The 72,089-nt window shown below is 36.4% G+C and overlaps 1 protein-coding gene across 1 annotated transcript; it reads right to left on the reverse strand.

Annotated features, from left to right (window-relative positions):
• Positions 1–7,180: 7,180 nt before the first annotated feature.
• On the reverse strand, positions 7,181–42,408 carry LOC131040302 (uncharacterized). Its single transcript, XM_057973191.2, has 3 exons — positions 41,319–42,408; positions 7,680–7,761; positions 7,181–7,528 (listed from the first exon to the last, which is right to left on the reverse strand). Exons 1-3 carry the CDS (start codon positions 42,122–42,124, stop codon positions 7,439–7,441), a joined length of 978 nt encoding a protein of 325 aa, XP_057829174.2. The 5' UTR covers positions 42,125–42,408; the 3' UTR covers positions 7,181–7,438.
• Between the last annotated feature and the right edge of the window lie 29,681 nt (positions 42,409–72,089).

Below are 72,089 nucleotides of genomic sequence, written 5' to 3' on the forward strand. Positions count from 1 at the left end.
ATACAAATGAAGCTCTGATCACCTATCTGGGAGTGAAGATTTTGTTTATGCGAGGATAAGAATGTTTGACTTTGTACAAATGAACACAAAAAAAATACCGATCATTCTTGGCAAAGAATACAAATGGAGAGCAAAATCCCGATCAGTCTTGGTGAAGAAAGGCAATCAACATTTGATCAGATGGAAGAGATTAATGCTCAGAATCAGAAGTAAGCATGGCAATCAGATCTTGAGGAGATACAAAATCAGACCTACAATGCTAAATTCAGACCTACAAACAGTCAAATCAGATCCAAGAAGACAAGTATAGAAAGTTGCAAAGATAGATGATTTAACCGATCCAAGTTATGGTTTGCAAAGGAGGCCAAAATGACTGATCACACCATGAGGTGCAAAGGTGGCTTAGAAAACCGATCACATCAAAAGTTACAAAGGTCTCTCTAAAATCAGATTCCAAACAAGATTGCAAAGCTATCTTCAAGAACCGAATTCAATCAAGGGTTGCAAAGGCTTCTTGAAAATCCAATTAAGTGGAAGACTCGCAATGCTCCTCCAAGAAGCCGCCAAGATCTTAACTTGCAAAGGTGAGCTAGAATTCCGACTAGGTGATTGACTTGCAAAGCTACCTCCAAATGTCGCCACCTCTCAATTTTGCAATGGTCATTCCAAAAGCCGCCTTGATAATAAGTTGCAAAGGTCACTTAAATTGCCGCCAAGTATATGATTTGCAATGATCATCAAAATTTCCGCCTTGGTTAAAGATTGCAATGCTACCTCAATTTACCGCCTAGGAGATGGAGTGCAAAGGTCCTCAAAATTGCCGACTTCATCTTAGCTTGCAATGGTCTCCCTAAAAGCCGATTCAAGTATTAAATTGCAAAGGTCTCCAAAATTCCGCCTTGGTGTTGAATGGCAAAGCCTCCTCCAAAAGCCGCTCCCTAGCTAAAGTGGCAAAGGTTTTGTGAAAATTCGATCAAGGGAAAGGTGGCAAAGGTCTCCCTAAAAGCCGATTAGGTGCTCAGATGGCAAAGCCCTCCCAAAATTTCCGCCTTGAGTCATACTGGCAAAGGTCTTGTAAAATTCCGCCTAGAGCAAGTGTGGCAAAGCTCCTCCAAAAGGCTACCAAAGATCATGACTGGCAAAGGTACTCTTAAAATCCGCCATGGTGTCAAGTGGCAAAGGTCCTTGAAAAATCCGACTTGGTGTTAAGATGGCAAAGCTATCTCAAATTTCCGCCGTGGAGGAAAGATGGCAAAGCCCTTCCAAATTTCCGCCTTGAGTAATGATGGCAAAGACCTTCTGAATTTCCGATTTGATGTTAAGTGGCAAAGGTCCTCCAAAATTCCGCCCAGGTCTACATGTTGGCAAAGCTCCTTCCAAAAGCCGATCACATCAAAATGGCAAAGGTCTTCTAAAATCCCGCCATGATCCCATGATGGAAAAGGTCTCCTGCAAAGGTGTGTTAAAAAACCGATCAAGTTGAGAGGTGCAAAGGACGTTATTTTGGCCCCTAACATCAAGAGATACAAACAAGAGCAATCTGGCCGATCACAGCATCAATTGCAAAGGAAGGCAATAAAGTTGGTCATATCATTAACTACAAAGCAACAACAAATAGCTGCCCAAGTCAGAGGATGCAAAGAATCTCCAAAACACCGCCTAGCATCTTTGAAGTGCAAACCAAGTTCAAAATCTGCAAGGATATCAATTGCAAAGGTCTTCAATCTGGCCGCCTAAGTCCTCAAAAGGTGATTAAGTAAGGAATCAAAGACAGTTCAACATCAAGATCAAGATTTGCAATACAAAGATCAAAGTCAAGGTCTTGGAGCATGATGATGAAGGAAAGTTTTATCAAAGTCAGTGCATTGAGGAGAGTTAACCCCAACCAGTTGTACCATTCATCAAATGTATCACAAACAAGGAGGATCAATAAGGTCATCTTATGAAGCTTATATCGAACATGATCAAGGAAGCAGCAAAAGAGTTAATCAAAGTTTGCTTCTCATCTTCATCACATTGAGCAAATTGGATAATGTTGAGTATCAAGAGATATTGCTCAACATTCCTTCATGATGATGAATCAAGTCTACGAGCAAGTTGAGATGGCATCCTAGTCACCACTTACCAAATCAAGGAGTTCCACATCAGCACGTCCGGATTCAATGAACCAAGCTCATCACATAGCTCATCACATAGAGGCACAAACTTCAAGACACCTACCACATTTTCTATTGGCCAGAATAAAGTTTGTTGTAACAAACTTTAATTAGGGTTTCATTGTAAAATTTTGGCCATTGATGGAGATTCAATCCTGACCAATCATTGTATTGAGCTTTCTATATAAAGCTCATGCTCTTCATTTGTAAAGGTTAATAGTAATAGAATAGTTAGTAGCTCAAGAATAGTTTAGTTAGAAGTTATAATAGATTTGGAGAAGAAGAAATTGTTGTTAAGGCTTGTAAATAGAAGTACTCTTTTCATTGAAGATATGGTGAAATGCATTATTTCAACAAGCTACATGGTTTCTACTTCTCATTTGCTTTCATATTGGTTAGATTGAATGGAGGAATTTGTTGAATGCATTTGTGTAGAATCCGTTTAGTCCACACCACTAGCCTCTTGTTGATTGTAAGTGTGCCTTGCGTGGTCAACTGGCATTAGATGAGCTTAACTTCAAATCGTTATACATCCATTGTTTATGCATTATCTTGAATGGTAATCAATGTTCGATGGTAATGATTGGAACATCTTTGAATTATCCCTTAGAAGATTGCACTAAGCTTGTGTCAAATCGTTCAATTTGATAGTGAGACCTTGCCGAGTAGGATTCCATCGAATCATTCACCCATCTTCTTACATTCTAGGTCTTAGAATAGACTTCCTCAACCCTTTACCTTTTGTCCTTTTTTCAACTCAAGCTAATTTAGGATAAAAGCATCACCAGATTGCAACATCAGATGATCAAGTTCCAGCAATTCAAGTATTCAATGTAAGTCCTCTTGTGATACCAGCAATCACATCAACCAATTGTGCTTATCTACACATTGTGACCCGACATTTATGAACCTTGGAGTTGTCTCAAGTGATCCTTAAGCTAATCTTCGGCATTTGAGTAACTTTGTTCAAGAGAGGATAAGATACTTTTGGGTATTTTATTCTATGTTCGCTTGTGCCTAAAAAACACATCAACAGTACCCATGTACAAACAAAAAGTCTCTGATAATTAAAGAAAAGGAGAAAAACGCATGAGAAAAATTCGTTTCCAAAAGAGAGAAAATAGAGATAAAAGCATACTAGTGAAAGAAGGAAAGACGAACACAATATGATACCCTAGAGAGTACTTCTATCACAAAACTACAATATAAATTCCCTCATTAGGACATAAAATTTGAGAATGTGAATCCGCCATAAAGAAGTAGCTTCTTTTCCAATGATGAGAACTTGAAGATGGAATATGATACTTTGCTTATAAACAATATTTATTCCCTTGGGAAGAAAAAATCTCTTGGTGATTGTAGAAGCCATTACAATAATATAGATGAACAAGGAATCAAATTCCAAATGTGTGTCTCTAAAAATTTCTCAAATATCCACATGTCATAATTAGGTGATGCAAATGCAAAATCTTGTGAAGACTAATGTAGAAAAATCTCCAAAGGAAATGATGATGGGGTTGGAATGGAATCAAAGTGGAGATGAATGTTCTCAAATGAATCCTCCACATATATAATATGGGACTATATAAACAAAGGTGATATGTCTAATAGATATGAATCCCAAGTGGTTGAGTCTAGAAGATGATGAATATCCTAGTACATTAAATCAATTAAGGCTATGAATGTAGAGATACTGATTTTATTAGGAGCAAAAGAAGATAATGATGTGATCTCAGGTAAGTGTAAGATCATGGGGGTCCAAAAAGTGGTGATAGGAAAACAAAGCTTTTTTCACTTGTACCCAAAAATGCAAAATTTAGTTTGAATTTTTACTTGGGTTGGGTAAAAGTACATTTTGCTATGGTAAAAACCAAACCAAAATAGATATCCGTCTTGTGCATTTTTTCACAAAAAATTATATAATATATGATCATTATAATACATATAAAAATATAATATATTATATTTTATACATGGTATATATATGTACACATGCACACACACACATAGTACACATGCACATATACATATACATATACATATACATATACATATACATATACATATACGTACACACACACATACATACATATATACATATACACACAGTTAAAGTGGATTTACAATACACCTACACCAACCCTTTGATCATGGTGGATCTATCACAACCATACCCCCTTGATTATGGTGCCTCTATCACAACCATACCCCCTTGACCACAATGGCTCTATTACACCCATAGATCACATCCTTTTTGTGTAGCTTCCTTTATAGCCATACCTCGTCCACCTCATAAAAATGCCCGTCATCACAAATTCTTTCTGATAGTAGATCTTGATCAAAATGATTCTCCGCATACACTTGAGTCTTTATCACTAGATTGAACAAACATGAAGTAAAAATAGTTATAAAATGTGTAGAACTTTTTCTTCAATTCTTAGGTTTCTTCTCTTGTATGCACTACAAATCCAAAGACAAAGTTCAAACAAGATAGAAAAAATGGTGTACAACATGATTCGTAAATACCGTTTCCTACATCCTTTGTCAAGCACTATTTTAAAATAAATGATTTAATGCACTTGTAAAAGTGAGGGGAAAATGTAGAAACAAAAGTGCATTTTGTAAGTTTCCATTATTGTTTTATGATGACTTTAGCAATCACATGTAATATAAATGTTTAGGACTACTTTGACCTTTTCATACCCCAAACTATTCTGAAAATATCTCCTCTAACTAAAACTAGAATTATTTAAGTTGCAAACAATTTATTCTTCCCATGTTCCCTAACTCCTAGTTCCTTAAGACACTAGAACCTACACTTGTGTCCCCTAGACACTAGTATTGACACTCATGTTCCTCTACACTAGTAATTGTGCTAATGTCCCGCACGCTAGCATGGAAAGCTTTTATGCATGCTTCAAAATAGATGCAAATCAACCAAGCTAAGAGATTGGAAGACAAAGAAGACATTATTTGGGTTGCTTGTAACACCCATGTTGTATGGTTGTGAATCATGGGGCAACAACAAATCATTATCAAGATAGAGACATATATAAAGATTAAAAAGATAAAGTCATGGTCCCATATGAGATTGTCCTAGCTGAGGCTAGAGCCTTCCTAGTTGAAGTGGCTCTAATGAATCAATTGTTAGGATATTTGAAGAGAATAGAGAATATGGAAAATCACTATTGGACCAAAATTGTAGTGGGGAAAAGCTAAATATAAGAAAAAACACTTGGATGACATAAAATATCAAGTGGATGAATAAATAAGAACTTAATATGCAAGAATGCCCAAATGTAAATGTAGAAACCAAAAGGTTTTTGATAGAGAAAGTCAAAGTGGTTATTTGAACAAAGCATCTCAAGTGAGAAAGGAAATATTATGTCAAAACATTTCAATCCCACATGCGATCATGAACAAAAACACTATATAGAGGCAAATATAAAATGGAAAGCTAAAATGCTAATAGCCCAGCTAAGAAATCGCTCGCACCATCTTAGGTGCAAAATAGGGAGGTGGAAAAAACCCAAAGAAGAATGGGTTAATGGGGTTTGTCGTCTTTGCACTTAAAGTTCAATGGAAACAAAAAGGCACATCATAGAGTGCTCAGCCTATGAGGGCATTTGAGCCAATTATGTTGATCATCTGATGCCCAAACATTTCTTAAAGAAAAACTTTCCCAAAATAGAAGGGATCCTCCCATGGCTCCTCCTTCCTCCACCCTTGCACTCTTAATATACTTAACTCTTTTAGAAAGTCACTATTATTTTTGCACACATCACCATTGTTGCAAATCCACATGCAACTATAGGATAGAAATCTGTATCTACTTTTACGTTTGAACATGTTTTTTAGGGGCTTGATTAAGGCAAGCTCCTAAACATGCCCTATCACATCCATTCCCCTCCTTACCACATTGGACAGATTCTGCAACTTCATAGGTCACTTTTGCATCGACAGGGATAAAGACTAATAGATGGACAGAATTTTCTAACAGAAAATGCAAAGGACACTAGGATTTGTGTATAAGCCACCAGCACTCCACAACGTACACTAGTGTCCTAGAGTGGACATCAGCACATTCTTCAGGACATGAGCAAATATAGCCACAAAAGAAAGTTTCCAAAACACTTTTTTGACAGTCCAAAACCTTCTGCCAACTTTCAGCTTTATTCAGCTTTCTACAATCACTTAATTGGACATACTCTCTCTAATCGTCTCACACTTCAACTAATTATTTGAATCTAAAATTGATAAATACTGTTATTTATTGTTACAATCGGATGTTAGGTGGATGAATGCAGGTTTAGTAAATAACAATAAACTATAAAACAATGCCAATATAAATAAAATCATGAGGAATTGTAGATTGTGACGGAATGTTGGCTTTTAAAACCATCTGAAGTCATTTTTATTAAAAATACATATGTAAGTGGTCTAGTGTGTCAAAACATTGAGAAAGTTTCTGATGCCAACAAATTATATGGTTGAATAGGCCAGCATTACAGCTGTGGAACCTTCACTAGTTTACTTCAAGGATACCCTATCAGGGTGTTTAAAGAAATGAATCTGGAATAGAAATCTTCTGGTCTAAGTGCTTTCAATATTTTTTATTTATTTTTTAATATTGTTTCTTCTTTTCTTCTTCAGGATTAGATCATGTAGATTTATTTTTGCCAACGTTTCGAATCAAACTCTATGATCCACCAACCATCATTTTCTTCTCTTGCTATCTGCCCTGATGATGGATCATAGAGTTTGTTCCAAAATATTGGCAACAAAAAATCTACATGGTCTAATCTAGAAGAAGAAAACATATTGAAATCATTATGAATTGTGGAATCTTCATGAATATAATTAAAGTTGATTGATTCCAATAATCAAGTTTAATATTTTTCTTATGTAGATAACAGTAATTGAATTAATAAATAGAAAATTAGAAAGCGACTAGCATATTATGTCTAATCCGAAAATATGGAATGAGTACATATCATCAATTTGAAAGCATAGGAAACGAAATAGAAACAGAAATTTGGTGCTCTTCAATACATAATGTTCAAACTTCACAATCTTAAAAAATTCTATAGTGTAAATTATAAAACAAATAAAGCAAATGGCAACTTCAAATTTAATTCCCAGTTAAAAGATAAAACTTTGAATTAAATGTTTGTGATGCTAAGGCTTCAATAATTATATCATATATGTTTCAACGAATAGCTCACTTCTATTGGAAGAGCTGATTTAGTTAATGTATAGCATTATTCTAATCACAGATCCATCTATCGATTATTTTGACATCGAACAGATATATGTTCCACATAGTGATTTCTTATGTCCTTCAGCGTTGCTTCTTTCTGACATGTAGGACACTGTATACATTTTCAGAAAAATGCGTTTAGCAATTCAATAGTAATAAGTACCATCCCAATTGAATTTAACTGTACATAATGATATTAAATCTTGCTACGAAAAAAACAAAACCATTTGATATAGATAGAAGGAAGATTGAAACTGCCTCACCTTGGAAGAATTGCTGAGACGATTTAGCTTAATCCATTTTGTTATACAAGACCTACCAAAAAAGTGCCCACAAGCGAGGGAGCTGCAGTTCCACAATTATAAAAGTTAAGCTTATTCTTGTAAACCCACTTTCAACCATTAGTTGACATAAAATGGATGCTCTACACAGTAAAGAGAGACAGGCAACCTCTTTCATCCTTTTTAGATGATTTTATTATTTTTGAACTACATGCCCAACATATTAGTCGTAGAGTCTACTGTTTATTTCATCACATTGGTTGTTTTTAAAGTTTTATTTCACTGGTACTAAAAATCTGTTAAATGAAACAGTATAAAAGAATGTTAGCTCTCAAAATCAGTTATAGCGAATTTTACATTTTCCCAAAGAGAATCTGTTCAAGATGCCTCTTGTATTTTATCAACACTGGAGAGATATGGGGTAGAACTTTAGAAGACAAGTGTTAAAGAGAAAATCAAGAGACATTGAATCCAGGTGGGAAGAATGTCAATATTAATTTCTTGATTAAAGAAAAGAAATGCAGCGATCTAGAAGCAATCTTTGGCAATAAAGAATAAATAATCTTTCAGAACCAATCCAAGTCATTGATTTTTAAAATAATATCTTATTAAATAAAATATTTTATCCATAAAGCATTACATTTCCTCTCACCTCTAGAATCATTCTCTCAAATGTATAGTTAATAAATAGAACCATTTTGGCAGAAGACTTGGAAGTAGAAGAAGCTTTATGTTCTAAAAGTATTTTGAACAGATATGAGCCTGCTCAAGAACTTTAAAATGCGAAAGTCTGAAGTATTCTTTCTTCACATTAACATTGGAAGGCAGATTTGATAAAAAAAATGTACTGGGCTTCCCAAGAAGAGATTGCCTCATTAATGTCCTATGGATTGCACTTGATTGAAGATTCAAAAAAGTGTTTGAAAGGTGGCAACAAAAATGACTAAGCACAACAGGTAAACTACAACTACTTCGGTTTCTCCTAAAGGTTACTATCAAAGTTAGGAAAATATAATCTCCTTGTAGCGTAACCCTTCGATATGAGACTGATGTAGGATTGAAGAGCACAGGAAAATAAAGAATTACACCATGAATGAGAAATATTTTCAATACATTAACTCCACAGCATTGGTTATTACATTTCAATATATCAGCTTACAAAACCATTTCTTTCCTCTTCCCTTACAACCTACTTACCCGGCAAAACTAACCACCCAAATAACATTCTAACATAAATCACCCTAGATAACAATTTACATTACTTACGAACCTAAGCACATCAAAATAACACTGAACTTTAAGTTATGATATAAAGTTTAAACTATGTCCGATACACTCACACATTATTACATTAAATATGTACATGCTTTTAGATCACTTTACAACACCTTTAAAATGAACTATTACACTTAGTTGTCTATTTTATTATTTCCAACATTAGATAACTTAAATGAAATATTAATTAAATAAATAATATCTCCAAGTTGCAGAAAGCACCCAAGTGATATAATTTTGCGATTTTGACCATAACCAAAGTGATATTGAAGACTAGGGATGATGATTGGAGGCAATCTGATGACTCTCTAAAAAAATAGCCTACTCTTTCAAGAAGTTTGGAGAGCACCCAAAAGGTTGGAAAGCAATTCTGAAAGCATCAAACTGCTCCATCTGACCAACTGAACTCAATCCCAAGAACAAGTGCTCTGCAAGACTATCCAAAAGCTTCTCCAAGAATGTTGGAGTTCTCCCTAACTAATCAGTTAACCTCCAAAAACTTGGAAACTAGGTAAATGTGCACGAGTTGGCTAAGCATCTAAAAGGGGACATTATACTCTTGATGTTAACCAACCTATGGCAAAACCTGTACACATCCTTCTAATGCTTAACTCCTTGTCACATACTCCATGGTGAGCTATCATGATCATGTTGAAGTTCATCATTCAACAAGCCTCTAACCATACCATAGTATGAGCAAGATATGTCATTGCTCAATGACAATGACCAACATCTCTAGTGGATTGCCTTTATCACAGCATTAATATAATACATAAAATTGTAAATTGATCATGAATTACTCCCAAACATAATGGCTTTACCACTTCCTACAATTTTGCTCCATATCAACACTCAAAAAACCAAGCCAAAACTGAACACAACACTACTAACACTAAAAAGCATACTGCACGGGAACACCAAACTGGAATAGAAACTGCAACTACCATCATAGAAAACTAAAATCATTCTAAAAACAAGAAAACAAATACTCCTACCAAAAAATCTGTTCAAGTAATTTACCCAATTGTTGAGAAAATAGCTAGCATGAGATGGGAATGATCCTCCATTCTCGTGGTGGATCCTCCAACCTCCTCTGTGACCCTTCTTAGAGTTTATCTCTTAAATGCATCATTAATAGCTCCAATAGCTTTAGGAGTACAACAAAGATGACAAATGTGTTCAATTTAAATTTTAAGGCATCAGTTTCAACCAAAAATGCACCTTTTACAATCAAGTCCTTCTATCTTCATTTACACAACATCGAAAATAAAACACTACTTATATCTCCTCACAAATCCCGACCCTTTTATTTCTTGGTAACCCCTTCAGATTGTAAGAACCTGGCACGCTCATTTGCCCGCCAAATTTAAATTAATGTATTTTTAAACAAAGAACAGAAAGCTTTTTAAGGGATTTGAACCAAGGACATTTTAGAAACATGGTCTATTAACAAAACAACTACACCTATCCTCGTACCCAAATATTTATTTTTCTCGAAATCACTTTATAAAGAAAAGTAGAAAGAAGGGAAAAAAAAGTGAACACCATTCTAATATTCAGCACTTATATACCTTTTGCACCTTCAGTTCATTTGCTGCCAGCATGAACAGAATGAAAAACTGTTCAGTGGATGAATTTGCTCAAGCTCATGATGATGTTCCTCTCAAATCATAAAGCCAATGATTGCATTTGGTTGTTGAAAACAGATTAAATAAATCTTAACCCACATGGAAACAAGGCAAATGCAAGCCTCCATTGTATCTGGTGCTAATCACAGTCTGCCCAAAAATAGTAAATGCCATGATATAGTGTATGGCTGTTCTAAAACAATAAAATTAACCCTTCATAAATTCATCACACTCATAATTCTTTCAGTTATCTAGAAAAATGTAGAAACAAACATTACTATTATACTCCCTAGTGCTAAAATTTCCCTAAAAATCAAGTCTCAGAAAAAATAATATTGAAAAGAAATTTAAACCCCGAGACAGACAAAGACATGGTTTCTTCTCTCTAGACTGTCATATGGTTTTTCTGGGACAAATAAAGAAATGGCCTATTTCATTCAGTCTACAAAAAACCAACAAAAGCTCCAATGTCCCAGTGTTTCACCCTTCTTCCATCATGGTTATCTTGTGTGCTGAAACCACTTGTAGGACTGAAGAGCACAGGAAAAACAAAAATCATACCATGCATGAAAAATATTATTCAATACATTAACTTCACGGGATTGATTATTATATTTCAATACATTGGCTTACAAAACAATCTCTTCCCTCCCATGCAACCAGCTTACCTACCTGACAAACAAACCACCCAAGTAACATTCTAACATATGCTTACCCTACATAACAATTAACTTGCTAACCTAAGCGCAGTAAAATATAACACAAGAAGACATGCTAACTTTAGGTTATAATATAACCTAGTTCCAATACACTCACTCATAATTACAACAAATATGTTTGCTTTTGGATCACACTGACCACAAAAACCAACAAAAGGAAGGAAGGCACCTTATCCATCCAGTAGCCTTGCGTCAAACACACCTATGCAAGGACTCGGATTATGAATATAACCTGTAGAGAAAAGCGAATATGGCATATGTACAAGGATAGACAGAAAAATGGTGTAGATGCTTTAAGGGAAAAACATTTTGTTTATACAAGATAGATAGAAAATATGGCACAGAAGCTTTAGGGAAAAACACTTTGTATTTACAGGACAGACAGAAAATATGGCATGGAATCTTTAGGGAAAGAATTTTTTTCTGCAGATCCTGCAAAAATATTTTCTGTAACAAATATCTTTTTTTGCCTAGCTTGTGAAAATTGTTTTCTTACAAAACAATTATGACAAAAAACATAGTATAACGGTATACAGTACAAAGTTTATTTCTAGGATGATCCAAGTCTATTTCCATGAGGTTCAAGAATTGCATCTACTTAATAATCACATAAGTTTGTGATTTTCATAAATAGGAAAAAGGTAGATGATGCTGGAGCATCCATGCAAACTAGCAATCCATGTTTAAAAAATGTCTTTGCTGGTTTTAAGCATTCAGCATATTGTGTAATGAGAAATTTGGTCCTATCAGTTGTTCCTAAATTCACTTGTTTGTAATCCCATTATTTACACCAAAACCAACACCAACCCAATGATCAAGAAATAGAAATGGTTGCAAACCAATGTGATAATTTATGTGTCATGGACCTCCTAAACAACACATTACTGATAGATAAGAATCTTGAGCTGTTGGCAAGTGGTTGTAATCTTGTAGAAAAACTTAACATAAGTTGATGTTGTGGAGTTGCAAATTCAGCATTGATCTTTTTATCAAAGTTGTGCAACAAATTAAGGCATAATTTTTTTTTATTGTGTTGGAATTGCATCTAACAAAGCTCTACTAGCACTGACTCTGCAATCTTTAAGTATGAAGCGGTATGAGAGCAAAGGAGGTTGGGGGTTCCTTTTATAAAAATAACTTTTCTGAATGCTTTGCGAGATTGATAGTAGAGTGAAGGATCCAGAGTTCAAGAAGGTTCTAAGGGAAATGAGGATAGATTTGACCTAGGTTTTGAATTTTGTTGAAGAAAACATATTTTAATTTAGAACAACAATTCATTCAAGCGGTAAGATTTTATTCATCTGAATTCAGGTTAGTTGTTTCACAAAATGTCTAAATGAAAGTTCTACATTGCCTATATTGTTTGAGGAGTTGGGTTGAGTTGATTTATGTATGCTTCAAGAATATCTGAGTATCATCTTTGATCTAGGTAATTGTTGTGACCTTTTCACACATAGCCCCATTGCTAACGGGGACCCCCTTTTTTCCCGCTTTTTGTGTTGTTACGTTAGGGTTTTTGGCTGCTTAGTGGGTAATTTTGTGTTTCTCGTGCCCGGGTCTCGAAGTTTTGATCATTCCTAGTGCCGTTTAGGTTTTTGAAGTTATAGGATCAAGCGCACAAGATTGAGATTTCTAAATGATACTAGTTTTGTCTAAGTGTAGACCCTTTTGGAGCATTAACATGTTTTTAAATGTCCTCGTCAGTGATTTTAAGTGCTAAGGTGTTTTCAGACCTTTTGGAATCATTTTCTCGCTCCTAGGGAATTATTCAAGATGATTTTGCACTTTATCCCGATAGTTTTCCTTGTGTTACGCTTCAATTTCTGATGAATTGCCTAATTCCAGTTGAGTTTTATTAAGTTTTGGAGTTTCTAAGTGATTTTGAGTGGAAAAATCATCATTTTCCGGAGTGAAATCCATATTCTACGGGTTAAAAGGTCCAAATTCCATGCTAAAGGTGCTTTTCCCTTCATATTCCTGACTACCCATGATTTTCCCCTCTCAGAATCCAGACTGGACATGGATTTCCCCTGAATACCATACTTGCTCCATTTTTCCACCACTGTTAATCCATACTAGGGTCGTTTTTCCCTTGGAAGCATTAAAATTTGACTCCTCTCAGAATCCAGACTGGACATGGATTTCCCCTGAATACCATACTTGCTCCATTTTTCCACCACTGTTAATCCATACTAGGGTCGTTTTCCCCCTGGAAGCATTAAAATTTGACTAAGTGTCAGGATTTATCCCGACTACCCACGTTTTTCCACCAAGGAGGTATGGATAGGTTGTTGGTGATGTTTGCATTCATTCCACACCTGGGTCGATTTTCCACCAAGAATTTGTGACAAGTTTTTGAGGATTTTTGTCCGGATTTTCATCCAAACTCGGAGCGATTTTCCACTGTGAATGCATTTCATAATTTTGAGTCCGGATTTTCATCCAGACTGAGGTTGTTTTTCCACCAGAGGGGTATTTTTGGGTGATGACTTAATTTTTGAGTGGAATTTTCATTCCACAATCATATCGATTTTCCCCTAGCCCATTTTTTATGCACATTTGATGAGTTTTGAGTTCGGATTTTCATCCAGACTGGGATCGATTTTCCCCTAAGGGGATACTTGACAATTTTAAAGTGATTTTGTGAGGATTTTTTTTTAATCCTTACTAGGATTGATTTTCCCCAATTGGCCCAGTTTTTATTTAAATTGAAATATTTTAATAAATGAGCCCTGTTTTAATTGTTTTTAATAAAAGGCAATGATTATTTAAAAGATGAAAGAAATTAATAAATGATTTGCAATGAGCATTTAATGTTTCAACCTTCTAGAAGCAAATTAGTTTCACCTAAGCAAGTATAAGAGCAAGTGTTTTATCTCACATTGCTTGTGTGGTGAAAACTAGTGATGAAAGTAAGTTTAAAGGGAGGAGTCCAGCATTATTTTATTATTAAGTTTGTCAGGTAGATTCCATGCAAGGGTGATTTTCTCCATAGTTGGCGATTTTGGAGAAAGTGTTGAAGTGAAGTGTTAGATTGAAGGCCTCCTTTTTTTCCAGCTTGGCAATCCTCTCCATTGCTGCCATTGAAGTTTAGTGACTCCATTATTTTCAGATTTTTTCGATTTTTGGGGAGATAGAGATTTTTTCATTTGGCAACTTTGATCATTTTAGAGGGCTCCTACCTCTAAGTTGGCGATTTTCCTTGGGGCTGCTATTTTTTGCTGCTGATTCAAACTGGTTTGTTGCCATTGAGACCCCCCCCCCATGCCACGATTTTGGTGAAAATCGCGATTTTTGGTGAAAGCAATTTTTTTGTGTTTGGGGTTTCATCCCCAAACAAAGGTGATTATCCTTGATATCATCTGGTTTATCTGTTGTTTTCAAACCATTGTTGGCAGATTGAGGTGCATTGAAGATCATTTTCAGATTTGTGAAGGATGGTGCCATAGCTGGAAAAGTTCGATTTTTATTTGCCCAGTGTTTGGACCACATTTTGGTGGATTCCATGCATGTTGGATGTTGCCATTGCTCCCCTACTTGCTGTCATTTGCCTCAGATCTGAGTTCTAACTCCATTGCTTCAGGTTTTGACCTCCATTGTTGGCTGTACATTCAATTTTCAGACTTAACTTTTATTGCCCAGCCAGCTGCAACTTTAGCGATTTGTATTTGGAGACATTTTGGAGTCATTTTGGAGGCATTTTGGGATCATTTTCAGACCATTGGAGGGCTGTCTCAGGTCTGCAACAGTGTTATTGGTTGCTTGTCCTTAGAAATTTATCTTTTACCAACCATACCTATGTTCCCAAAATTGATTAGTTTCATCATCAAGACTGATTTTTATCAAGTTTGTGCATATTTTTAGATAATTGCAACATGTTTTTGAGAGGTTAATTTATTAGTTGCTGGTTGTCTTTAGATTTGTGACCTCCATTGTTGACTGCGGAAGGTGTCTTCAGACATAATTTTGTGTGAAAACACAACCTTTCACCCCTAGTCCCTCTTAATCCAGTATACTCCTTTGCACTATGATTTGCACGAAATTTCTAAGTATAAGGAGGTGTTAATTTCATGAGGGTTTCATACCCTAGTCTTGTCATATTTTGTGTTTAAATTGTTAAGATCTACCTAGAGTGTGGACTATTTTCCTGACTTCATACTTTAATTAGCCTAAAATCATTAGGAAGTCAGGAATTCTATTAAGAATATTGTATTTTTTCCTAAGTTCTAACTTCAAGCTTTGTACAGGTGCGATGTCGAAGTCCGGATTTAAGGAAAGAAGAGAACAACAGAAGATATTGGAGACTGGATTCTATCCAGAGTTTAAGATGTCATCCAGATGGAAGGAGATTATGGATACAAACATGCATTTCCTGAGCCTGAACCTGATACGACAGTGGATGTTCGGAGTCGGAAATCACATTCCTTCCCCAGCATATGTAAACATTATGAAGAGTGGTATTTTTCAAGCCGCTGGATTCCCATAGTCCATACAATGCAGTGAGCTTATCCTGGAGTGTGCACGATGTTATGATCCTCGCTCGCGAAATGATCAAGACTCCTAAAGGCATTGTCATTGCCTACCTTCTGAGGATGCGATTGCTGAGGTTTTTGGAGTTCCATGCGGAGCAGATATGAAGGATGCAACTAAGGATGAGTATGAAGAACGGTACACAAAGAAGATGGATGTGTGTAAGAGTATGATAAACAAAGAGTGGATGATCGAGCCTAGGCTTCATCATTCCAAGGCTCCCAAGACACTCATGTGCACAAACTTCAAAGAGGAATATAGTGACTTAGTATTCCTGCTTAACAGAGTGATGGAGATGCCATAGGGTGCAATATTCGATGGATGGATGTTCTACTTCATCCAAGATTGTCTTAGAGGGACATTGATAAATTGGTCTAGGATCATAAGTGACTGATGCAGAGGATCTTGGAAAACCAATCACAACTTTAGGATCATTTTGATCCATCCATATTTTAATCATGATAACAATTCATTAGAGGCATATTTCATAATTCTTCAACAATCAATCAATCAATCAAGAAAACTTAATCTAGGTATCAAACTTGCCAACTTGCTGCCCCTTTGGATAGACCTATACACAGAGGTCTATAACCTTTTAACAAGAAATAAACATCTCAATCCCTTCGGTCAAATCCTGAATAACTGTATTATAAAAAAAATATCCAAAATTCATAAAGATCCAACGGTGCCATAAAAAGTTATCATCTCTACACCGAGACCAATTTTGACTGTCATAAATCCGGAAAATGTATGCTTGCTGCCTGCTAGGGCATCATATTTCACAACAAATACTTAACCAAACTAAAACAATACCATACTCAAATGAAATCCCTCTGAGTCTACTTTCATAATATTCAAGTCGTTAATTTTTCCAATGGTGAAATCACAAGATAAGTACAAACCCTTTCCAGCAACTCCATTTAAGACAATTTAAAACCAGTTTTCACCAAAATCTTCATAACTTCCACAAATAAAAACCAAAACACCTCAAACCAAAGGGAAAAGAAATATGATTCACATATCTTTCCAATAAGTCTATTTAGAGGTTTTAATAATATCATATGAGTTCATACCATACGCTGCAATGTGACTATTCTCAGGAAGTATCAAATCTACAATTAACAACTTTCACCAAAGCTTCCATATCTTCTTCATTTCTAAACATAACAACTCCAAACCAAAAGGAAAAGAAAGGTGATTAACATATCTAACTATCCATTATACATATACAAAGGTTTCCAGGCCATACATGGTCGTACAAGGCCTGGAACCAACACAAAAACTGGAAAGCCAACCAAAATAACAATAGTAGAATGCACCAAAATGTATCCAAAATGTTCTCCTTTCTTCTCTATTCTTCCAATAATGATTTGGTTCGACCAATAAAACATATTTATAGACTCTTTGGTAGTTATAAACCATCCAACTACCTTTATGACCCTTCATCTTCCATTTTACAACTTTATGTGCAATTTTTGCACTTTTACATTTTTGCAAATGTTGCACTTTTGCAATTTTCTTGTAACTTTGACACTTTTTCCTAATGACTCCCCAAATTGTAAAAACCCCCTAAACATGTCCAAATAATCTATTTAATACCTTTTACATACTTGATAGCCTTCTCATGGCCTTTTATACAATTTTGACCATCTTGACCTATAAGGGCCTATATGGACAACTAGGACATAATCAGGACTTGCTTACATTTTTAGGCTTCCAAATCTTACAAATCATTCCAAATGGATTCAAATACATTATAAATGACCTTCAAATATAAATTATATTTCAAATGATGAATTTGACCATATATTTTCCTTACGCCATGGGTGCTCCTGCACCATACTACCGGCCTTGAAAGATTCCCAAGTCTCTTGGAAATGAGTAACATGATGCCTCTGCTACATTCTGCTTCAATCAAGACTCCTATCAATGGAGTTTATACTGGCTGCTTCCAATGGTGCATCTCCCATCTGAAGTCCACTCCTCCAAGCTGCTACAAACACCCAACAACTTCTGTCCCTCACCTGGGAGTCCTCTCTTGCCTCTCTCCCCAAGACTCTTGGTGACACACTGGACCTCCTTCTCAGGCCCTTTGGACCATCTCCTAAGGCCCCCTCTGGTAGACCTTCCTGTCCACCCACTTGCAGCTGAGTGAACCTACACCAAACCTACAACCAAGAAACTTTAAACACAAGAATCAAATAAAAAATCTCATGGGCTAGGTCCTGGTGTGGATTGCCTCCTTCGACGCTCTACCCACACACTCAAGCTCTTCTAGCTTTGATACCAATTTGATGCAGAGCATCATGAAAATCTATAAAACCTTCATTCAAGGGTAAAATTTAAACTTGAATCAAGAGACAAATAAAAAGATAAATCACTCTTCTCAACTTCAAAACAATTTCAAAGGTTATATTACATCCTTAAAACCCTTCATTCAATATTTCAGATCATAACATTCACCATAACATGAGAGATCAAATTCTTTATTGCCATGGAATACCCTAGTTTAGGGTTTCATCGCTTAACAACTGTTTTCACCAAAATAATCACAAAATATTCAATTCTTAACCAAATAAAGTAAGACCAAAAGAACTGGAAAGAAGATTCAGAGACCTTTCCAGCACATATATCCTTTCTTCAATATTATCCCTCATGTGACCACACCAAATGCTACAACTGGGTTGTTGCTACCTTCACCAATCTGCTTTTCACCGTGAACTGTAACAAACAGTCATCCATAACATTTTACATATTTCTCATAAAGAAAATCGCTTTGGTCAGAATTTATATTACTGAGTTGCACAAGTTATCTCAAAATTTCAGCCAGATCCAATGGTTTAATCAAAAGTTATGATCATTTTTCCAAAACTGGGTAACCCTTGGCAGGGTTTTGACAATCATTGAAAAAACAAACATATCTTGCCAAATACTCCACAAAAATGCACAAGAAAGGATTCATCTGAAAGATATTTCATCAATCTATCATTAAATAACATCTACATATAAAAATTACATCAAATGTGATCCTCCATGGATCTATGACAGCCATAGATTCCTTAAAACTTCATGACAATTTGAGGGTTTGATGGATAATCTTTGTCAGATCCCCTCCAAACTGATCTCCCCTCTTGATTTCGAGAAAACATGGTTTTATAAACCATTTCCAACTCCTTTCTAACTACTCCAACCACCTCATAACCAATGGATTTCATTTTTACACTTTTGTTGCACTTTTTGGCAATATTGCAACTTTGCAATTTTTACTTTTTTTGACATAAATGACTCGAACTCTTACATGGACACTTTTAAAACTTCAATATGGACCAAATATGATATCTTTGGAAAAAATGGCTCATTTAGCCTTACATATTATGATTCAATTGACTCAAATAACCTTAATATATTATGAATGACTCAAATACAATAAATTGTTCATATTATGACTTTTGACCTCCTGCTATGCTTGTGTGCTTAGGTGCCTCTGCACCAGTGACAATTTGGACATTCAGCTGAGGAATGAAGAGCAGTCCAAGTCATTCACCATGACTTCCTACTTGGTATACCTACTTGCACGTTTTGTTTCATACAAAGGATTGATATGCAAAGGTGAAGTCGGGAATGGACAAGGACAATTCAGGAGTCATGAATGCTACCCCCAATTGAACATGTATAGAATTGAAGATTATAAGAGAGTGAATGATGTATTCACAACGTACATCACGCGGATGCTGCAAGGCGGAATCCACCAAAGATTGTCCAAGGAGGCAACAAAGCTAATAGAGAAATATGGATTGTGGTATATTCAGTTTCCCACTTTTGTGTACCTTAGGAATCATGGGTTTCAATCCGAACCCTACAGGCTTCCTAGGTATCCGTCCAACATAATGATCTTGTTGGAAGTGGTGAGACAACTTCTAGAGTTTGATTCCATTCAGAGAGAGAAGCAAAGGATAGGCATGACATTCCCTATTTCAGTTGGGAAGACGTTGGAGGTTTGCCAGTCTGCCTTAGCTGCCAACACTGCAAGTGAGGAGCTTGCATTTTATCAATTTGCAACCTTCAAGAAAAGAGAAATATTTGATCCCGATAAGAAAATTGGAAGGATCAGGGGAGAGAAGTTCACCCACAAGGTAGACATAGAAGATTATTGAGCCAACCTGATGGACGAGCAGGCAGTGAAGAGACGAATGTGGTCCAGAATGTTAGTGGATTTCATGAGGAAGTGTGGAATTTTTATCATTCCTAATCAAGTGTTAGACGACAGGGATCATACGCATCCACAGTATGAGAATGAAATGAATAAGGCAATCTTATTGCCTAATTGGTCAGAATCAGAAGAGATTGATTTGAATGTATTGATGAGAGAGGTCTTGAGTTTCTCCCGTACATGTGTAGATATTCAGATGAATAAGTTAGTTGATATGGGTGTTTCCTTCACTTCTGAAAAGATGAACCTGGAAGAGTCTACTTCCGAGGATGATCAGAGGAATATCAGTGATGTCAGGATTCATGCAGTCAAAGAGAGTCAAACTCCCAAGAGAAGGAAAAACACGCCAGGAGGAGTCAAGGCCAGAGGGAAGAAGATTGAGGAGGTGAAGAAGAAGAAACAAAAGACTATCATTCTTCCATATCATTCCTTCACCACTTCTCAGTGTCTCATTAATTAAGGTAATTGAAATAACATAGCAGAATAAGGAAACCCAACAATGTTCCAATACAGTGATACTACCAAAGAATATTCAAGAGTTAAATGCTACAACGACATCTGCTCCACCAAATGAGAATGATGATCAGACGGGATCCCCTACTATCCTTTTGGAGGTTCGTTTGGGAAATGAGGTATATGATTTGACCAGGAATAATCCTGATGATGATGATGATGTTATCTCGACATTGAGAGGGCTTGATTGAGAGATGTGTCTCGATGATGGTATGGAAAGCCTGATTGGCTGATGAGGAGTATGGAAAAGAGTAAGAAAATGATAGAGGTACAGCCTATTGATAACATTGATGATTACCTAGCTAGGAGCAATAAGGAGAAAGAACCCAAGAGAGCTAAGATTTTGTCGCACATAGCTAGAGATGAGATAGAAATGCGGATTGCACAAGTTGTTGTTCTTATTGGAGGTGTGACATCAGACATTGCTACTCCTATGGATTTCCAGATTACTTCAGTTGCCCTTGGCCGTAGATCAAGAGAGCAAGAATTTCAGGAGGTCGGTGATAACCTTAAGGCGATCAACGCAAGGTTAGATAGAGAAATTGAAGAGAAGGAGAAGTACAAAGAAGAGAATATCAGACTTAGAGAGTATATTGCGGGGGTAAGGCGTGAGAATCCCACCCTTATTTCCCCTATTGCAGTTGATCATGGACTAGATTCACACTATGAGGCAGCAAGAGATACACTCTCGGAGGTGGAAAAGTGGATTGAGAGTGCAAGAAAATAGGCAAATGATTTCCTTACTCAGTTTGTTCAGGCATATGATAGGACAACAGGGGTCGTGTTTAGAATCCAGTATTTGGAGGGAGTATGAGAAGAATTTTGGCCTATTCAGGAGAAGACTATTCCATGCCTCAAGGCTTTGAAGAGGATTCCTAATTCCACCTTGGTCAGAGAGAACATTGTGCACAGTGGAGACAGATACAATTTCCATGGCTGGTATTGTTCATTGACCATGAAGAGATCAACTTATGAGAACGCCCAGTTGAGTTGTACGGAGATGGAAGGATTGATTCGGGACATTTAGATGAAGATTCTTGCCTCAGTTGAGGAATTATTAAGTGTTGATGTTAGTGATGCTAGTGGTTTACACTTAGCCGAATTAAGAGACAAGATGAAACTTCTGTATTTTTGCCAGTTGGACTCTTTGAAGAAGAGTCAGATAGATGACTTGGTCTCTTTGTTAATTCAAGTTCATAGTTCGCAGAAGCTCATGCCAAATTGGGAGAACACTTTGGACGCTTACTCAGATTCACTGGATGTGATTGATTTGCAGCAGGATACCTTGCCTAGCATTTCCATGGAGGAGTTAGATTTTGTATTGGCTAGATTCTTGGAATATGCTAGGGGAGAGAGAGAGATGCAAGGAGGAATCTTCTAGAAGATTCCCTATTTGATGACTAGGTATCTTTTTATTGGGCCATATGTTGGTGGTGCCATTTTTATGTAAACCCTGATTAGGGCAATTCTAGGGTTTTGTTGGCATGATCTTGCCCATTGATCTTGTATCAATCTTGGCCATCCATTTTGTAAGAGACTCTATATATACCTCCTTGTCTCTCATTTGTAAGAGTTTTTGTAGAATTGTTGGTATATGCTGCAGCTATTTGAATCTAAATCATTGTTCAATTGTTGGTGATTTTTCTCTTCAAATGTTGTCTTTGCATTCATGGTTTTCAATTCCTCCAAGTTAGATTAGAATTTATTTTCATGTTCATTAGATTGAGTGAAAGATTTGTTGAATATATTTGTGTGGAATCCCTAATCCATACCACTAGCCTTTTGCTGCTGGTAAGTGCGCCTTGTGTGGTCAACTGGAAATTTGAGTAAGCTTAACTTCAATTATTATGCAACCTTTGACAAGCATCAACTTGGATGGTGTCAATGTGTGATGGTAATAGTCTGAAAATCCTTGAGTATAGCTTAGACGATTGCACTAAGCTTGTGTCAATACCTGTCTGTGAGACCTTGCCTAGTTTGATTCCACTAGATTTGTTCATCATTTCCTACATTCTTAGGCCTAGAATAGATTTCCTGAACCCTAATCTTTTTGCTTATTTTTTAGTAAGAATTAAGTCCAGAGCCATATTGTTAAATCCTAAGTTGTCAGCACACCTATTCCACATATTTCATGATCGAAGAAGATAATCCTAACATTTGCATAAGTCCCCAAGTGAACACAATAATTCACATCAACCATTGAGTTACCCACTCGTTAAGACCTGACATGTAGAAACCTTGGAATCATTTTAGTTGATCTTATCCTTAGCATCTGAGGTGATTTTGTTCAAGAGAGGGTAAATTACTTTGGTATTTTATTCTGAAATGTTATGTGCATAAAACACACATCAACAGTAATGTGAAACCATTGATAAAACTCAAAATTTACATGGTTAATAAAATATATGAACTGAAAAATAAATAAATCCCTACTCAAATATATATTCTCCCTCGCTTTCTTAATGCATTCAATATATTTACACATGAATTGGATGAGTTGTGACTTCATGCAGAAACTAGTAATTACTGAAGTAGGATTTAATAAACCACTTATACATTCATGCATGCTTTATTCATTTACATGCACCTACTTTCTAACTTCAATTGCATGTGTTTAATACAACTACTTTTCTGAGTCTAATTGCATGCTTATAAAATCTAACAAGAGATCTTTGGATAAATCTAATTTTAATGTTCCCACTTAAATAAATATCACTTAGTTGATTTGTTGAAGATTAAATCCTCTCCTACAGAACATGAATTGTTAGCACATTTTCCTATGTCACACAATATTCCATTTTTAATGTGTTCTTATCAACTTGTTCATGGAGAAAATGATGCTGCATTTCAATGTGTTTTGTTCTACGATGAAATATTGGACTCTTTGTTATTGCAATGCAACTCTTACCATCACATTTTAGAATTGTGGAATGGGTCTGAGTAAGACCAATATCCTTCAGCAGTTTCTTTGATCAAATTAATTCTTCCATGGCTTGACAGGTTAATATATACTCTGCTTCAGTAGTAGAAAGTGAAACTAATGGTTGTTTCTTACTCATCCAAGAAACTGCACCACCACTCAAAATAAAACAATAACTTGATGCTGATTTCCAATAATTTCAATTCCCCACCAAATGTGCATCACAAGGACCCATAAGCTACAGGGATCTGAAACTCCTACTGAACCTTATCTCAAGCGTAACTGTTCCTGGTGATTGTCTAAAAATTCCTTTTGTTGCTACTCAAAGCTTAGATTATGGTGGCTTGAAAATTGACTTACAATGCTTAGTACATGTGATATGTCAAGTTTATTGCAAACCATTGCATACATAAGACTTTCTTTGACACTAATATAAGGAAATGATTTATTCCTGCAACTTTGGACACATTTCCATTGACAACATTATACCAGCTTCTATTGGAGTACCAACTGGCTTGTAGTTATCCATCTTAAATTTCTTGAGGGTCTTCTCTATGTATCTTTCCTAATAAAGATGAATTTGTTTATTATGTGTGTCTCTAACAGTTTGAATGCCTAAGCAATAATGAATCTAACCATAGGTAGTCATCTCAAATTTAGGAGCTAATGTAGCTTTTAAACAAAATAAATCTAACAACTTTAGATCATTGCTCATATCAATAGCATAATCAACATGTATTGCTAAAACTATAATTTATGCACCAATACGATTAAAGTAGACATTTGAATCAACATAGCAATGAAAATACCCTTCATTCTGTAGAAAACCATTACAACTTAATTTATGGCATATTCTAGCATCAACTAGTAATCTTCTAGCAATTACCAAGAAAACTGATGTAGGAATAGAAAGACAATTTGATAGAAGCATCTATTTTCTAAAAGATGCAAAGGGAAAAGTCACTGTAGAATGTATCTGAGAGGGAAATTTCTACATGTTTTGTTTAAGCACTCCAGATGTTGTAATGATGGCAACTGGTGATGATAAGAGAGCCGATTCAATTGTTTATTATCGCACATTTGGACATGTAAATGGGCATGTGTGAAGATTGTAGCTTACATAAGAAACAAAAACTTGCATTCTCAAAGAAGGAAATAAGACCGAATGAGCTATTGGACTTGGTGCATTCAGAGAAGGTCAATGCAAACTGTATAACATAAGGGAGCAAGGTATTTTATTACCTATATTGATAATTTTTCAATAATGACATTTATTTATCTTCTTAAACCTAAGTCAAATGCATTGGAGATGTTCAAGAAATTCAAAGCTTTTATTGAAAGATACTTGGAGAGGCCATTGAAACAATCCTCAATAGCATGGTATTTCCTTATATGCACCATCAGACATTTTTAAAGAAATATTTCCTATTCCAACATTTCATACCTACTATGATCACCAAGAATAACATCCTTACCTTTGGGAATATCATTGTACCTTGTAAACCAACCTTTTTGAGTGTCATATGTTATGTTGCATCTGAATCCAAATACCAACACTCTATAGAGTAAGAGCTTGAAGATGTAGTAACTGCAAACAGTTTTTCTCTCTATCTACATGAAGCTACATTAGCTTCTACTTAATTTTTTCCTCTTCAAACCATGCTAACCATTTTTTGCATTTCTTTATACAATGTCCTTGAGCATCACAATGGAATCATTTTTAAGGTTTCTTTTTCAGCTCCTTTGTTGCCTTGACAATTATTAGAGACTTATTTTTTGTCTTCTTCATCTTGCCCCTATATCCTTCTAAGAATGGTGTTGGAGAACTTCCAACTAGAGTAGTGATGTTGTTACATTCTACAAACTTAGATTGTCTGAAATGCTAAGAGCTACTACAAATCTTGAATAGGATTCTGGCAAGCTCCCAAGAAGCATCATCAATACATCTTATGAGATCATTGATCCACATGCCATTGAAAATGGTGGAGCATATAAAACTGAAATGAGATTATACCATTGTTATTGATAGTAGAAACAAAATGCAATATGATATTGAATTATTCGGAATTCTCATGCACATTTCACATTATATTGTGTTCGCTTATAAAGCCTTTCTTTTTTTACAAAACTACTTAAACTATGTTATGAGAAAGTAACTTCCAAAACCAACATTTTGTTGTATTTACTTACTAACTATTATAACCTAACCTATACCATATTGAGATGTAATATTCCAACATTCCCTCTTTATTACATCAATCTAAACAAAAGACATGGCATTGCATGGACTAAACACAACAATACATCTAGAAATCTGATGAAGTAGCTTCACCAAATCTTCTCACTCACCCAGCACACACCAAAATCATCACATAAAAGAATGTTCTATTTGTCCAACAAAAGCAATGAATTGACACATACTCAACTATTCACAAGTACATCAATCTGCATGTGAATCAAGTCAAACTCAACTATCAATAGCAACAACACTCTTGTGGATCAAGACATACTCAACTATCCACAAGAATATAAGAACTATCGAGCCCCCTTGCTCCAAGAAGGGACACATGAAAAATCAGTGCTTCTTATGAAAAATACCATCTCTAAAACTGCAACATCTTTCTCATTTTATAACAAAATTTATAAATATTAGATGCTTTGTAAAACTAATGAAGAGGAGAAAAACAACCAAAAATATTTTAATGATAATATAGTATTTAATGATCAGTCTGATGCAAAAGATAGTGGCATGAACCTCATATACCAATGCATTGAAAACTAGCATTTGGAATTTGGCCTTTGTCCTTGCATCTCATTATTGTTGTTTGGCAATTCATAGTTGAGGAATGTAAATTGCACATAATTTGTTTCTTTTTTGTTTGAAGTGAAATGAAGAAAAAGCAGTTTAGTTCATCATGATGGAGAGACCATCATAATGAAGAGGGTATCATTGAAACCAAAAAAGACGGACTATGAACCATTGCAATGAATGATTCTCTTCAAATCCATATGTGAATTAAGTTGTAAGCTATGTTACCTGTTTATCCCTCTAGACTTTCTAGTTCAAGCATGATCCATCCTAGATTTGGATCCAAGTTCAATCTGTGAGGGATGTAAGTAAGGTTCAAATATGTGCATATGTGTTCATCCAATTTAGACACTTTTATTCTTCCTATTGATTCACCAAGGAAACCCATGAAAAATCTAGACACTTTTTTTAGCAGCCACAATGAAGTCGCTGGTTTTTATTTTTTTCAATTTTTTAATTCTATTATACCATGGTTTCCTATACCATTTGCTTAATTTTTTTATCAATTCTTGTCATGTCCCTTTTTCAAAAACCAAATAATAGACTTCTCACCCAAGGTGAGGTCAGAGTTTGGGAATCAAATTGTTGTTTGACCTGTATCTAGGAGTTGTCAGAGGTCAAGGATTGGGGCTGCTTCTTGATGCATGTTAGAGAATTTTCGGAGATCAACGATCAGTGCCCAATGTGTGCCAAAGTGTTGTTGGAGATTGGGGATCAAGGTTGTTGCTCGACGCATGCCAGAGAGTCATCAGAGATTGAGGTTCGAGGATATTGCCTAATCCATGCTAGATAAAAAGGGGAAATTGTACTCAACGACACATTGGGATCGAGAATCAGAGTTACTGCCTAACCATCACCAAGTTGAAAGGAGAAACTCAAAACCTCCACTGGAAAATTTTGTAAGGCCGACCTATGATGTAGCGTGTCTAATTCAAATTTGGGCCTTGAGCCCATTTTGGGTCTACACCAACTAATTTGATATTTTGGGTGGGTAGCACATAAAACTAGGAAAAGATTTCAATTGTAAGGATCCATATTATGTTATTGTATCTTCTAGGAACTTTGTATTCAAGAGTTCTTTTGTGGATGAAAACCCACAAGAGACTATGATTAGTGGACAGAAATCCATTGATTGCTAAAATCAAAGGACAAAAACCCTTTAGATCTTGAGGGCATTCTCACTCAGGGAGTGCATTGGAGCTTCAAGTTTACTTGTATCATGGGGGCTTCACTTAGTGAAATTGGGTTATATCACATCCGTTCATGGCATGCTAAAGAATCCCCCTATTTTCAAAAAATATTGCCCTAAACTCCTTTTTTCCACCCCCTCCTAATACATAGCCCGAATTAAAAGTCCCCTATTTTCACTAAATATTGCATTTTTTAATAGCTCAAATTAAAAATCCCCCTATTTTAACCGATAGGCAATATATTGCACTCTCCTTTTTGGGATATTAAACCCCCCAATATGAATGCACGTGATATAATATTGCCTAGCCAGTGAAGGCCCCGTGACTTGTATACAATTCAATGTTTGTAAGTCCATCATTTGTGGCAGATTTGTAAGTGTTAGTTTTTGCTATTGTAATGATTGTCATAGCAATCCTTTGGTTGTAGAGATATTATCATAATTAGTATCAATTGATGTTGGAGTTTGGGTTGATTAATCATTGTTGCTTGAAAGAATTAGATTAAGATCGTTGTTTATGATTCAAATTCAGTGAAGATTGTTGTTTGGTTGCAAATCTATTATTTTCATTATGTTTCTCGGATGGAACATTTCAATTCCTCATCCTCTTGTGCCTCTCACCTAGCCAAACGTCCTTACACAATATCAGTTTGTGAGAAAAAATGTGAAAAAAAAAGAAGAGTGCTAGAAGGGCCACTACACAATAGTCTACACTAGGCTCTGCTACCACTAGATAAGCAACAATGACAGGATATGATTTTCCTATTATACAACTCACCAAAAATTGTGTCAACCATGCTTTTATATTAACGTATTTTATATTTCTTATTTATATATCTATGTTTATTATTTATATAAATATACATAGATAAGAAATATGTCAATATATCTGGGATGGGGGGACAGGGAAAAAGGTTTCTGGGACATTTTTTTCCCCAAAATAGGGAACGGCTACATATATATATATATATATATATGGGGAAATCTGAAATTTATATAACAATAATAACACGTATAAATTGGAATCTAGATTCTAATTCTAAACTCATTGAATCAGACACTTCATAGTCTTCTTTTTCCTTCTTTTTCCTTGCTCAAACCAAAATCAAAAAACTCTTTCGCCTTTCACACTTCACGTCTTCACCAGTTATGTATTTCTTCCCTTGCACTGTCATGAAAGCTCCGCCAATGTTTTTTTTTTATTTTCTTTAAAACTGAGTATGACTTTTATTGATATCATATGATATCGATATCAATAACATGGTATCGATAGCTAAGTAAAAATAAAAAATTTAATCACTCAGCTTCTTTTGATATTAATAATTATTAAAAATAAAAAAATTTAATCACTTTCTCTCAGCCATTCTCATTTAACAAAATTAATTGCTTTCATTAATAATTTTAATAAAAAAAAATAATGAAAAATAATTTTTATAAAAAAAATTGTTTTTAATTGTGCCTATCACCGGAAATAGACACCCGTCCCCAAGACAGTCAGGGGATGGCTTGGGCATCCCTTGCCATCCCAGGGACGTTCAACGGTCCCCCCAAAAAAGGTTGACCGTTTTCGAGTTTCCGAGATCGTTTCTGAAAATTTTCGAGGATCGGGGACAGCTTGGAAACGTTTCGAACCGTCCCTAAGTCCCCGAAACGGTTTCCATATCTGAAACATGTGCCTTTAGGCTGGAAACATGTTTCTAGGTAACACTGCAATATATGTTTATGTGTGTATTTATAAGGAAAATCTTTGTGTGTGTGTAATTTTTATATGTTTTTATATGGACAAACCCAACCCCAAAACCTAAACCTAGACTTTGGGGAATACCTTTGAGGTACAAGGTTTCCATGAACTCACTGGCTTCTACCACAAGTTCATAAGAAATTTTAGTGGTATTTGTGCTCTAAACACAAACTATAAGGGCAAACAAGAAGAAATTTGTGTTGACAATAACAGCACATAATATTTTTGAACTTTTGAAGGAAAAGATTACCAAACAACTTTTGTTGGTTTTATCAAACTTTAATGGGGTGTTCCAAGTTGATTGTAATGCAAGTGGGATAGCCATAAGAGAAATCATAAATGAAAAGAAAAAACCTATTGCTAAATGATATTGAGAAAAAGTATTCATCGTATCATCAAGAGTTTTACACCATAGTACAAGAACTCAAGGACTTAATTCTCTACACTAACTATCAAGCTTTCCAATTCTTAAACAATCAAGGTAAAGTAAATCAGCATCATATGAAGTGGACTAAACTTTTGCATAGCTATTATTTTGTTCGTAAGCATAGAAGTGGCAAATTATGTAGGGTGGTCAATGCCTTGAGGAGAAAGTTTTTTGTTCACTCACATGCTAGTGGAAGTAGTACGCTTTGATGTCATGAAGGAGTTAAGGAAGATAGGGATATTTGGTGAGGCATGGGCAGCATAACAAAGTTCTGCTATGATGGATAGAACACAATGGTTAGATTATTCCATGCAAGAACAATTTTTTTCCAGGGGCAGCGGTTGTGTGTACAAGGTTCCATGAGGGAGAATCTTATTAGAGAGCTGCATAGTGGAGTTTTGGCTGGTTATTTTGGTGGTGACAAGATTCTAGCCCAGCTATTTAGCAGATTTTATTGGCCAAGGGTGGGTAATAACGTCAACATGCAAAAGGAAAGAAACTTGGCATTTTGGATTGTTGATTCAAGAAGTCTTCTACAGCCTAGGTGATACTATGAAAGCCTTTTCTATTCTTTTAGCAACCAATCAATGTATTGGTTTTAAATCTACCCCATGGTTGGGAACTAAAGATCTATTCAGTCTTAGAAACATATGGATTTGACCATAACAAACAAATAGTATCTAGTCTTGTTTCAAGTTGAGCTAAAATACCATTTTGTACAAGCTATTGCCTCTACTAGAGACACCATGGAAATAAATTAGCATGTATTTCATGCTTGGCTTGCCAAGGACACAAAATTGGAATGACTCCATTTTCATTGATGTTATTTTTTTCTCCAAAATGGTAAATTCCATTGCTTATGAGAAGACTATTGATGCAACGAATGTTACTAATTTGTTTTTCAAAGAGGTGGTCAGCTGATTGCCCAAAAGTATTGTTTCAGATTTGGATATTAAGTTTGTAGGCCATTTCTGGAAGACTTTGTGGAAGAAGTTGGGTACTAGGCTCAGCTTTAGTTCAGAAATATTATCCTCAAATGGATGTTCAAACCAAAGTTATGAATTGGAGCCCTTGTAACATGCTGAGATGCTTGATGGGTGATAATCCAAAGCAGTGGGATTTAGTTCTTGCACAAGCTGAGTTTTCCTACAATAGCTCAGTAAACCAAAGTATTATTAAGATCCCCTTTCAAATAGTACATGGATGCAATCCAAGAGGGTCAGCAATTTGAGGAATACAACTGATATAGACAAGTGGAATGCTGAATTAGAACATTATAAAAAATACATTAAAGAAATTCATCATCATGTAAAGGAAAATTTAAAAAAATAGTACAAGAAGGTGCAAGCAACATACTCATTACAAAGAGAGGGAACAAGAGTCCCAAGTGGGTGATTTAATTTTAGCTCAATTGAAGAATCAAATATTTCCAAAAGGAACCTACAACGAGATGAAATGGAAGAAAATAGGAACTTGTAAAGTCCTACGTAAGTTTTTTGCTAACGCATATGAAATTGAGTTGTCTGATGGAGTTGACAACCCCCAATCTTCAACATTTGAAACCTGTATCCATTTCAATAGATGTTGCCTTATGAGAAGAGAGTTGATCCAATTTCATCCATACTAGATTGGAAACTACAGTTGTTGGAGAATGTATCAGCATCAGTGGAAATTGATGCTGTGATTGATTCAAGGTTGGCCAAGAGGACTTGCTACAATCAACATAGGTAGTACTCAGTAAAGTAGAAAGGTAAAATAGTGGAGGATTCAACTTGGATGAGTTAATCTGAGACTGGTAGATATGGCCAATATTTGGAAGACCTCAATCACATTCTGTCAGGACCACAAGTGATTGTGCCTTCCTCTTCTTTTTGTTTTAGTGTATTAGAGTTATACAATACTATTATGATATTTATGTATCGGTTTGTTATCACTTGTGGACACCAACTCACTGTTTTGGATCGTCAATATGTATTTTTTGATTCATATAGAGATTTATACATGTGTATTATTTTCAATTTATGTCCATATGAATGCTTCAACTTCACTATTTCATTGACTGATATGCTAGTTGAGTAGATTCAGTTCTTGCAGTATTATTTTATTAAATGATTAAATTGAATGTTGATCATATTGATTGGATATATTATTCAATTTAAATGTGATTATTAAAAATGAATCTTATGTCATTGGGTAATTTTATCATTCACTTTGGCTATTGTTATGTGTTGGGCAGATGCATGTAACATTTGATTAAGGGTATAGGAAATTTGTAGTTGTTTGACCAATGGCAGGCATGTGAAACAGAACGACATGGATTTTATTTAGCAATCTCATCTTACCTAGTCCCTGAGATTTAGTGGCCCTATGACCTGTTGTGGGAATATTTGTTTGGTTCTATAAACTCATTCTACTCAATGTAGAGAAATAGGACATGTTATGTTGAAACCCTTGAAACCAATATCCGAATCATTTACAAATTCTGTATACCTTAAGTGTTAGGCCCGTAAATGTATCTTTCTTGGGTTACTCTATTTATCATCATTTCTACATTTTCTTAGTATGTAAAAAAGAATTGGATGGTCTTGTCAAAATGTTATCATGCCAGTAGATTATTTGAAGAGAAAAGTAGTTGATTAGTTAAACTAATTATATTTGAGAAAATATTGCATTAGTGTGAAAATAAATTATTTGGCAATTGCTAGTGAATTGGGAAATAAATTTATTTTAAAAAATTAAAAATATTTCATATGAAATAGTATCTCATAGTGGAACGTTGCAATGTGTGAATGGGAAAATCCAGAAGGTTATTTTACTTTCTAAGTTTTGGCTCATATGGAAAAGCATGTTATTTCATTACCATCTTATGTTTTGGAAATAAATTGGATAAAAAAAAGAAAAGAACACAGATATCTTGAAACGATACCTAGTTTTGGTGGTTGTAAGAACTTAAATTATGTTGTGGTTTTCTTGTGGTGGATAATCTGAACTCTCTTGTTTGCCTTTAGATCGCATCAAAGGGATTCTTCATTAATTCTTTTGGTAAGTATGCAAATCTCTTAAAAGTTAAGCATTTTCCTTTTTTTTTAAATGAATTGTTTTGGCATGCTTTCCTATTATGGGATTAGGCATATGTCTTATTATGTAGCTGTTGAATTTAATTTTCAAATAGAATTTCATTGTTGTTAGGAATTATTTGGAGAGAAATGAATTTGCTACCCAAACCCTAGAAAAATTTCTTGAAAAATGTATATGACTGGAAAAGTATGATGTTGGGTAGATTCAGATCATAAGGGTATTTTTTGAATTTTAATTTTGAGTTTTTAATTTTTAAGTAAATTCTGGGAAGGTAGGTTGAAGATCTATTAATGGCTATAACTGGATATTTCTTGAAATTATTAAATTATTTTTTTAGCAAATTTGGAATTTCTGAAATGTTAGTATTTTGTGGAATTGTGACTTCTCCCATAAAAATTAAATGTGTTTACATTGGGAAGTATGTTTGCTTGGAAAACTTCACCTTAATCATCCTTAGGCTTTCTAAAGAAGATAGACCCCAAGATTATTTAGGAAATGGAAATGCCCATAAGATGCTTGTATTGACTGATTACCTAAGCTCTTGGAAAGAGTTGGGAGCAAGCACTGAATAAGTGCCATGCATAAAATTGAATAATATGAATTAATTACTGAATATGGAATCTAAAACCTAATTAAACATGCTATATGAATGAAAGATAATGAATGGTGTAGGAACTGAAGAAGTCCTTAATGCAAGTGTAAGAATTGAAAAATTCCTTGCACAATAAGGAGTACCCATGGAGTGGACATTTACTATGAGACCTTTGAAGTCTATTTCACTTCTGTAATGTCCCCAATTTTAGCCTTTAGGCTAATAGGCATTATAAGGTGAAATTAATTAAATTAATTTCTTATAAAGTCATTTATTAAAAAGTGACTTTATATTTAATTAATTTAATTATAAGTGACTAAAGTATAAAAATAAAATAATAATTAATAGTCACTTAATAAAAATAAATAAAGTGTACCTACCCCCTTCTAGAAGGTGTTTCATGACGGGTTATGGAAAAGGTTAAATAGAAGAGGGTAAGAGAAGGAAAGCAGATGGGGATTTTGAGATTGGAGAGTTAAAAGGGTTTTGTAGAACCTAAAGGGTGTCTGCAGACTTAGGATCCTTGGGAACGTCAACTCCCATTGATCACATAACTGAGAGAGTGAAAGATCTCTTAAAGGGTTGCATTGAGGAGATGATACTTCAGTCATCTCATTGAGCCTATTGGAGTTACACAACAGATTTCAGGTGGTGTTGCTTCAGACATCCCTAATTGGTGATCACCTTGTTGATGCATTTATGTTGGGCAAATCTTGAACTAGGAGATTAGCGATATCTTCTTAGGAGTTTGGAGAAAGATTGGGGAGCAGATTGGAGGATATTAGCTTGCTGTCATCAGAGGTTGCTGTCCTCTTGGTACCCATAATTTTACTCCTACCTCACCATTTATGCATCTATTTCATTCATTGTTGGTTGCAGAATAAAGGTAAAGCATAGGTGATTCCTACTGTGACTAATTGGAGGCAAATCGAAGTGCTAAGTGCTGCAATTTACCACAGTTGCAGAATTGAGACCCCACGATTTCATTCATACTATCTCCCATGTGCATTGATTTCCTTATTAGAGGTCAGCGATTTCAATAGTAGGGAAGGCGACCTCTTAGTGTTATTTTATATGAGCTTTGGTGATAGATTTGGCTTCGTATGAGGACCTGATCAGAACGAACCAGTGCCACTTGGAACCTTCGAATTGGGTGACTACTCCAGGTTTATGCTTTGAGACCCACTATTTGGTGAAGCGCCTTCTTCAAGGGGTGAGGCCGATCAAATAGGGAAGTATTGTAGTTATATCAAGTACCGCTGGTCACATTTTGAAATCTGAAGGAAGTTCGAAGTCAAGGGCCTTAATCCTGATTTGGTTCATATCACACTAATAAAGCATCAAAATGTTACCAGAAGGGCAGCGATTTATCAAGAGGACTGAGGCGATTCACTCTTGGGTGAATTGAGGGAGGATTGGGGTATATTCATCCCAATATATAGTATCAACAAAATCGAACCAGGTCTGCATTATGTCCTTCGATTTTACACATATCTATTCAATCTGGTCTCCAATTTTAATATTGAGGGTGGTGCTACATTTGGGCAACTTGGACAACTATTCTTGGTGAAAATCCGTGGTGATATCAGACGTCTAACACCGTGATCTCAGATCTGAGTATTGCAGCAGTAAGGGCGGACTGTGAGGAGCTTCGAATTGGACTTTGGAGTGTCTTTGGTCATCACGTCTTGCTTATTTCTATAAGGCGATTTGGTCAGGTTCTCTCTCAAACTTTCACTGTAAATTTTCAGTATGGATGTATAAGTCTAGCTGCAGATTTGGAGTCTTTAGAAGTCTGAGAATTGTCCATCTATGACAGTCTATGTTCATGTTCATGTATTACTTTGCCCATCACATAAATAAAGGAGTTAGAGGTTTGCATCAAAGACTATTACATTGTTGCATTGTTTTCTGAGAACACATGCCAAGTATTTGACATAATAACAGCAGATCAATGATCTGATTTTGAGTCCAAATCTGTGTGGGGTAATCATTAAAACTGTTAGTAGATGCATTTTGAAATATTATACCTTTAAGATAGGCATTATAGAATGTTCTTCATTGAATGAATGCTTGTGGAAGATCAATATCGTACTGAAATTAAACTGAGACAACAGTCAGCATAACATGCACCATAACCCACAGGTTCAGTAGCAAATATCTCCTTGTTTTCAGTCACTATTTGGACAGGGGATATTACAACTTCCTAGCTTCGTTATGGAGTGAAAAGCACACAAAAAATATTGAGAGGGGGAGTGGGGTGTGAATCAGTATTTGCAACTTTTAAAACATGAAACCACAAAGAATAAAATGCATTTGTAAACATAAACACAAGAACACAAAATTTCAAGTGGAAAACCCTTTTGGGTAAAAAACCTAAGATAGATAAATAGCTTTCATTAGCCAAATGGGCACCAACCCAGTTTACATAAGTGAGCACCAATTCGCTGAGAGCACCAAGACTCCTTGAAGCACCAACTTCAGTTTTCCACTTTCTAAAAAGCACCATAGATTGAATTCATTATTCACACAGTTCAACGCATACTCCACTCTGCTTCTAAATCATACCAAAATACGATAAAACATAATTGAATTTCTTGCAGCTATTGCTCAATACCACCATTCCTCAAACCGATACCATTGCTTCCCTTTTTCTTTTTAACGACTCCACCTATATAATGTATCAGCCAACTGTATAGCATTCAAAGATATAGTAAAAATGCTTGGCTTCAATTTCATGCGACTGTTTTCCTCTACGATTATTTAATGCTATGCACACACCCTTCAGTTATATGCTACACACTTTATATATATTGTATATTCTCCTCACACGGTTACTTCAAAGTTAATATGCGATCCTCCTATGAATAGCACATGACACGCATCCGACACACATCCTTTAAAAATGATTGACCAATTTAGATAGCACTCACTTCATCACATTTGGTGGCACAAATGCTAGATACCATAATGATAATTTCCGACTACATAGCACCCCCACTTTCCAAAGGCATTCAACCTTATTTAATAATATTGCTTGCATGCTCCTTACATGGCTTGATTCCATCATTTATTGCACTTGACCGCATAAAAAAAATCCTAGTTCTGAATAGAGTTTTTACTTACTAATATCCACTGTCCAAGGAGTTTGATTCCAATATTAATATCGAATTAACATTAGTATTACACCATTATATAATAACACACCAAAATCTAAAACTGCGAAAAGAATATTAAATTCAGACCACCGCATTATTGAAGATTCCACTGGTGATGTGTCAATTTGACTTGGCACAAACATAAACAAGCAAGCAGTTGACTTGGACAAGCAGCAAGCTCAAACTGACAATCAAGTAGCTCAAGCACACAGCCATGTAGCTCAACCAGACAACCAAGTAGATCAACCAAGCAACCAAGTAGCTCAACCAAGCAACCAAGAAGCTGAAACAAACAATTGCTAGACAACCTTGATCATCATCCTTTGACATCAATGACAAAATATCCAACATGGAGAACCAAGGGGAAGTCCACTCCATGCCTTAGGTACCCTCATCTTATCCTTGTTTGGTTGTGTTGGTTGTATCCAATCGTCTATTGAAAAAATCATGTGTGAATTGTGCAAATGTTGGTGTCTTGCTCGAGACTCATTGTATGTGTGTGAGTTTTGGCCTAGACAATGGTCTATCCATGATCTTCTGCTCCTTGCTCAAGGTTGCCTAGATTGGCATAAATATCTACTATGTTCAACCATGGTAATATGGTTGGGGGGTAGGTAACATCTCCATTTGCCCCTTCTTGAAGATCTCTTGGGAGCTAGAAGTGTTCCTAGTTTTGCAAATTGTGACTATTAAAGAACCTTGGGAGTGGCTCATTAATGTTGTATTATTATTTATTGTATCATTTTTGTATGGGAGTGAGATCCTTCTACGTTTGGGGAGCAGCTTCTACCTCGTGATCATGTTATATAACATCTGAATGGAAATTGACTTTTTTTGGGAGCCAAAATTCATGTTGTGAATTTATCTTATGTTGTCTTTTGTGAAGAAAATATATAATATGAGACATTGAAGTCCTCACTTGTAAAATTGTATTATTACATTGAATTCATTCAAGTTCTAATATTCTACCCACATAAGGGAAAAATCTCTATCTTTGCTTTTGGTCCGTCTTGATATTGGTGTCAAACAAGTATGGCATCCTGTATCATTTTCCTCATGTGTAGCTACGTGGTAGAAACATAATTTGAAAACATAGTTTTTAATTCGTGTGTAATGATCATGCAAGATAGTGTAAATGAAATGCATGCTTGTATAATTGATGTAATTGAATTGTTTAAATGAAGTCTTGTGAATTGTTTGCTTGTTTTACCCCTATTTTCAAATGGTATTTGAGATGTTTGTGAATTAGCAAACCTTGGGGTTTGGGGGGTTGTGCCTAACACCAAGATGACTAGCCTAGAGTGAGTTGGATGTGCCTTCTATCCCTCTAGCCCTTTTGCATATCAATTCACATCTTGGTAGATGGGTCAAATTGTCCAACTTTCTTTGGGTGAGTACTCTATCAAGGGTTTCGATGTTAAAAAACCCTTAGGAAAATTTTTCTGGCCGAGTACATTATTCCTATAGAATCTTTGTCCAAGACAAAAGTGTAGGACTACAATACAGCTAAAGAGCTATAGCACAAGAGCATTGGCATCCTAAATGTGAGTTCAACTCCTAAAAGTGCGCTAAAGACATTAAGCATGCCATAGTCCAATGCCTTCAGATAATGAGCTTTTATCAGGCATTTAGAAAATCCTAAAGGGGAATTGATCTTAGAGGTTTACTTGGTGTACCTACTGCCTACCATATTAGTTGGGTGATCCTTTGGGGATTTTGAGAGATACTGATCTTCTCATACCTGACCCTTGGCATGTGTATGCCTATGTTTTGTTTGTCACATCTACAACCTTGCGCACATATGTTCTTGGCATTGGAGGTTGTGGGATGTCTATCCATTTGTGAGAATGGTGGTCATTAGAGTAAGACAATCCCTAACTCGTAGAGTCATCATGGTGACATCATCACACAATCAATGAAGTCTTTCGCTTGTATTTTCTTTGTGGTGTGTATTGACCATGTGCAATCATTCTGTGTTTCTTTGTCATCATGGAATGCCAAGACATTTCTCATGCATGAGCGTGCAATGTGACGTGTAAATGTTGCACTTGCATCACAAAAAAATTGTTGGTGTGTTGTCCTCTAGTGTCCTGATGTAAAAGTTGGGACATTGCACATTCCATGACCTAAAGTCCATGAGCACTTTTCAATTACCTTGGGTATTTAATGCAGAAGCACCCAGGCAAACTAGCAATCCACATTAAAAAAAGTCTTGTTGGTTTCAATAATTCAGTATATTGTGTAATGAGCAATTTGGTTCTGTCAGTTGTTAATAATTCACGTGTTTGCAATCATTAATTTACACCAGAATCAACTCCAACTCAATGTTAAAGCATTAGAAATGGTTGCAAGCATTGCCATGATTTACATATTGTAGACATCTGGAACAGCACAAAACAGACAGATAAATCTCGAGGCATTGGCACAAGGTTGTAATCTTCTAGAAAAACCTAATTGGACATTCTGGAATCTAAGATTCAGTACTTATCTTTTATCAGATAAGTGCATCAAATTGAGCCATAAAAAATCTTTGTGGCTGCATTGTAGCTGCATCTACAGAGCTTTACTTGTGCTGACTCATAATTTTTGACACTTGCGATCTGTAAATCTGGGTTGGTGCAATAGAGTTAAGGAGGTTGGGGGCTCCAATGGTACTTATTTTATAACTATGCCTTTTTGAATGTTTTGTAAGAATGACAGCATAATGAAGGATCGGGTATTTGGGAAGCTTCTAAGAGAAACGGAGATAGATTTTATCTGGGTTTTTCATTTTCTTAAAGAATCCATCTCTGAATTGGAGTAGTCATGTATTCTTGCTAAGATTTTAATCAACCGAATTCAAGCTAACTATTTGACAAGAGACCTGAATGAAAGTTCTGCATTGCCCTGTTGTTTGGCAGGGTTCAAGTTGATCTATGGCTACTTTGATGAATGTATGCTTGGATAACATCAAAGTATCATCTTTGATCTTGGCAAATATATTTTCCGTCATCTTAAGTTCATTTATATCCCTTTCAAGAAGATAAAAACAATCTTTACTCGTGTGTTTTACATCATTTACATTGAATGTAGTTTCATGCTACAGGGATAAGGTTGTCATTAGCTTGATCCTTAATCCTTTATTGAATCAGCAGGTGCACTGCCCAAACAACAGCTAACCAGTTTTTCTAATGGTAAAAAATGGTTAGTGGTTGACTGGGCCCAGCTGATATTCTTCAGTTTTAAAAAATTATGAAGTTTTGTGATTGATAAGCCCCTCCATTACGAGAAACTTTAAGAAGGATGTCTCAACAAACAAGTAGTCTTCTCTAGACACACAATAGCCTTGTGGAAAAGAGTAGAGAACACTTTGTTTTGGAAGGGGCTAAAACCAGAAATTTCACAATTAAAGAAGGCTACTCTCATCTCTTGAATGATGAGCTTACTCAAGAAGAGGACCCTGTTGGTCTATGACATGGAGATCAGAAAGTTTGCCAATGACCAAGGTCTACACTTGGTTTGTGGTAAGAAATAAAATTCTGACATAAGAAAACCTTAAAATTAGAGATTTTCTCAGTCACTCACATTGTGTTTTGGAATATGCTTTTGAAGAGAAAAAGCATCTTGCTCAATGTTAGTTGCACAACAACTATTATCACTCATCTCAGAATTCTAAACTTTCTTTGGGCTATCCTGAAAATGTTAAAAGATTGCGTATGTTTAGTCCCTCGATACTCTCTAAAAGACAGATGGCTGTATAAGGATAGGAAGAAGCATGATTCTGTAAGCAATTATTCTGACTTTAAAGAAATGAAAGTCTTTCAGGATGGAGCCAAAAATACAGACAGAAGTTAGAATTGTCTACTAACATGGAAGCTCTAGGAAAGGTTAGAGATCTAAACACAAAGCCTAAAATTATCAGGAAATGAGCTTCCAAAGAAAGTACCTCACTTGAGAACTGTTGGTTGCTGCTAGAAAGATTTGGTTATAACAACTGATAACGGGGTTGAGAAGGAGGTCCTATATACTGTCCCGAATATAACACAAATTGACATAGTGGCAATTAGAACATAAGAATTGAAGTTGACTCGAGGATTATAATTAAGCTTTGAATCGCTTGAGAACAAAATCACCCGAAGTTGGGAATTAAATGGTATCCTCCTATTGAGAGGGTTTTTTGAGTCTCTTCTCTAGCTGTGTGTATAGGGAGAATAAAAAGGCATTGTATTGGATTGGCGATTAAAGTATAGAAGTGGAAGTTTTTATTTTCATCTAATAATGCTCAGGACTCCAATTCCTGCACCCCTGTTCAAGTACATTCCAGTTCAAACCTCAACAGCTAAATAGCATTTTTAAGCTGCTACAATAGAAGGCCCCTGCTTGACCCCAGCCACTGGTTATGCTGACTGAGAGAACTCTCCAACCACATACGAGAGAATGCTCCAACTAATACGAGAGAATGGGGTCCATCAGAAGGAGATCCAAGACTAGATAAAACCTTTCTCCTCTATGAAAGACAAAAGTCCTATTCCCTGATAAGAAGATTTACCCTATCTCAAAAGTGTTGGCTCAAAGAGCAGGTACAAATTTAATTGGGAGGTCTTGAGCAAACAGCCAAAGTGTTGTATGTGTGAGAATAACCTAACTTTTTTTTGAACATTCACTATAAACATGGAATTTAACATCAAAAATTGCATAGTTTCTACTCAATCCAACAGATTATGAGAGATAAATTGTGAATTCATTTTATATGCCATCTATATAAGAGCGTGTCAGTAAGCCATTTACAAAAAAAATTGAAGGAAACCTCAAGAAAACGGATGACACACTACAGTTTGGTGATCCCAGCATACCAGATATTATGCTCCCCAGACTGAGATTCTGTCCATGGCTCCATGCAAATAAGGCAATGGAAAGAGTCATCTATATCAGAAAATTTTGGATCCACTCTTGTATGCAACTCGTGGGTCTTTTTCAGTTCATCTGCTATCTTGTCCTTCTCCTTTGATAAACGCTCCCTCTCCTGAATAGCAAACTTCAATGCACCTTTCCATCTGTCAATTTTTGTCTGCATTTCGTTCCACTGGTCAGCCTTTAGTTTACAACATTCCACCATCTGCTCCAACCTTTGTAGCCTGCCTGCAATTTGATCTTTCTCCCTCACTATCTTAAACTTTTCCTGGACTAAGTAGTTCATCTCACTCTTCAACCTGTCCAATTCTTGCATTTTCTGTTCGGACTTGTCCTTGCATTTCTGAAGCTCCTTCTTGGTGATTTGCAGCTCATCAGCCATTTTCTCTTTCTCTTCTCTAACCTGTTGAGATATCTGCTTATAATGTTGGAGTTCTTGTTCAGACTTGTGCAAATCAATCACTACTTGCCTTTTATCCTCGAGAAGTAGTTTGGTTTCTCTGTTAGCTATCACCAAGTGGGCTTCGATAGCTTTAAACTGCTCATCTCTCTTCCTTTCGTAAGAAGCCTGGGCTACCACATAACGCTCTAAACAATCCAACTCCTTTTTTATAGTTTGTGGGTTTTGAGATTGAAAAAGAGAATGTTTCAACCTTTTGGCTCCAAATGGAGTATTCTGAATCGCAACAGAATTTTTCGTCCTATTGGGAAGTGATACAATTTGCTTCTCCCATTGTCCTTCAGCCATTTCTGATGTTCCTCAGAGCCGTTCTCCTTATTTGGGTATAAAATTTTTCTTTGGCTATTTAGTTCTTCTACCCTTTAAAGTCCACTTACTCACCTGAATTCCCCATGAAAATCTATATTGAGAATGAACCATACATATTGGTTTAAAAGACCTGCTCAAAGCAGAAATGACAGCTACAAGGTCACAGGCTACAATTTATACGTGTTTACATATGTTGGTTTGCAAGGCTTTGGGTATAGCAAATCAATGGATGTTGAATGCGTTTTATCATTTCCCAAAGAAAAATTTGGAGGTGGTAGCGCCATCTGTGCAGAGCCACAGATGGCAATACATTTTGAGTACCGAGGTTGACAACTTATGAAACCTCAATGCTCAAAATTATTAGTTTTTATTCTACCACAAATTCTTGGGTTTTGATAGACATTGTTTTGTGTCAAAGTTATTTCAATTATTAGTTTTTATTCTATCACAATTTTTTGAATTTTGATAGACATTGTTCTGTTAAAGTTTAGTTTGAAAAAAATTTATAAGATTACAACATCATTTTCAGTTATTTATATAAAATTTTAATTAAAAAAAAAAATTGATAAAAATTATTTATGTTTTTAGTAACGTTTACAACTATGCATATTAATTATTCATTTGGTATAAGAAAGGTGGATTTAATATTTAATTATGTGAAAATTATATGTGAAGTTATATTATATTATTTATTTCAAAAAAGTAAACGTATTTTATATCAAAGAATTTAAAGATAAATTGTTTTTTTTTAGATTAAGTGGAGGGTAAAGATCTTCTTCCATCCTATTAAATTTTATTATAATCATATAAAAAAATTATTGTAAAGTTTGGTGATGATATCGACCTCTTTCAAAATCATATTGTTGATGTATACTATAACTTGACAACATAGAAATAGTATGAGCATTGTTGTATACCTTTCGTCTAACCAACACTTTCAAAGAGGGCAAATATACAATCTCAACCACAATTCTAATGTGCATATATTAAAACATATTATATTAACTTCCTCTTATCATAAAAGCTTGTACAACAAATAAAAAAGACTCATATATTGGTAAACATAGATCTATAGCTATCATCTTGATGCTTCAATAGACTAATTTGTTGTTGTAGAATTTAAGCACCTTCTCTACCTTTACCAAATTAAATTTTCCCTAGAGAGGGGAAGACTTATCCATCTTGCAAAGTTAGAAAACCTTCACAATCATGATGTATGGGCTAGCACCATAATTGCCTTTAAGAAAAATTTAAACAATACACATCTCCTTAATAAGAGCCTCTAATCTTGATTTGATTCCTTTGATAGTACCCAATAATAATAATCCCTTGAATTTGAAGTTGGTGAAAGGAAGAGAGGAAAGCTTCATAAAAGAAGCCTTCTCCATGTAACATTAATCATTATAGTTCAAAATTTATCCCAAACATGATACTTTTTTATAGGTTGAGGTAATTCCTTGTCCCCTATAATGATAAAGACAATATTAACATATATGGAAGGACTATTAGAATTTACTTGATATTCATGGCTCCCTCTATAAAATCACTACCCAACACCTCTTTAACACCTTGAGAAAAGAACACTCTCCTTGTTTTGGCCTTTGTTGTCTTACCTATGAAAGGCATCTTGCATATGTTCCCTTCCAATTGGAGCAATAGCTCAATGAAAACTAAAAATGTAACAAATGCATTTGTTTTGGAAATGCAAAGAAAACTAGTGGATAATAAAGCCTCTTTGTTGTGTCAAATAATGGAGAGTACCACCTCAAAAGGGGGGTGATGAACAAATGATATCAAAACTATCATGGTGACCAACCTTAGATGTGCTTGGGTAGACCCATAATAGTGTGTCCCACTTGTGGGACATTGGAATTTTTCTTGGTAAGAAAAAAATAGCAAACAACTTTGTTCAAAGGTTTTTCTTTGAGCAAAAGTACCTTCAATTAAAGGTGAATCTTGTTAGTGTTAATGAGGTTATATCCTATCTACTTATTAGTGGGGATCTATTCACATGTTAAGTTAACTTAGAATCATGTTAGTTATCCTTATATCCTAGGTGGCATTCTAGAAGTTTTTCTTATAATGGGGCCATATCTAATTATTTACTTTTAGACACAAAAGTCATTTAAAATTTGCTTTATGTATTTAGTATTGTGCATTAAGCATTTAATGTTTGTATCGAGGGTAGTTGTGCATACCTCATCACACCTTGCCTATATATTCAAGGTGCTTATACATAATCATTTTCATATCAATTGATCATCATATTTAACCAACAACTATCCCAAATTACAAATTGAACCAAATTCGACCTTGCCATTACATCTAGAAGGCCCAAAATCCCTAGAAATGCCTATCAATCCATCAAAATCCAACTGTTCTTTTCCAAGTACCAAATCTTTTTTTTCTCATTTGGTGATCATGTAGATCTGTACAATTGTATGGATCCCATACAATTTGTATGATACGTATGAACAAACAAAAGAAATTTTTGGCCTCGGTTATATTGTGGCATTTTTGGGGGTTTTATTCAACCAAAATATAGACATTTTTAGACAATTTTTGTGGTAATTTTTTTTAAAAAAAACCATCTTTTTTTGCATACTCGATAGACCTATACTTGTTAGAAGTCGTATTTTCTATTTTGCGGAGCAATTTATTTTTGGTTAGGGTCGAACCTATTCAAAATTTAGTTGTTATATACTTTATTGTGGGTGGCCTTTATTTATCATTAGTGATTGTATTTTAAATTTTGTGTCATGTGTATTAATTGGGGTGTCATGTCACTATTTACTAGTTTTTCTTATTTTGAGGTTTGCATTTAATGGAAAATGGGCATACCGATCTCAATCCCTATGACCTCTACCACGATAGTCATTGAATTTATTTCCTACTAGACTTATTCCCTAACATTAACCACTGGTCTTTATCACCAACCTCACCATTTCTTTGTCAGGGGTTCATTATGGGTGACATGGTTTATAAACCCACCATTGCTAATATTAGAATTCATGAAATGCGAATCCCACAAGCCCAGTTATCTTCTACAAGAATACCTATCACACATAAAGAGAGAATTGAACAACAAAATAATTGAAGATAATAACAATGAAATTGATTGAATTGATTTGAAATTGCTTGAGTTACAATGAAGGATATGAAATCCTTACAAAGAAATCTAACTCTAAAGATAGAAACCGTAAATGGTGGAGTTTACAAGATAGACTGAGAGTTAAAACATAATGCATGAATCAGTCATGTATGGACAAATAGCATAATAGACTAATTAAATGCATGAAACTCTCAAAATGTAAACATAGTTTACTTTTCCTAGTTTGCATTATGCATGAGATAAATATTAATTAATTAATTAACTAAATAATAAATACCAATAATTAATTACTAATTAAGGCATATATTATTTAGTGAATTAAAGCAATTAAGTGAATAATTAATGTATGAATTATTTACTCCAACACCCCTCCCCTCCCTCGAATGCACAACTAGGGAGAGAGGCAAAAAAGATGTAGGAAAAAAGCATGCAAAGATGAATGCAAGATGGGTCCTGGCATAAAGCCTGATGAGGTACCCATAAACAAACATGCAAGTTTCTCTAAAATAGAGCAAAGGAGAAAAACCCAGTGGGAACAAAACTCCTCTCCAAAAGAGAAATAAAAAAGAAAGTACTAAACCAATGTCTCAAGAGACTCTCTCAAGAACATATGTAGGTCCAATCCCCCCATGAGATAGGATTGAGGCTCCAAAGCCCCCCAGAATGGTAGAACCCCTGTGCCAATGATCAAACCGATGTGGCTCCAATGTGGAGGAAACAAAGTCAACAGACAAAGAAGAGAAAAAACATGTATGTAAGGCAAAAATGGAAGGCTTGGATGCTGATCAAAGGAGAATGCATGATGATCCTGTAAAGGAAGCTCCAACGATGGTGGGATAACAAATGTGTTGAATCTGTCATTTGAGAGGGAATGAGCATCCTTTGATATGTCTTCAACAACAACAGTAGTGGGCTCAATGCATGGAGCTACAATCTCAGGTAGTGTTGAAGAGGAATCTTGTTGAATGAATGCTAACTCAATAGGAGGTGGAGCTGTAGAAGTCACAACACTAGTCTCAAGAACTACACATAAGTTCAAGTGACCTAACTTCACCTCAACATACTCTCTTGCAAAAAGAGAGTGATTCTCAAATAATGGACAAGGTGGACCAAAATGAGAAAAGGAGTACAAGTGAGAAGAATAATCATCTGTCCCTGTGGCAACAATGTCTCCAATCTCGTTGTCTTTGATGTACACTGAATCTCATGTGAACTCAACTGTCTTCCCTGTCCCATTGTGAGAAATCTGATAAATAGAGAGAAGATTAGTAGACATATATGATACACAAAGTACATCACTAAAAGTACAGTCATCATGTCAATAGAACCCTTCCCAAATATTGTCATAATAGTGTTGTTGCCCATCAAGATGAGGAGAAGCCTGAAAAGATGAGAAAATATCCCGAGAAGATGTTATATGGTGTGAAGCACCTAAATCTAGTAGTCATCAAGAAGAGAGTATACTAGTGGTTGCACATAATACATGACCCTTTCCATTGGGTTGTCCATCTATCTAGAATGGAGGAGAAGAAGAAGACTTGTCAGAAGCAGAAGAAGGAATATTGCTCTTTGTAAGAAGAGCTATCAAATTTGAAATCTGTTTCTCATATTCATTAAACTTCTTCTGATGGCAATGTGACTCATCATGCCATGGTTTTTTGCAATAAGCACAAATAGGTCTTTCTTTCTTTGATGATTCTCCCTTAGGAGAAGTTGAACTAGAGGTCTTCTGAGAATTGAAAACATTTCCTTGCCCTGTGGTCTTTGGATTATGTTTCTTTCCTTTATTGGATGAAGCCTTCGTGTTTGTCTGAGTTGGTGTAGTAAGAAGAGCTGAAGTTTTGAAGGCTTCAATATACCCCTTTGAATCAAATTGGACTATTCTCGCATGATTTGAATGGAAAACTCATCAAGAGAAGGCATTTTGTACTTGGAGCCCATATCATCCTTTGTAGCATAGAAGGCAGAAACAAAGACAGAATAATTCAGACCAAGCTTTGCAAGAATAGAAATGATCAACTAGTCATATTTTTTGTCGATACTAGACTGCTTTAGCTAAAGCCTCAAGGACTTAAGCTTTGTGAAGAGGTCCTAGATCATGTCAAAATCAAAAGGATTAATATATCAACTCATTCTCCAACTAATAACTCCTGAGTGTGTCCTGCTTACCAAATAGAGGCTTAAGTTGTGCCCAAAGTTCCTACGGTGTATTACAAGACTCAACATGAAACAAGAGATCAGAAGAGATACTCATGCAAAGAGCCATGGTGACTTTATATAACCCCAACTTCTTAAGAGTGATCTTAATGTGAGACTTCCACTCGAGAAAGTTAGAAGTGATAAAAAGAGGCATGTTGCTTTTCTCCATGATGCTGGAAAAGGTACAAATCTAAGATAAGAAAAATCTGAGCAAAATTCCTCTAAGAACAAGAATGGCAGAGCTCGGATCACTAAAAGGCAGAATAGGACTAGAACATGCACTATTGACTTTGGAAGGAAGAGACAAAAATATGTAAAAAATCTGTAAAAAAGGGCATGAGATCTGGATAGAGCTCTGAATCAGCTTTCCGACAATTTTGTTTGCGAAAAATAGAGTTCGAATGCACAAGATATGCCCCCGGGAGTGCAAAAAACAACTTTTGACTTCAACTGGCAAAAAATCCTTCAAAATGGAAAAATAAAAAAATACCTCCACCTTTGGCTCGGGCTCAGAAAGAGCTTTCTGGCAATATATGGTTTGCCCAATTTTGACTCAGTGTGCTCAAGATATCTTGAAAAAAACCCCAATTATCTCAAAAAGGGTTTCAAAGGGGAGCTGGGTGGCTGGTCGGCGAAGGTGGGCATCAGTTGAGCTGAGGCGGAGCAGTGGTGGCTCTGGGTGGTGGCTAGTGGATGGTCGTTGGCGGTTTTAAAAACTGTTGGTAGCTTTGAAAGGCCATTGTCGATGGGCAATTTGCCTAACCTTCGGTGAACTAGTGGTTAGTGTGGGGCTGCTGGCAACTAAGCTTGTCAATGGCCTCCACACTGCAAACAAAAAAATTCAATTTTTTTTTTGTTTGACAGGGTCATACATGCATTGTTGCCTATTTTGGGTGTTCGTGCACTGTTGACTATACGACCCAGAAACCCAAAAAAAATTGCCTCAAAGGGCACAAACAACCAAAATAGGCAAATTATATATCAAAATTCATGAAATCAACCTTTTGAATCCAACTATGAGGTTAGGTCCTTTTTGGCCCAGATTGCTCCAAAAAATCAGGTGCCCCTTGGATGAAAAAAAAGTTTGTTCTTCAAAACCCTCACATATCTGGCCTCGTAAATCAAAAATTGACAAACAAGAAGTCAATCTTGACTATTTTGCATCTGCCTGATTCAATGGTGATGTCCAAATTAACCCAAGATGAACAATTTGTTCTATAAATTCAAATGATCTCCAAAAAAACGAACAAGAATCTTCAGATTTGGATCTCTGATACCATGTTAGAATTCATGAAATACAAATCCCACAAGCCCAGTTATCTTCTACAAGAATACCTGTCACACATAAAGAGAGAATTGAACAACAAAATAATTGAAGACAATAACAATGAAATTGATTGAGTTGCTTGAGTGATGGGATGGGGTTTGGGATAGACTAGCCTAGTCTATGCTCTTGGATCCTTTCCTTGGATCACCAGGTGTTCTAACCACACCCTAGGGTCTCTAGGACTTCCTTTGCTTGTGGAATCCCCTAACCTTGCCCAATCCACCCACCAACAATTTGATTTCTCACTCCTAAGGTCTCACCTACTCATGAGACTCAAAGAACCCTTACTTAGACTAATAAGGGTTTGGCTTGTTCCACACCTTCCTAGGTCTTAGCAAGGATAGGTCAGGCCTAAAACATGGTTTTTCCACCCATTCATGTGCCCCCAAGAGGTTTCAAGCTTTCAACCCCTTACTGATTTCACTATTTTGTGTTTTGCCTACAAAATAGGGCTACAAGGATTATGACCAATTAGGCCTCCTACCCAGTCCTTTAGGGATTCCTCTTGCAAATGATGCACTTTCTTGTGAAACTCCCTAAAAGACCTACTATTCATTTGGCAAGGACTTAAGGATTTTTTAGGTTTTAGGCCTCCAAGTGTTTGTACACTGCCTTAGGTGGATTTTAAGGTTTTTTAAGGGTTTTTAGGCCTACCAGGGACACAGTGTAGGTTTGGTGCTCTTGCCACCTTGTCTGGATTGGTGGAAGCTCCTCCTTCACACCAATGGTGCTTCACTCACTCCTCTACAACTCCTCAAAATGGTGCTTCCTCCTGACCTTCCTTTCTCTCCAAGACCTCTGCAACTTAACCCTTCCTAGTCGGGCACTGTCCAGTCTCGCCTAGGAGTGGGTCTTCAAATGGCCTCCTTGCATTTTCAAGGGCCCTGCTTGCTGTGAAGTATATTACAGGGTCTGTACTCTCATTCCCCATGGTTTCATGGTGATTCCACAATGGGGAATGGAGTTATGAACCCATTTATTCAAACCAGTCCAAAATTGGATAGTGAGAAGCAATTTACAAAAGATTTACAAACACACCACACTTGCCAAACAAAAACCTAATCTATATGCTCAAAATCAAAGTATTTACACCATAGAAGACACTCCACATAGTTTTGTTTGCAAATCAATCCACTAATGATCTTTCTTTACTCCATTTGTGCCGACTAGCAACAAAATTGCAGTCACAGTCAGGTCACTTTGCTTGGGCCGTACAACATCTGACATCCAACCCCTTAACTTAGGGTTTGCAATTACTTATAGCACCTTTTCCTCGGTCTATGTTCCCATATTAGGGTTGTCCATGCTACATTAAATATTTTGACCTCATGGTGGAAAAGTTGCTTGACAACTTTTAAAAGTTGTCATGCAACTTTTGAGCAACTTTCTCATTGTTGCTTTTCTTGACTCCTGGACCCACATTGGGCTAACCTAAGGACACCATCATGCTATTAAGGAACCCTAAACACCTCAAAGACACACATACCCTCTATTTTCAATAAAATCTCAATCTTGACTTATGACCCTAAGACCAAACTAGGACCTAAACTAGGACCAATGAGCACATGGCTCTTATTGTATATACAAAGGCTTCTTAAAGAAGCAAGAACACAATCAAAACCAAATGGTGGGAGCCCTTTGAAGGGTGCTCCTGCACCATACTCCCCCTCTGCAACAAACGAAGGAATTAGGGGAGTGAGAAGAGCCGGATCAATGCCAAGCTTCTTGAACTTGCTCTCCTCCACCCAAGTAGCTTCAGATACATGTTGGCCTACCCATTTCACCAAGTGCTCCATGTAGACCTAGTGTCTAGTAGACTTCTTCACCCTTGACTCCAAAATCTCCTTTGCTATAGGCTACTTCACTTGAGGTAAGGCATTCACATCCAAGTCTTGTAGTACCTTGGCTTGGTTCTCAGTCTGCCCTTCTATCTCACCCTTGTACATGATCAGATCAACAACATTGAAGACTGGTGAAATGGCTAAGTCTGAAGGAAGTTCAACCTTATAAGTGTTCTCACCATATTTTTTCAGAATTCTACAAGGTCCTACCCTCTTCATTTGTAGTTTAGTAGGCTTACCACCTTGCATCCTAGCTTTGCTCAAATGGACCATCACATAGTCACCCACCTTGAACTGAACCTCTCTCCTTTTCTCATCCATTTTTGCCTTCATTTTTTGAGTGGATTCAAGGATGGCTTTCTTAACCTGCTCTTGGACTTCCTTGATGGTTTGAGTGAAGTCCTCTACTTGCCCACTCTTCATCTCCATGGAACCAAGTTCCCTGAGTTCACACACTCCTCTTGGATGTCTACCATAGACAACCTCAAAAGGACTTCTACCAGTGGTCCTATTTACACTATCATTATATGCATACTCTGCTTGAGGAATGGTTGAATCCCATGTCTGTCCATACAAGTTGCCTAACACTCTATTGATGACTTCAGTTTGACCATCAGTTTTGGATGGTAAGCTGAGCTAAATGATAAGTTAGTTCCTAGTCTCCTCCATAATGTTTGCCAAAAATGGCCCATCAACTTGTTGTCCCTATCTGAAACAATGCTTAAAGGGAGTCCATGAATCCTCACAATCTCCTTAAAGAAGAGATGTGCAACATAGCTAGCATCATGTGTAGTTTTACATGGAATGAAATGGCTCATCTTGGAAAATCTATCTACTACCACATAGATGTTGTCCATACCCGTCTTTGTCTTGGGAAGTCCTACTACAAAGTCTATGCTTACACATTCCCAAGGCCTATTTGGGACCGGCAATGGTTGATAGAGACCAGCATTACTTGATCCTGCTTTTGCTCTTTGGCATACACCACATTGCTCCACATACCTCTTCACATCTCTTGGCAAATTTGGCCAATAGTAGTACCTCTATACTAGATCCAAGGTTTTGTTGACTCCAAAGTGTCCACTTAAACTACCATTGTGTTTCTCTTGGATGAGGTTTTCCCTCATGGATCCTCTTGGCACACACAACTGATTACCTTTGAACAAGAGACCATTTTGGAGAGTGTAATCTGCATACTCACCATGGAAATGGTTCTCAAAATCCTTGCAAACCTTGTAAGCTGATGAGAAGTCTTCATCTCCTTCATAGAGGTCCTTGAAACCTTCTATTCCTATGCTCTGCAACTGTAGTTCTTGAACTATCAACAACTTCCTGCTTAAAGCATCTGCCACCTTGTTGAGTTGCCCCTTCTTATGTTTGATGGTGAAGGTGAAGGATTGGAGGTATTCCATCCATTTCAGATGTCTATTGCTAAGCTTCTCTTGAGTGTTAATATAACTCAAAGCCTGGTTGTCTATGAACACCACAAATTCCTTTGGGAGTAGGTAATGCCTCCATTTTTAAAGTGACTACACTAATGCATACATCTCTAGGTCATAGGTTGAGTACTTCTTCTTTGCTTCATTAAGCTTCTCACTGATAAATGCCACAGGTCTTTCCTCTTGACTCAATACACCCCCTACTGCAATTCCACTTGCATCACACTCCAATGTGAATAGCTTATCAAAAGTAGGTAGGAGAAGGATAGGTTTTGTGGCTACTTCTTGCTTCAATAATTGAAATGCTTTGTCAGCCTGCTCAGTCCATTTAAACTTAGTTTTAAGGCCTCCTTTTATGGTGTCAAGGACTGGTGCACATATGCCACTGAAGTTCCTCACAAACTTCCTATAGAATTGGGCTAAACCATGGAAACTCCTAACTTCAGTCCCTGTTCTAGGTGCAGGCCAATTCAAGATTGCCTACACTTTTCTTGGATTCATCTTCAAGGTTCCCTTAGACACCACAAATCCTAAGTAGACCAGCTCTTGCTTCAAGAAGTCACACTTCTCTAGGTTGATGGATAACTTCTCCTCATGCAACCTCTCTAAGACTAACCTCAAATGCTCAAGGTGCTCCTCTTTGGTTCTGCTATAGATGAGAATGCCATCTAGGTACACCACCACAAACCTACCTGTGAAATATTTTAACACCTCATTCATCAACCTCATGAAGGTGCTTGGGGCATTGGTGAGTCCAAATGGCATCACAAGCCATTCATACAATCCTTCTGTGGTCTTGAAAGCAGTCTTCCACTCATCTCCCTCCTTAATTCTAATCTGGTGATAACCACTTTTAAGGTCCAATTTAGTAAAATACATAGCACCTCCTAAACAGTCCATCAAATCCTCTATTTAAGGAATAGGAAACCTATACCTTATGGTGATCCTATTGATTGCCCTTGAGTCAGTGCAAAGTCTCCACTTGCCTCCCTTCTTTGATGCTAGCACTACTAGGACTGCACATGGGCTGATGCTCTTCTTGATCAGTCCTTGTTCCAATAACTCCTGCACTTGCCTTGCTACCTCCTTGTTTTGGTCAGGTGTGAGCTTATATGCAGCTTTGTTAGGTAGGGATGCACTGGGAACAAAGTCTATTTGATGGCTTATAGACCTTCTTGGTGGGAGTGTTGCAGGTGCTCCATCACTCACTATGTCCTTATACTCTTGCAACATTTGCTTCATCTCCTTGGATACTTCTGCCTGCAACTGGTCTTCTTCCTCCTTTGGCTTCACAAAGATGGCACACTTCACTATCTCCTCCTCATGTAGCAAGTGTAAGAACTCTTTATCAGTAGCCAATAAGACACTAGGTGTTCTTGAAGTTCCCTCTTCATTCTCTTTCAAAGACTGAATCTTAAAGGTCTTGCTATCCTTCTTGAAGGAAATGGAAATCTCCTCTCCATCATAGATTACCTTCCTATAAAATTGCCAGGGTCTACCTAGCAATAGGTGAAAGGCATCCATGGGTAACACATCACAAAGGATCTTCTCCTTGTATCCTCCAATAGAAAACTCTACCCAATTCTGTTCATTGACAAGCACACTCTGCTCATGATTCAACCATGTCACCTTATATGGGTTAGTGTGGGGTATCCTTGTGAGTTTCAACTTCTTGGTTGCCTCCTCTGATATTATGTTATCAGTTGACCTTGAATCAACTATCACCTTGCAAACTTTACCAAGGATCTTGCATCTCACCCTAAATAATGCTCTCCTATGCTTAGGTTTATTCTTAACTGGCTTTCTTAGCAAGACCCTATTGAACATCAGATTTTCTCCAATCTCTGATTCAATATGGTCCACCTCAGGTGTCTTGTTGCTAGAAGAGTCTTCATGTGCATAAGCAACCCTCTTTCCACTATTTGATGATGTAGGCTTGTCAGGGCATCTATATGTCGGGTGTCCCAATTGACCACAATTGTAACATTTCATAGTTGCAAAGTAAGAGTTACCTCTGTCGGTACCTCTACCCCTACTTGGACCACCTTGTGCACCTCTTCCTCTAGAATGGCCCCCTCTGAGATTGGCTTCACTGCCATGTTCAGTCAACTTGGCTTCTCCTTGGTTCCTCTGCTCATTTGACTTGCTTTGGTAACCACCTCGGTGATTCATTTGTTCTCTACCTCTGCCTCTACCCCTTTTATTGGAGTCTCCTTTCCATTTGTTCCTCTCTTCCATTTTGGTAGCAAGCTGATGACATTTTTGAACAGTAGTAGGAGTCCATAGGCTTATCTCCTCTTGAATGTTCCACTTTAGGCCGCTTAAATACCTAGCCACCTTAATAGATTCATCTTCTTGTACTTTGGATATAAGACAAAGCTTTTGAAATTCTTCAGTGTAGGAGGTCACATCAAGGTCTTTTTGCTTCAATCCTTGTCTCTTCTTATGAAGTTGGACTTCATAATCCTCTGGTAAGTAGTTCTCTTTGATCTTACTCACCATGGCCTTCCAGTTGGCAATAGGTAGCTTTCCCATGCTGACTCTCTCTTCTTGCAGGTACTTCCACCATGTCAAAGTTGCTCCCCTTAATCTTGTTTTGGCAACCTTAACCTTTTGAGCCTCTGTCACTCCCTCACACTCAAAGTGGTTTTCCATGCCCTCAATCCATTCCATGATAGTGTCAATGCCCATCCTTCCACTGAAATGTGGCAATCCTTTAAAAGCTTTGGTGTTCAAAGCCTTAATAGCCTTTACAAAAGGTTCTTCATTTAACAAGGGATCTGGTTTAAGTATAATGTCATCTATGTCTATGGTTTTCTTTCCTCTATCCTTGGTGTCTTCAGCCCAAGGTCCTTGTGTCCTCTGATCCACCACTTCCTGCTACTTATCCCTTATCTCGCTCATAGCTTCTTCAAGGAGTCTATTCTTCTCCTTCTTCTCTTCTACATCCCTAGCCAGCTCTACATTGGTGACCATTGTGCTTTCCCCTACTGATTCACTAGAATACAGAGACATACACGGTCCACCAAATCTTTAACTTGCTCTGATACCAATCTGATTGGATGGGGTTTGGGATAGACTAGCCTAGTCTATGCTCTTGGATCCTTTCCTTGGATCACCAGGTGTTCTAACCACACCCTAGGGTCTCTAGGACTTCCTCTGCTTGTGGAATCCCCTGAACCTTGCCCAATCCACCCACCAGCAATTTGATTTCTCACTCCTAAGGTCTCACCTACTCATGAGACTCAAAGAACCCTTACTTAGGCTAATAAGGGTTTGGCTTGTTCCACACCTTCCTAGGTCTTAGCATGGATAGATTAGGCCTAAAACATGGTTTTTCCACCCATTCATGTGCCCCCAAGAGGTTTCAAGCTTTCAACCCCTTACCGATTTCACTATTTTGTGTTTTGCCTACAAAATAGGGCTATAAGGATTATGACCAATTAGGCCTCCTACCCGGTCCTTTAGGGATTCCTCTTGCAAATGATGCACTTGCTTGTGAAACTCCCTAAAAGACCTGCTATTCATTTGGCAAGGACTCAAGGATTTATTAGGTTTTAGGCCTCCAAGTGTCTGTACACTGCCTTAGGTGGATTTTAAGGTTTTTTAAGATGGTTTTTGGGCCTGCTAGGGACACAGTGTAGGTTTGGTGCTCTTGCCACCTTGTCTGGATTGGTGGAAGCTCCTCCTTCACACCAATGGTGCTTCACTCACCCCTCTACAACTCCTCAAAATGGTGCTTCCTCCTCTGACCTTCCTTGCTCTCCAAGACCTCTGCAACTTAACCCTTCCTAGTCGGGCACTGTCCAGTCTCGCCTAGGAGTGGGTCTTCAAATGGCCTCCTTACATTTTCAAGGGCCCTGCTTGCTGTGAAGTATAGTATAGGGTATGTACTCTCATTCCCCATGGTTTCATGGTGATTCCACAATGAGGAATGGAGTTATGAACCCATTTATTCAAACCAGTCCAAAACTAGACAGTGAGAAGCAATTTACAAAAGATTTACAAACACACCACACTTGCCAAACAAAAACCTAATCAATATGCTCAAAATGAAAGTATTTACACCATAGAAGACACTCCACATAGTTTTTCTTGCAAGTCAATCCACTAATGATCTTTCTTTACTCCATTTGTGCTGACTGGCAACAAAATTGCAGTCACAGTTAGGTCACTTTGCTTGGGCCGTACAACATCTGACATCCAACCCCTTAACTTAGGGTTTGCAATTACTTATAGCACCTTTTCCTCGGTTTGTGTGCCCATATTAGGGTTTTCCACACTACATTAAAGATTTTGACCTCATGGTGGAAAAGTTGCTTGACAGCTTTTAAAAGCTGTCATGCAACTTTTGCAACTTTTGAGCAACTTTCTCATTGTTGCTTTTCTTGACTCCTGGACCCACATTGGGCTAACCTAAGGACACCATCATGCTATTAAGGACCCCTAAACACCTCAAAGACACACATACCCTCTATTTTCAATAAAATCTCAATCTTGACTTATGACCCTAAGACCAAACTAGGACCTAAACTAGGACCAATGAGCACATGGCTCTTATTGTATATACAAAGGCTTCTTAAAGAAGCAAGAACACAATCAAAACCAAATGGTGGGAGCCCTTTGAAGGGTGCTCCTGCACCATTGAGTTACAATGAAGGATATGAAATCCTTATAAAGAAATCTAACTCTAAAGATAGAAACCCTAGATGGTGGAGATTACAAGATAGACTGAGAGCTAAAACAAAATGCATGAATAAGTCATTATGCACAAATAGCATAATAGACTAATTAAATGCATGAAACTCTTGAAATCTAAACATAGTCTGTTTTTCCTAGTTTGCATTATGCATGGAGATAAATATTAATTAATTAATTAACTAAATAATAAATGCTAATAATTAATTACTAATTAAGGCATAGATTATTTAGTGAATTAATGCAATTAAGTGAATAATTAATGTATGAATTATTTACTCCAACACCCAACACCTCCATCGCTCCACTAGTTAGTGATGCTCATCTTGAGCTCATCACCAGACCCTGTGGACCCCTTCCCATTTCCCAGCTAGGGCCACCTACTTGCCCAACTCATCAAACCCCCTTGCCACACTAACCCCCATTGGGGCTTTTTATTTTTTTTCTTTTTGTAATGTGTAGGTCAAGTGGGTGACCATGACTTAGAGCCTAGGGGCTTGATCTTGGCCCCCTTGTTTTTTCCATAGGCTCCATGTAGGTGATTGTTTTCTATTAAGCATAACTTGGGTATCTAGAGTTAGATTTTTGCAAACCAAATATCGTTGGAATGCTGATTTTGCCAACTCTACAATGGTGTAGGTTATTGCACCAAATTTTGTTATTTACCAAAATTTATTGTAGCTTGAAATGGACCCTTCTTTTTGGACTCCTGAGCTCATAACTTTTTGCCATGATCTCTAATTTTTGCAATTCTTGTGACATTGGAAAGGTATTGAGGAGCTTTATCATTCAATTTGTGAACTTTTTATAAATTCATTCTCATTTATTATCTAATGTTTTATTTTGATTTGAGGCATTTGCTTGATTACTTGGACATCCTATTGCTTGGAAAGGTACTATTTGTTGTGGGGGCTTCATTTTCAGTTGCTTAACATATCTTGGAGGTTTTGGATTAGTTTCTGTTAGATATATTACTATTTTTTAATCAATTTGTGTGTTGTGGTTCTAATGGATGAATCAAGATTTGAGGTTATTACTCATAATTATCATACATGAAAAGTGAGGATGTAAAAATTTCTTTGGTCTAGGGGATTATGGCCTACCTTGAATGAGGAGTAACCTACCTTCAGCAAGGAGTATGAGAAGTTTCCACCTCAAAACAAATGTAATGAGGAAATGGGCTTGATTGCTATGCATGTTTCAAATTGCTTATTCTTCCACATTAAGGAGTGCACTACACCTAGAGGGTATTGGAAAATATAAGGATCTCATTGGTTCAATTAGTGATGTAAAACCTTTATAGGTAGAAGCATAATTTGCATCTCTTTCTATTGATTAATTTACTACTATCAAGGATTATTTGGTTAAGTTAAAGTATTTGAGATCTCAATTAGTGGGTTGTGGGAAAGAGAAAATTGATAAGGAATGCATATTCTTGATTTTGTTTATATTGAATGGTGTCTTTTCATTTTTATCTACTACCTTTTATTCCACAATATATTGGTTAGGTTATTCATTTTCCATGCCTTTATTTGAAACATTTTTTGGTAGGTTGAATAAGGAATAATCAAATTTTTGTCAAAATGGTGCCACTCCTAAGTTTAATGTTATGGTAGTTGTACCACCTAAGGGAAAGGGGAAGAAAAAGAAAAATCCTAAGATAGAATATAGTGAGACTTCCAACACCTCTTCTAAAGCGTTTCATTCTAAGGAGAGACCCAAGTGTACCTTTTGTAAAGGGAATGAGCATAGTGAACAAATTTATTATAATAAGGAAATCCATGAGTTGAAACAATTTCTCAAGGAACATCATATTTTCATTCCTTCTTCATCTAGTTCCTCTTATTATTCTACCAATCATGAGGACACTTCACCTAGTTGGGAAGGAAAGGGTCATGCATTGATTACTACTCATGCAAATAGGGACATTGGTTGGATTATTGATTCAAGTGCTTCATAACATATTATTGACTCATTAGATCATATTGTTTCAAGATCTCTTAGAGAACCATATTATGATAGGTTCTTGACTACAAACAAATAGTTTTTTCATTTTTTTGAAGGTGATTTTGATTTGGGTGCACGGTTAGTGGCTAATGTGCTTTGAATTCCTAAGATTTTGCATAATCTAGTTTACATAGACATGCAACTATAGCATCATAAATTGCACTCTAATTTGAGTCCAATTTCACACTCCTAGCACTCATTTAAGTATTTTTCTTCCCTACATGCATTACAGTGTTGGATATTGCTGCTGCTAAGATATGTTGTTGTCATTGATGTCAACATATTCATGTGTTGTTGTGAGTTGTTTGGTGTTCTGGTGATTGCATTGAGCTATTATGGATGGTTTATCTGTTTGGGATGCTAGAATTCTTTATTCCTTATTGGTTTCAGTGTTCTGGAAGATTTCTTGATCATATTATTTGATCCGGTTTATAGTTCAGTATTTTTGTGTAGTGGTTGGCAAAGTTTGGTATTTGCTTCGGTGAGCTCCGGTGTGATCGTATTGTTGGTTGTGGTTTTAGGAGAATGTTTTTTATGTTCATGTGTATCTTTTGTTTAGATGGTTCATGCTTTGGTGCTCTACAAGTTATCTTTCTAGTCTGAATTGTTGTTGTTGAGTGTTCATATGAGTTAGCATGTATTGATCAATGAAGATTTGCATAAGTGGTGTTGGTGCAACTATTGCGCATGTTTATAATGTACTTGTTGGTGTTTCCTGATCGTGTTCTATTTGTCTTAGGGGTCCGTATTAATTCATGTGTGTGTTCTTGGTGATTGTATTGGTCCGGTGGTATTCTTCGTGTTATGCGGTGTTCTTGGTGGTGTAGCGTGTTGCGGTTGATCTTAGCGAGATTTCCAGTGGTAATGCGTATTTAGAGATTTGATTTAGGTACATGATATGTCATGTATATCATTATATTAGTCTGGTGATTCACATATGTATCGTGTGATGTAATTTTGTTATTAGGTGTTGAGGGTTTTTGTTGACCTTGTAGTCAAGCTTGATGAATTGTATATATAGGTGCTATAGTCATGTAATTTGGATATCTGTGTTGTGTCTGCATTGTCAGAGAGAGAGATATGTGGTTCATAAGTGAATTTATCATTCAGTATGGTGTATTAAGAAGAGATTGTTGTAGGATAGACAAATTTGCTTAACTAGAATTGTCATCAGGCATAAGGAGATGCTATATTTGTAGTTCATGTAATCCAGATTGTAATTTGAATCTTATTGTAAGGTAGTGAGCCTTCCCTGAGGGTTGTAGCCTTCTGGGTCACCTTTCTTTGAGAAGTGACCTCTAGGCAATGTGTCTAAATTCATGTGCATTCCCCATTGTAATATTTACACATACTATTGCAGAGTATCATCTTATTATGGGTAGGCTCCTACTGTGGTTTTTCCCTTAACCGGGTTTTCCACGTCAAAATTTTGGTGTTATGTGTGTGGTTTCATTATTCTTTTTGTTGTTAAGATCTGAGATTATGCTTAAATTGATTAATCCCAGTGAAAACTAATTCAAGCCCCTCTCAGTTTTCCTTTTTGGTTGCTACTAAAAATTGGTATCAGAGCTACATCCTCTGGAAGAAGCTTGACTGCTTGAGGAGATTCGGGATGGAAACTTATGTGTTCAAGAAGGAGATTCCTAGATTTGATGGAAGCAATTACACTATTTGGAAGGACCAAATGGAATTTCACTTGAAATGTCTTGGAGATGAGTATTGGAAGATCACAAAGAATGTTTACAATGTTCCTCAGAATTGACCGGTTACTACTATTGAGATCAAGGATGTTGAACATAATATAAGAGCAAAGGAAGCATTGCTGAGTGCCTTGACTAATTTAGAGATGACTAATGTGATGTATTTGTAGACTGTACATGAGATCTGAAAGAAGCTAGAGACCTTGTATGAAGGAGATGTGCAAGTTAAAGTAGCTAAGTTGCAGAGCTTGAAAGGGAAGTATGAAGCATTAAAGATGGAAGAAGATGAAAACATATCAACCTTCATGGCTAAGGTGAATGATCTTATCATGAATATCAGATGTGCCAGTGGAACCCTTGAAGAAGATGAGATTGTTGCTAAGGTGATGAGATCTTTGCCTCTAGCTTATAAACATAAAGTAGCTGTTATTGATGAGATCTGGAGTGTGACTACAGTGAATAGAGATATGTTGGTGGGAAAGCTTACTACATTTGAGTTGAGAAAATATGGAGAATCTCATGGGAAATCTAAGACTGCATCCAGAGCCTCTATATTCGAGAAGTAGAAGTATGATCTGGAAGAAAGTTCTTGTTGGGTATCCAGATTTGAAAGAGAAAAGAGAGAGATGGAAGAGAAAGAAAGAGAACTAGATGAGCTTGAAGCCCTTATTGCTCAGAGATTGCCTAAAGGAGCTGGTAAGTATGATGGAAAGTTACCTTTGAAATTTTTTTCTTGTAATAAGATTGGACATTTTTCTTCTAGATACCCTAAGAGAATGTTTAGATATGATAAGCATGATAAATTTGAAAGACATGATAGATCTGATAAGAATGATATATGTGAGAAGCATGATAAGTATGATAAACCCTACAAGCCCTACCAGAGGTACACAAATCAGAAGAGATGCTATTATGTTGCCGATGAAGGTGTAATAGATGAAGAATCAGAGAATGGGAACTATGGAGATGAGTTTGTATTTATTTCTATCAAGGAAGATGATCCGGTATCAGTGAATCCTATAAGATACATTGTTGAAGACAAAGCTTTAGTTGCTAAGATTGAAGAGAAAGATGAATGGGTAATTGACAATGGTGGTTCACATCATATGATAGGTGATAAAAGTAAATTTGTGAATGTGGAAAGGTATGATGGCGGAATAGTGAGATTTGGAGATGACAAAGCTTATGTGCTTCATGGTAGAGGTTCAATATCTTTCAATGGTAAGAATAATACTAATGATGTCTTGTATATTGAAGGATTGAAGCATAATCTTTTGAGTGTTGGATAGATGGTTGACGAGGGATATGATTTGTAATTCAATAATTGTAAATGTAAGATTCTAAATGCCTTCGATATAGAGATCACATCAGGTACTAAAATTAAAGGTAATATCTTTCACTTGAATGCTGGTGAGAAAAGTTGTTTGATTGCTCAGATTGATGAAAATTGGTTATGGTGCTAGAAGAATGTGTCATGTTAATTTTGATTACATGGTAAATATAATTTCTACTCAAGCCGTTAGAGATATCCATAAGATTGTGAAGCCTGCTAATCCGGTAAGTAAGGAATGTCATATGGGAAAGCAAACAAAAATTTCATTCAAGAATAAGTTGTATTCATCTAATGGATTACTATGTCTGGTTCATACTAACTTATGTGGTCATACTAGAGTGAGAAGCATGCAGGGAGAGAGATATTTCATGTTGTTGATTGATTATTACTCAAGGATGATGTGGGTTACTTTCTTAAGAAAGAAATCAAAAGCATTGGAGAAATTCAAGATATTCAAAGCTCGAGTGGAGACAGAGACAAGATTGAAGCTAAAATGCCTAAGATTTGACAGAGGAGGATAATTTACATCAGGAAAGTTTGAAACATTATGTGAGAGGAATGGAATTAGAAGACAATTATTTTCTCCCAGAACCCCTCAGCAAAATGGTGTTGTTGAAAGGAAGAACAAAACTATCTTAGATGCTGCAAGGACTATGTTGATTGAAGGAAATGTTGCACAAACCTTTTGGAGAGAATCTATTAGAACTGTTGTTTACACATTCGATCACGTGCATATTAAAGGAGATTCCGGTAAGACTCCTTGTGAGCTATGGTTTGGTCATGTTCCTACAGTTAGATATTTTAGAATTTTTGGAAGTAAATGTTATATCAAGAGACACGAGGATATAGGAAAGTTTGATGCAAGATGTGATGAAGAAATCTTCTAGGGATATTCTACTAAGAGAATGACCTACTAGTTCTATAATAAGAGACTGAAGAAAATGGTTGAGAGTGTAAATGTGAAGGTGGATGAATGTTTTGGGAAGTAGATCAGAGCATGCAGTTATGATCATGATGATGAAGATATTCCTAAGCTTGTGTAAGCTGAGATCTTGAAGCATATTGATCTAATGGAGACAGGTAATCTGGATATTGCTTTTGTCGATGAAGAAGTGCAAGAACTTGAAAATCATAACAATCAGAAGACTTTGAGGTATGTAGGATTGAATCATTCAGAAAATCAGATTATTGGTGACAAGAATAAAGGTGTGATGACTAGGAGAAGGATTGCTACTGAACAAATATATCTGATTTCAAAGATTGAACCTAAGGATGTTGCAAAAGAATGCAAGGTGAAAATTGGTTAAAAGCAATGGAAGAAGAGTTGAATCAGATTGAGAAAAATGACACTTGGGAGCTTGTTCCGAGACCTAAAGACAAGAATGTGATTGGTACTAAATGGGTGTTCTAGAATAAATTGAATGAAGCTGGTGAAGTTGTCAAAAAAAAAGCAAGATTGGTATGCAAAGGTTGTTCTCATATGGAAGGTATTGACTATGAGGAAAGTTTTGCTCATGTAGCTAGAATTGAAGTTGTTAGGTTGTTGCTTTCATATGCTACTTATAATAACTTCAAGTTATATTAGATGGATGTCACGTCAGCCTTTTTGAATGGTGATCTTGAGTAAGAAGTCTACATTGAGCAACCAGATGGATTTTCTTTATCAGATGAAGGAGATATGGTATGCAGATTGAAGAAAGCCCTGTATGGACTTAAGCAAGCCCCTAGAGCCTAGTATGCTAGATTGGATAAGTATTTGTTGATATTGGGGTTTTATAAAGGTACTGCTTATAGTAATTTGTACTTCAAAGTTGAGAATTATAACATTTTGATTATTGAAGTCTTTGTTGATGATATCATTTTTGGCGGTGATGATGATTTGAGTATGAAGTTTGTTGATGATGTGCAAAAAGAATTTAAGATGTATATGATAGGTGAGATAAAATTATTATTAGGATTGCAGATTACACAGACCGGTAAAGGTATTTTCATTTCTCAATCTAAGTATGTGAAAGAATTGTTGAAGAAGTTTGGATTAGTTGATTCTAAGCCTGTTGGAACTCCTATGGTGACTCGATCGAAATTATCTAAGGATGATTAATCTCATAAAGTTAATCAGACTTTGTATAGATCTATGGTTGGTGGATTATTACACTTAACTCAGACTAGACCAGATATTATGCTTGTTGTTTGTCTTTATGCTAGATTTCAATCAGATCCTAAAGAGACTCATGTTATTGTTGTGAAGAGGATTTTCAAATACTTGAAGGGGACTGTTGACTATGGTTTGTGGTATTCGAAGAATGATGATTTCGTGCTATGTGCCTATACTAATGCTTATTGGGTTGGTGATGTTGATGATCGAAAGAGAACTACAGGTGGAGCATTCTTTTTGGGAAAGAATTTGAATCAATGGTCTAGTAAGAAACAAGATGTTGTATCTTTATTTACTGCTAAAACTGAATACATTGGTGCTACTAGTAACTGTACTCAGGTAGTTTGGATGAAACATATGTTGAAGGATATTAGAGTGATTTATGATGAGCCTATTGTTCTATATTGTGACAATTCAAGTGTTATCAATATTTCAAAGAATCTAGTGTTGCATTCTAAAACAAAGCATGTGTCCATAAAGTATCATTTCTTAAGAGAGAAGGTCAGTAATGAGGGAGTTAGATTGGAATATGTATCTACAAAGGATCAAATTGTAGATATTTTTACTAAGCCTTTGGATGTAGATACATTTTTCTATTTGAGAGACAAGCTAAGGGTCTCTGACCCTCTTGTCGAGAACTATATGTATGGAGTTGCATCAACCCGGTGGATGTTAGAGAATTATCTTTTTATCCGAGTTGATGAGTTGGTGCTTCTACTCAGCTGGAGTAATCAGTATGTGGTTCAAATTTTCAGTTGTGGGTTTATCCTAAGGGGGAGATTGTCCTTCTTAGAAAATGAGTTTTGGGAAGAGAGAGCATGATTTGTATTATGTCTTTGGTATTGTTGTTAAAGGGGGAGAGAGTCATGTGAAAAACTGCTTTATTCTTTAGAGCTTTATGTGCATGATCTTAGGGGGAGTTTGTTGTAGTTTTCTAGCATTGATTTATTTCCTTTGCATTGATAGTTTTTCACATTCATATGTTTCCATCAATGCCAAACAGGGAGATTGTTGGATATTGTTGCTGCTAGGATATGTTGTTGTCATTGATGTCAACATATTTCTATGTTGTTATGAGTTGTTTGGGTGATTGCATTGAGTTGATATAGATGGTTTATCTTCTTGGGATACTGGAATAATTTATTCCTTATTGGTTTCAGTGATCCAGAAGATTGCTTGATCATATTATTTGATCCAGTTTATAGTTCAGTCTTTCTGTGCAGTGGTTGGAAGAGTTTGGTATTTGCTCCGGTGAGCTCCGATGTGATCATATTTTTGGTTGCGGTTTTAGGAGAATTTTTTTGATGTTCATGTGTATCTTTAGTTCCGATGGTTCATGATTTGGTGCTCCACAAGTTATCTTTCTAGTCCGAATTGTTGTTGTTGAGTGTTCTTGTGAGTTAGCCTATTGATCGATGAAGATTTGCATAAGTCATGTTGGTGCAGCTATTGTAGATTGTTCTATTGTTCTTGTTGGTGTTTCTTGATCGTTCCCTATTTGTCTTGGTAATCTGCATTGATTCTTGTGCGAATTCTAGATGATTTTGTTGGTCTGATGATATTCTTTGTGTTATGCGGTGTTCTTGGTGGTGTAGCATGTTGCAGTTGATCTTGGTGAGATTATCAATGGTGATGCGTGTTTGGATTTTTGATTTAGGTCCATGTTATGACATGTATATAATTATACTGGTCCAGTGGTTCACATATGTATCGTGTGATGTAATTTTGTTATTAGGTGTTGAGGGTTTTGACCGACCTTGTAGTCAAGGTTGATGAATTGTATATATGAGTGGTATAGTCATGTAATTTGGATATATGTGTTGTGTCTACATTATCAGAGAGAGATATATGTGGTGCATAAGAAAATTTATTGGTCGGTATGGTATATTGAGCAGAGATTGTTGTAGGACAGACAAATGTGCTTAACCAGAAACGTCATCAAGCATAAGGAGATGCTATATTTGCAGTTCATATAATCTAGATTGTATTTTGAATCTTAGTTTAAGGTAGTGAACCTTCCCTAAGGGTTGTAGCCTTCTAGGTCATCTTTGTTTGAGTAGCGAGCTCTAGGTAGTGTGTCTGAATGCATGTGCATTCCCCATTGTAATATTTACACATACTACTGCAAAGTATCATCTTATTGTGGGTAGGTTCCCATCGTGGTTTTTCACATCAAAATTTTGGTGTTATGTGTTGTGGTTTCATTGTTCTTATCTTTATTGTTGTTGTTGTTGTTGTTGTTAAGATTTGAGATTGTGCTTAAATTGATTAATCCAGTGAAAATTGATTCACCCCCCCCTCTCAATTTTCCTTCTTGATTGTTGCTAACATATAGGACCTTTTATTGATTTACATTAATATTTAATTTATATTATGAATCCTATTTCAATTTAATGTATCATTAATTTATTATTTAGGGCCTTATTTTAAGTGTGCCCTTTATCTTCTTTCATTTCATGCTTCTATGGGTCTTATGTCATTTCAAAGTTCAATGCACCTTTTCCTCCACTTAAACATTATAACTTTTCATATAATATATTTTTGGTATCAAGGCCCTATCATCTCTCGATCCTAAAAATTAGGGTCTAATTTGTCGGAACAATGTCAGTTGAGCACCATTGTTAAACACTTTTGGCTAAAATTTTGAGAGAATAATATGGAAATCTTTCCATTTCTAGAACTATCTCCAATGAAAAAATATGATAATTCTAAGTTGGCTAAAAAGTGATTTTATTTTGAAATCCCTATATAAGGCATCCCTCCTAATTCATTTCATCAACACATCACATAAAATTCCTCTCTCATCATTATCATCTCACTATTATTATTCCAATCAAGAGAAGATCTGAGTCTAAAGAGAAACAAGCTACACCAAGGCATCTTGAATTATGATTTCATGATGGATTTTATGATTATTTATCATGTTATTGCATCAACACATGGAGGAATTATCCTAAGATAATTGCATCATCAATTAAAGGTATAATAAATTCAATCAAGCATTTCCATTGAAGCATTTCAATAAAGATTTCTAATTTCAATTCATCATCATTGTAGGGTTGATTCCCAACTTGGGTTTCACTAAGGCAAACCCCTACACACCCACAAACACCATTTTATTCTCATGTGTGCAGATTCAAGTTCAGCTATATGCTTCTGACAAAGACCAAAGATAACAAGTGCTCATGACTTGGAGACATAGGACCTCTCCAAATTTCATCAGGAATCCTCTAGAAAATGGCATTTGGGTGCCATTATCCTAGAGAAGGGTGTTTGGACATCCTTTTCCTCCTAGTTTAGGCTCAAATTCGATAGGAAGTAGGCAAATGATCTTAAGGTCTCAGATCCAATTTGGCGATAAAAAATTCTCTAGTTGGACAAGGGTGCCTAACTATCATTGTCCACTACATTTCAACTCAATTTTTTGTTACAGGTTCTTCTCTGTATCCCCTTTCCAAATTTGGGTAGGTTCTATGATTATTAGTTCTATTTTTTATGGTTTATGTTGTTCACTATCAATTTTGCACCTTCCAGCAAAAATTCTCACATTCAATTCATATCCATTCAATTGCTCATTTTCAACTCAATTAAGGAGTACTGAATTCACCTTGTGCTTGCCCCTTTCCTAATAAGTTTGAGGTTGATCCTATTGAGTTCATTCTCCTTTGTAATGTAATCATTGTGAAATAGCTTTAGTTCCTAGTTTGCATGCATAAACTAGTGAATCCCTATTTCCATACATTACAACACAACTGAGTTCACATCTAATTTAGCATTCATTCATTGTGAGAGAGGTGAAGTTATTACAGTGGGTATAGTTGATCATCAATCCTTTGATGATAATGATGATCCTTATATTCCTTGATTTTCTCCATCTAGTGTGGGGAGTAATTCAGTTCTTCTTAATGGGTTTGTGGATCTTGTTATAATTTTTCCATTACTTGCTTCATCAAATTTGAGAGTTGACATGGATTCTAGGGTTTTAAAAAAATAGGACATTGTTGTGCATAGCTTTTGGTAATAGCTATGTGAGTTTATTTTCTCAAATTTTTGAATCAAACTACATGATCCATCATCAAGAAGAAGAGAGAAAAGAAAGATATTATTAGGACATATTTAGTTTTTCAGATTTGTGGTTTTAGGAAGGCTTCATTTTAGGTGTTTCAAACTTGGTTTGTCATTCTTCTTCTATGGGGTTGGAGGACATGATTGATGAGGTAGCTCTCCTCTTTGAAAATTTCACATTGGAGGATGTTCTTGAGTGTCCTCATTTCATTGTTTCTTCCTTGATTGGGATTCTTCCTAATTTTGATGAGACGTCTTTGGAGACACTTGATTATCTTTAGAGCTTTCATTTTTGAGACTTCTTCCTTCATACTTCTTCACAAAGACAAAGTTTTTATACATACACCATTTGATATCTTTCTTCCCAACGGGATACATGTTTGTTAACATTGGATTCTCTTTTGGCTTTAGACAATCTTTAGTGGTCTTGATGATACTTCCTTATGGGGGGGCAATGTTGTCTCTATATTTTCCTTCATTGGAGGGTTTATTGTATTGCATTCTTGTGATGGATATAGTTCTTGGGGGATATTGATGTTGACACCTCTATACACCACTTCGTCTACACTTGTACATGATTTGTATTATCTTGGGAGTTTTGTCCCACATGGTTTTCTCCTTTTTTCCATTTTTGAGAGATTATTTGCACGATTATTTGTGCATGGGTACCTAACATGGATTAGTTGCCAAGACCCATGTTGTATTTTCATTTAGTCTTGTATCATTTTCATAATAATTTCTCTCTCTCTAAGTTGCACTTAAGGGGGCCGAGTGTTATTGTGAATGAGGTTATTTCCTATCTAATTATTAGTGGGAACCTATTCACATGTTAAGTTAACTCGGGATCATGTTTGTTATCCTTATATCCTAGGTGGCATTCTAGAAGTTTTCTTATAATGAGGTCGGTTGGTCCAAAACAATGAATGATTAACTAGGCACTACACCTAAACTCAAAGACATGAATTCTTTATTGAGTAGCTATAAGAAACCATCACCTTGGTTCATTTATCTTGTCACCTCAAGGACGTACATCTTGAAGTGGGACAACATAGTATGTGCACTAAGAGTTTTTAGGAGACATTCTTATCATAAAATTAAACATATGAAATGTTGAGTAAACATTTACAAGGAAATAAATTCTACCTATATTATGATACAAAGAGATCCTATTGATTTTTCATTACCAAAATGAAAGCTTTTTAGCTAAACATAAACAAATACTCTATATTGTTGGGGCTACATGAACAAGCACAAAATTACAACTCAGTGGCTTCAAGAGCAGACAATGAAGAATTTACTAAAACAAAATTAAGATAACTTTGAGAAATGAAAGTACAAAAAGTAAATATGAAGGATCCTCACCAAGTGGCACCCTTGAGTGAGTCTCTTGAACTAAAAAGCTACAGATTTTGATTACCAAGCCTTCATAACTATAACAATGTCATATGTTGCTCAAAACAAAAGATTGCTTTTTATTCTCATAATTATCTTAACAGTACAACAAACATAGGGTAAGTGCACAAAGATGGTGGTCAGAAAAGTGGACACACCCAAAAAAAAACTTGAAAAACACCAAAACGTGCACGGGGTATTTCAAATTTAAAGAACCTCGTGCGCGTTTAGGCTCGTTTCGTCAAGCCTAACCAAAGCTAAACTGCATGCACGATTTAAAACATACTATCCGCATACATGGTTTAAAGAATAGTAACCGCGTACGCAGTTCAAAGCATACTAACCATGTATGCAGTTTAAAAACTAAAACTGCGTACGCAATTCTGTCTGTCAATAAAATGCAATTCACTTACATTTCATTAGGGTTTTCAGTAGGATATATACATAAAATATAACATTTAGGTATAAGTGAAATGTCACTTATACTTTAAGTTATATTTTTTGTATATATTGTCAGGATGTTTGAGAGTGGTTCCAGATCTCTAAGAGTTATAATGCAAATTCTAGTTTTTTTAGTATTCTTATAAATTTCAAACTTAGTCAAATTTTAGTAATCAGCATGCTCATATCAGCATTATGTCTCTCATCTCTTCCCTACATTCCCCCTCTCTCTTCCTTAACCCCTACCTTTTTGTCTCTTAGGCATCTCCCTCTCTACTTTCTTCCCTCTCTCGGGTATCTCTCTGTCTCTTTCTCATCTCCCTCACCCTCTTTCTCTCTTTCATATGTCCCTCTCTTTCTCTCCCTCTCTCAAATATCTCTATCTCTCACTCTCTCCCCCTCTCTTAAGTGTCTCTCTCTCTCATTCTCTCCCTCTCCCTCCCCCTCCCTTTCTCTTCCTTTGTCAAGTATTTCTTTCCCTCTAACTCTCTTTCTCTCTCCCCTCTCGCTCCATTTCTCTTTCTCTCAAGTCTCTCTCCTTATCTCTATCACACCTGTAGCTATCAACCTCTCTCTCTCTCTCTCTCTCTCTCTCTCTCTCTCTCTCTCTCTCTCTGCCTATCTGCCTCTATCTCTCTAATCTCACTCTCCTCCTCTATCAAGTGCATCTCTTTCCCACTCTCTCCCTACCTCCCCACCTCCATTTCTCTCTCTCTCTCTCTCTCTCTCTCTCTCTCTCTCTCTCTCTCTCTCTCTCTCTCTCTCTCTCTCTCTTTGAGTCCCCTTCTCTATGTTGCTATCTATCTCTATCTCTCCCTCTATTTCCCTCTCTCTCTCTCTAATTTATCTCTTGTCTCTCCCTCTCAGTCTCTATCTCACTCTCCTCTCTTAGGTGTATATTTCTCCCATTGCCTCCCTCTTCTCCCCCTCTCTCCCTCTCTAGGGTCAAAAGGTATTCTTAGGGGTCATATGGTATCCTAGGGATCCATGCATGTGTCCTAAGGGGTCATAGGACACCATATGAACCATAACGACACATAAGAGGTCATATGGAGTCCTAAGGGGTCATAAGACACCATATGACCCCTAAGCACACCATACAACCCATAATGACACCAAATGGTATCCTAAGGGGTCATAAAACACTATATGACCTCTTAGGAAACCATACGACCGATAATGACACCATATGGAGTCCTAAGGGGTCAGATAGTGTCCTAAGGGGTTGTAGGACGTCATATGACCCCTTAGGACACCATATGACCCCTAATGACACCATATGGTGTCCTAGGGGTCATACGACACCATAAGACACATAATGATACCATATGGTGTCCAATGGGTCATTGGACACCATAGAACCTATAATGATGCCAAATAGTGTCCTAAGGGGTCATAGAACACCATATGACCCTTTTGGGCACCATATGGTGGTGTTATGGGTCGTATGGTATCTTAAGGGGTCATATGGCATCCTATGACCCCTTAGGACACCATATGATGTTGTTATGGGTCGTATGGTGTCTTAAGGGGTCATATGGTGTCCTAAGGGGTCATAGGACACCATATGACCTCTTAGGATACAATATGACCTCTAATGACACATAAGGGATCATATGGTGTCCTAAGAGGTCATATAATACCATATGACCCTTTAAGACACCATACGACCCATAATGACACCATATGGAGTCCTAAGGGATCATATGGTGTCCTAAGGGATGATAGAACATCATATGACTCGTTAGGACACTATATGACCCATAACGACATGTAAAAGGTCATATGGAGTCCTAAGGGGTCATAAGACACCATATGACCCCTTAGTACACCATACAACCCATAATGACACCAAATGGTGTCCTAAGGGGTCATAAAACACTATATAACCTCTTAGGACACCATATGGAGTCCTAAGGGGTCAAATAGTGTCCTAAGGGGTCGTAGGAGACCATATGACCCCGAATGACACCATATGGTGTCCTAAGTGGCCATAAGGTGTCCTAGGGGTCATACGACAACATAAGACACATAACGATACCATATGGTGTCCTAATGGGTCATAGGACACCATATGACCCTTAGAACACAATACAACCCCTAACAACATCTAAGGGTTATATGGTATCCTAAGGGGTCATAGGACACTATATGATCCCTTAGCACAACATAGGACCTATAATGAAACCAAATAGTGTCCTAAGGGGTCATAAAACACCAAATGACCCTTTAGGA

This window comes from Cryptomeria japonica, chromosome 4, assembly GCF_030272615.1.
Source record: "Cryptomeria japonica chromosome 4, Sugi_1.0, whole genome shotgun sequence".
NCBI classification, from domain to species: Eukaryota; Viridiplantae; Streptophyta; class Pinopsida; order Cupressales; family Cupressaceae; genus Cryptomeria; species Cryptomeria japonica.

Excerpts from the sequence above, each read along its gene's own strand:
- LOC131040302 (XM_057973191.2), bottom strand. The coding sequence starts at position 42,124 with ATGGCTGAAGGACAATGGGAGAAGCAAATTGTATCACTTCCCAATAGG. Across the intron at positions 7,762-41,318 it reads TCTGGGGAGCATAATATCTG|CTCCCTCGCTTGTGGGCACT; the intron begins GTATGCTGGGAT and ends GTGGAACTGCAG. Across the intron at positions 7,529-7,679 it reads GTCTCAGCAATTCTTCCAAG|TGTCCTACATGTCAGAAAGA; the intron begins GTGAGGCAGTTT and ends AAATGTATACAG.